The sequence below is a fragment of the Pipistrellus kuhlii genome, unplaced genomic scaffold, assembly GCF_014108245.1.
Source record: "Pipistrellus kuhlii isolate mPipKuh1 unplaced genomic scaffold, mPipKuh1.p scaffold_m20_p_5, whole genome shotgun sequence".
NCBI classification, from domain to species: Eukaryota; Metazoa; Chordata; class Mammalia; order Chiroptera; family Vespertilionidae; genus Pipistrellus; species Pipistrellus kuhlii.
Window position 1 is genome coordinate 22,360,830 of NW_023425551.1, and position 72,089 is coordinate 22,432,918.

General features: G+C 35.4%; 1 long non-coding RNA gene across 1 annotated transcript; it reads left to right on the forward strand.

Annotated features, from left to right (window-relative positions):
• Positions 1 to 25,583: 25,583 nt before the first annotated feature.
• Positions 25,584 to 52,180, forward strand: LOC123651370. Its single transcript, XR_006740028.1, has 3 exons — positions 25,584 to 25,653; positions 40,181 to 40,184; positions 52,158 to 52,180. It is a non-coding gene; the product is annotated as an uncharacterized LOC123651370 (long non-coding RNA).
• Positions 52,181 to 72,089: the final 19,909 nt, after the last annotated feature.

Sequence of the window (72,089 nt, forward strand, 5' to 3'; positions counted from 1 at the left end):
CTAGCAAAGCACTTTGTGTTTTCCAATACATTCATTGTCAATTTTTGAAACTAGGCACTTATCTCTAAAAGTATTCATTTAATTTCTATTTCATCTTCTCTGAACTAACCAAAATTGTAACTTTTTGTTGATGGGCTATATTACCTGGTACAAAATTGTCGATCAAATGTTAACTGAGCTTCTAACAGATTTCAGGCATCATTCTTAGCACCTTAGAGATAGCAGGAAACTAAACAGAAAAGAAGTCTGCTCTCAAGGGAGAGACGATCTATACTAATAAAAGGGTAATATGCTAATTAGACTGGACATCTGTTGGACATCCATCTGGATGTCCTTCCAGACAAAGCCACGGTGGCGGGGGCTGAAGCAGAGGTGGTTAGGAGTGACCAAGCCGGCAGGGGAGGGCAGTTAGGGGTGATTAGGCAGGCAGGTGAGTGGTTAGGAGCCAGCGGTCCCGGATTGCGAGAGGGCAGTTGGACTTCCCTTGAGAGGTCCTGGATTGGAGAGGCTACAGGCTGGGCTGAGAGACCCTCCCCCCCATGCACGAATGTTGTGCACTGGGCCACTAGTTAAATATAATAAGTTAAAAAAAGAAATGTAGCATAGGCTTTTAGAGCACTGACTCTGAAACTGTAATGTCTAGATTCAAATCACAGTTCAAACATTTCTTAGCTCAGTGATGATTTTTGCACATTAGTTATTCATTAAACATGGATAATAGAACTTACTTCATAAGTTTATTATAAAAATTAAATAACATTTATAAAGAACTGGGAACAATATCTTGCATATAGTAAGCACCATATAAGTTTGTTAAATAACATTTATATGTTATATTGTAATATATATCAGGTTAAGGAAGACTAACCATAGAAGATGGAGAGCTAGGTGGCAATTTTTCATAGGGAAGTCAGATAGACTAAAGTGACATATGAGCAATAAGTTGAAGAAGGATCCAAATAAATTTTTTTTGATGAATTAAAGGATAATTTATAGCACTTTAAGAATATTCCAAGATTTGGGTAAGATAATGTAAAAAGTGAACTTGTCACACAAAAAATAATAAACATACAGGACTTAGTACTTGTTAAATAAAAATAACAGATAATCTTAATGGATAAAGAATAAGATTCTGCATGAATATAAAGTATAATGCTGCCTTACTCGCCTATCCACCACTGGCCCAGTGGAACATGGGACAGGTGAGGAGAATAAACCACTCCCCCTATGAGGGAGCTGTAATTCAGTGCTCTCACAGTGAGAAACTATTTTTTGTTAAGGTAAGGAAATGGCCTGAGAGAGAAGGGTGAGCTGGTCAGGATAACTGTTAAAACAAATAAAAATCCATTTTCTTAAAGTTATGACTTTATTTGTGAAAAATAAAAGCATTTTCTTACCTTGGCATTCCTATTACAAAATTGGTATTAAAATTAATATTTAAATTTTCTAGGATACTTTAGTAAATTACATAAATTCATTATTAATCACCGTTTCGCATTTTTCCTATGTGGGTGAATGTCTTAAACATAATTGGTTCTGAAAAGAATTATGAGGAGGAGGAAGAAAAGGAGGAGGAGGATTGAAGTGATAGCATGGAAAATCTCAAGGAATCTAAAGAGAAGGGGGAAGAAGAAAAGTTAGCTTGAGGCTCCCATACGGCTTGAATTCCTTTGCCAATATGTTGCTGTTTTTCTTTGTGAAGTGCTACACTAATGAATTCTCAAAAACAAAATCTCTATCCATCACTCTATAGTACATAATCCTTGATGTGGAAGAATAGGCAATTTCTGTTCTATATCCAGAAGTTGTTGCTGAAAGAAGATAAGGGTATTAAAACTGATATTACCTTTCATCTCACTGGGCAGAGACCATGTCTTTTCTATTGTCGACTCAGCACTGAGTGATAAATACACTCTTGCAATATATGAAGAATGGATTTTTCTCTGTTCAAATCCTTTGCTCATTAAACAAACCTCTCTGGTGCAACGTTTTTCAATAAACAGTTAATAAAATGTATCTGCCTTTATAAATTCACTTATAAAAATTATTAGACATCTGCTGACAATAGAATCAGTCTTTCTCAAACATTTCATTTACTAAATATAGATTTATAGGGAGAAAGCAAGAGAATAGACAATTTCTTTTTATAAACAATGTCACATAATAGATAAATCAGAAAGCAAAAATTGACATTTTAAATCTCACTGGCCATTGCAAATATAATAAAGCACCTCCATTCACCTCCCACAATATTTGGAAATCATATTTTGAATGCCTCTCACCAGTCCAGTTGAAAGTAGAAATGATTTTTTAATGCTATTTTTAACTTCCCAGAGATTACTTCACAGGAAGAATAAAGTGTCACCAAAAATAAAAGAAAGAAAATATCTTATTTCTTTGGAATGTCATTGTTACAAGATAGCAAGGAGCTAGAAAAATTCCTGGACACGTGAAATAGAGAAACAGAGGCAAGGAAATTAAACAAGGCTAATTTGGGAAGCTTTCAGCCAGCAAGTAGCAAGACCTCATTTTCCCCAATTAAGAAACTTGCCAGCAAATGGTTAATACCTCCCCTCTCTCTATTTTATTGGTTTCTCTATTCACATGCTAATACTGTACTTTTTAAATTACAGGTGCTATTTTAATTGATTGCAATAGCTGGTTTGATTAATCTCTCTTCCCACATTGATTTTTAAAGGAATTTTGTCACTGCTCATAACTGTTTGTTTTTCCACATGACCTTTAGAATCAATTTATCTATTTCCATACCCTCAAAAAAAGCTGATATTGTTACTGGGATGGCATTAAATTTTATTGGCTTAAGGCAAATTAACATATCTCTGATATTGTATCAACTTATCCTCTCTTTTTGTTTAAGTCCACTTCTGGATCCTTCAGGAATATTTTATAGTTTTTCTTCATTTAGATTCTGTACCTTTCTGATAAGCATGTTCATGAAACTATTGTACTACCTTAGGATACCACCTTTTGATTGTGATGGATCCTTGCATAAATTATACCTTCTAATTTGCTATTGATTTTATATATAAGAACCATGTTAAATCCTCCAGAGAAACAGAACCAGCAAGATATGTACACATAGAGATTTTAAAGAATTGACTCACATGATAATGAAAGCTCACAAACCCAAAATCTGTTGGATAGACTGGCAACACCAGGAAGAGCTGCTGTTGCAGCTTGAGTTTCAAGGCAGTCTTCTGGCAGAATTCCATCTTCCTCAGGGGAGGTCAGACTTTTTCTATGAAGTCCATTAACTGGAGCATAGAGATAATCTGATTTGTTCAAAATCCACTGACTTAATATTAACTTCATCTAAAAGATACTTTCACAAAATATCTAGAATTGTTAGACCAAATATCTAAGTTGATACATAAAACTAACCATCACAAAAACCTTTGATTTTAAAATATTAGTTTTATATTGTTACTTATTCAGTTGTATACCCCTCTCTGTTTTGTTACTTCCCAACCTACGCTCTCTGTTTTCACCATTTTCTCATTTTCTTTGATTTTTTGCAGCTTTCCAGATAAACTATAATAGCATTTGCAAACAGAAGTCGTTTTACCTTTTTTTTTCTTTTTCTCATGACTCCAATTATTTTCTTTTATTCAATTTTATTTTTAATATACTCAACATAATATTAAAAATTATGGCAATAATGAGTCTCATTTCCCTTTTCTCTACATTTTAATAGAAACTCGTTCAGCACATCCCACTATTTAAGATATGGATTAATCATATTTGAAAATCACTGAGTCAATTATTCTTCTCATTGGGTGTTTTTATTAGAAAAAGATATTCAATTTTGTGTTGAACTTTCCTTGGAAATAACATGACTTTTTTCTCCTTATATCTATTTAAAACATGAATTATATTAATAAAGTTTTGCATTGTGTTCTATCCTTGGAATACTAAAAAAGTCTTATTTAGTCATTATTTATTAATTGAATGTGTTTTTCCTCTAATGGCTAATATTATTTTATTTCAAACTAGAGGCACAGTGTACAAAATTTGTGCACAGGGGGAAGGTAAAAGTCCCTCAGCCCAGCCTGCACCCTTTTCAATCTGGGACCCCTCGAGGGATATCCGACTATACATTACAGTCAGATATTTCTCTTACAATACAGAGCTGCTGGTCCAACTGCTCGCCTGCCTGCCTACATGATTGTCCCTAATGGCTTCTGTCTGCCAGCTCAGTCACCCCCTAACCACTCCATTTCCAGCTTGATTGAGACCTAACTGCTCCCCTGCCAGCCTGATTGCCCCTAACTGTCCTCTTCAACAGGCCTGCTCACACCCAACTGCCCTCCCCTGCTGTCCTGATTACCCCTAACTGCCCTCCCCTACTGGCCTGATCGCCCACAACTGTCCTGCCCTGCTGGCCATCTTATGTCAGCCATCTTGTGTCCACAGGGGTGCAGCCATCTTTGACCACATGGGGCAGCCACATCTGTGTTGGAGTGATAGTCAATTTGCATATTACCTCTTTATTAGATAGGCTATCTGTGTCAGTATTTGCATAAATAAGAATTGTCTGCAGTTATCCTTTAAGTGAAATATTGATGTTTGACCTAAGCATTTGTTAAGATCCATTTGAAATCAGAAACCATTCAGCATATTTAAAACCAAATGTATTTCATGTATAATTAGTTGTACGATTTGCAAGGATGAGAGGAACAAAAGAGATGAAGGTAACAATTATTAAGAATAACTTATTACTGCAAACCAGTAAATAATGTTACTGCAAGCTCTGTGTCACAATCTTAACAGCTGTTGTTGATGTCAAGTTGCCTGATGTGGAATCCATAAGCATCCAATTCAGGTCACTGATGCTGTTGCTGGGAACCACACTGCCTGGGCAGGAAATAGGCGAAAAACATTCCCAGGCTACGGTTACTGGCTGCAGCTGTATCTGCCACTCACCACGTTCAACACTGATGTTGCTTCTACTGTTCTTGAAGTCAGAAAACCATGAAGAAAAAAAGGAGAATCACTTCCCCATATCTCATTCTACCACCTTTTGCACTAGCACATCCCATTGTATAGCCGACCTATTTGGTATGGGTGTCTGGGAACTGTGGTTTGTGGAGCCCCAGACGCTGAGCTACAGAACAGATCACAGAAGAGCTGAAAACTTGCAGAGAAATTTCTGCGAAAGTTTACTGGAATTTGGAAATGTTCAAATTAACTAATATAATTTAAGTAACATTGTCATATATGACATTTGAAGCATCATCTAAGCTAGGGGTGTCGAACTCAATCAGAGAAGGGGCCAAAATCTAAAATCCAGCCTAAATCGCGGGCCGAATGGTTTACTGAACAGTCATAAACTGTCATTGTGATGGAAACGCAGCGGAGTGCAGTGATGACAGCGCAGTGCGGGCCACATTGCAAGGCCTGGCGGGACGGATTTGGCCCGCGGGCCTTGTGTTTGACACATGTGATCTAAGCCAATGCTTATTTAAGGGTAGCTCTAAAATAATATTCTCATTTTGAGGATATAAAAACTGAATGTTTAAAACTTTTTCTTGGGGCCAGATATGGGAAATTATATTTTTTGGAGAAATTTGTCTATTTCAAATTTGTTGAAATCAAACCAATCTAGATGCCCTATATCATATTTTGGCATCAGAAAATCATTTTAAGTAAATCATTCACCACTGTGCCCCTACATATTTAGGAAAGCAATGGGAAGAAAACTTGGGGATTTTTCCCTATTTAATTTATCAGACGAATAACAACTTTATACTCAGGTGAAAAATTAAGCCAATTTCATTAAGGGAAAAAAAGCAATAGAAAGAAATCCACAATTAACAATGGGTTTGAGGTGATTGGCTAGTAATTTGGTCATGGGAGGAGTAGCAAGGAAATAAGAACCTGCCACCTCATACCTTAAGCCAAGGAAATTGTAGATGAATAGGAAGGTAATATATAAAAGAGATGAGGTGAGGGAGAGACGGAGAATAGATAATGATTCAGGTAAATATTATTTCCTTTGGTCTATTTAAGGGAAAAGAAGTAGAAACTTATCTACCTTTAAAAATGTAGATTATCCTTTTACAAATTGGAAGATGTAAATAAAGGATTATTTGTTGCAAAATGTTCTAAAAGCAGGTTTAGTAGTTTTCATTTTAGAGAAAATAACACTATTTTAAAAGAAGAAGAAAAAAATTGCAAAGAGCATTTAAAGCTGTAGGACTTTGCCTACTGGGTCTTATTTTGTGTTTGGGGGAAACATAACCTGTTAAAAATGATCTTGATAGGCTGTCTTTGTGATGGAAACTTCTGGGATTGATTTAAAAGTTTAAATTATATAGGAAGTTGGGGCAACTTGGAAATTTGTCTCTTGGACAGACATGGGATTTTTTAAAAAATATTTGTTTAATTGACTCATTCAAGAAGTAAAAATACTGCAAAATTTACATTGGCAACTTTGAAAGACAGCAAGTCACAGAAAATCCTATCTAATAAAGAGGGACTATGCTAATTAACCCCATGCCATTGCAAAGATGGGAGTGCCCACAGTCAATAAAGAGAGAATATGGTAATTGACTGCCCTGCCCTCAAATATGGCAGTGCCCCCAACCAATAAGGAAGGAATATACTAATTAACTGCCCCACTTTTAAAGAATGCAGCACCCACAGCCACAAGATGGCGGCACCCAGTCCCCTCAGCCCCATCGGGGTGGCAGGTGTGCAGCAAGGTGGGGCCCATCCCCAGGCCAGGCCCAGCTGCTCCATGCACCTGCCTCCAGAGTCTCCCAGCCCCCTCAGCCTCCCAGCCACCTAGGGCCAGCCCAAGGTACAGGTAAGCCTCAGATGTCATCTGCCCAGCCACCCAGGGCCAGCCTGAGGCATAGGCAAGCCTTGGATAGTGGCTGCCTAGCCACACAGGGCTGCCCAAGGCTCAGGTAACCTGGGTTGGCTGAGGCATGTGCTGCCAGCAGTGGCAGCAGCAGAGGTGTGATGGGGGGTTGCCTTCCCCTGATCTCTGAGTCGCCTCCTCCCCTGAGGACTTCTGGGCTGTGAGAGGGAGCAGGCTGGGCTGAGGGACGCCCTTTCAAGTGCATAAATTTTCATGCACCGGGCCTCTAGTACTAAGTACTTTAATTTTTTAACATGTATCCTGAAGTAATAATCTATATGGTAAAATACAGTATCTTGAATTAGATATATGTCTTGCAAAGAGTCATGAAAAAGAAAATTAGAACAAAAAGAAGCAATGACAAGAAGGGATATACTTGATAAATTATGCATAAGCACTACATATTATTGTACTTGTGTTGATAAAATCACCTTTAAAAGAATATAAAATCTCAGAGATAAACAAAACTAAAATATCAAAGTGTAGCTGAAAAATATGGGTTTTAAATGTATATTAATCAGTCATATTCAGTTACTGGCTTTTAAGCCATGTGGCATTTAGATCAACTTAACTGTTCCCTATTTATTTGAAATTTCCCATTTTATAATAAGATATATTTACTCTGCAATGAACAAGCAGATGTTTTGGTTTTGTTTTGTTTTTCCCAGAAACCATTTTACATTGGGTGTTATTTCAATTTCAGTCTGTCTCTTCTCTACCATTTTCCAAAAGAAACTTGGAATCAGGTCATTTCTTTTGAGGCATATTTTTCTTTATCAACCTCTAATTGTTGCTCTTTGCACAATGCCCAGATGATTCCCCTTTTATAATGTGGCATACTGTAAAATAAAAATAAAAAACGCACAGGCCTGAAGAAAGTCATTGACAGCAACTTTAAAGAAAAGGAACAAGAGGGTCCAGAAAGGGCAGGGCAGGTGGTCATTCATAATCTTCAGTATTGGTATGAACTGATTCTAATTCTTCTGAGAAATCACCAGAGATTACACCAGAAGCACTGTAGTCCCATGAATTTACAACTGGCAGCATCCGAGATGAGAAAAGATTTGAAAACAGATACTATCTGTTTAAATGTATTTTTAATTCAAATGAAGCTTTCTGCACTCATTGTAATGTGAGAATATGATCATTTTTCTTTATATATTCAGATCATGATTCACCTTGAAAAAGCTGTGGAGTCAAAAGTCTGGCAAAGAATAAAGACAAACTAGTACAGAATATGACAGCTACAGATGGGACTGGTGATGTGGAGAAATGAAATAAATGATTTGCCTCATTAATTTTGTTCTGTGATTCTTGTCTTAGTATATTGGACCTATTTTCATAAAAAGAAATTAAATGTGCAAAGAGTTTTTAATTCCAACCTATTTCACTAGTTAAAATTATAGTTATAATCTCTTCAGCTTTTTTTCTACAAATTTAAATTTCCAGAATTTGGGATCTATTATTCCATTAAACCCTTGTTTTTAGTGGCATTTTCAAAAGTAATATCTGTGGAACCCAGGTGAACATTTATGGGCATTTTTTAGTAAGCTATAAACTGAACAGAGATGTTCACAGAACAAGCAAAGGGAAAATTATTTTACAGCAGTGTAATATTTTAGATTATAAAGTGAATCACTGAAATAATATATAAAGGCTCTTATAGCAGAGAAAACTAAAAACAGCCTTATATTTCTAATACTATAATATTTTTTCTGGAGGATAATTTGACACAGAGAGAGTACAATTAAGTGCAAATAAATAAGAATAATTCCATGCTTTGCATACTAATTTTTATATATTCAAGGAGGTTTGTTGTAAAGAATCAGACCTAGTTTTTATTTTCCACAAAAGGATTTTATGAAAACCTGTGATTTACACATTTATTTGTATATATTCACCTAGTGGCTTTTGATCTCTATTATATGGTAGGCATGGTTGATGCTGTTGGAGCAGCATCATGAAGAAAACACTTCCTCCTTGCTGGCTGATAAAAATACCCTGTGCTATCATCCCAATCACTGCTCTCTGCTTTTTCTTTTTTTGAATACTAGGATTCTGTGGAATGTTTTACTTGGAAAAGAGATTCTAACTTTTCATGAAGTTTGAAAAACATACATTTAAGTCTTTCAAGGAGAATCTCTAAGATATTTCATAGTAGAAACAGTTGACATATAAAAATATATAAACATTTGAACTTCTGTACCTATTGTAGTTACTGCTGAATTTTAAGTTTTGGATGGGGCTATAGAGGGGGGTTGAAATAATCAAACTTCATATCAATTTTATCATCTTTCAAAAGTTCTTGGGTTATGTGAAAAGATGAGAAGTGGAGAAAACACCCCATGGTTTGACAAATGCAATTACAGGGTTGAAACATGGGCTACAAATGAGTTTGTGTTTAGTCACTAGAATTATACTGCATGATTAAGAGAGTAATGTTTTGTAATTGCTGGGAAATATAATAGCAGGAGCAAGCAAAATGCCAGGCTTCACATCAACAGGTCAACAGACTGATGTCCAATGGTCAGTACGAATATTGTGTGTGTGTGTGTGTGTGTGTGTGTGTGTGTGTGTGTGTGTGTATGTGTGTGTAACTAAGGAAAAGGCAGCTGAGTTACAAAAATGGGTCACTGACTGAAAGAAACAGAATCTGGTAAGAGAGGCAAGTGAAATAAAGATCCCCTGGAGCAGTAGCAGGAGAATATAAATCCCTTAGCATGTGCAATAATCTTGCAGTAGAATATGGGTTATAGGCTTGACACTGAAGTTACTAATGGTTGAGTCAAAACTTGAGGGATAAGTCACAGTTTGTGAATTGGCATTGGGGCAGCAAAAGGTAGTATGGGGAACAGAATGGAAGGAGGAGGAGGCAAGTTCAATTGATGGAAATGACACATGCAAAGCAAATATCAAAGAGTGCAGAGATTATTCAGGTAAGTATATGTTATAAAAATAGTGAAAAACAAGATGGCACTCACTCTCTCTTGCTCATAGTACACTCATAAACTGTCCAGCTTCTAAAATTTACATACTAGGTAAATGGGTAGATTTAATTAGGCAATCGAATGTTATTTTACAGCAACCTGGACATATGCATTAATTTACTGTTCACAAATATGTATAAATATGTCAATGTTGTAGAGCGCACTGAAAGTTATTCTGCTACACTTTTTTTTCTTTTGTTTTGTTAATTCTCACTCCAGAATATTTCTCCATTGATTTTTAGAGAGCGTGGAAGGGAAGAGGGGAGGAAGAGAATGAGAAACATTGATGTGAGAGACACTCATTCGCTGTCTTCTGCATGCATGCCAAAAGGCCTAGGATGGAACCTGCAACCAAGGTCTGTGCCTTCACTGGGAATCAAACCCAAGACCCTTTGGTGCTTAAACCATTGCTCTAGTCTAAACCTTAGCCACACCAGCCAGGGCTTGCCACACTTTCAATGGCACTTCTTTTTTTTTTCTTTTTTTTAAATATATTTTATTGATTCTTACAGAGAGGAAGGGAGAGAGATAGAGAGCTAGAAACGTCGATGAGAGAGAAACATCAACCAGCTGCCTCCTGCACACCCCCTACCGGGGATGTGTCCACAACCAATGTACATGCCCTTAACCGGAATCAAACCTGGGACCCTTCAGTCCGCAGACTGACGCTCTACCACTGAGCCAAACTGGTTTCGGCTCAATGGCACTTCTTTACGGCAATGGTTTTGTGTTTTGTTTTTTTTTTTTGGGGGGGGAGACACAAAAAACAAAAAAACAACTACTCAGCAGTCAACTGAAGCTTTTGTTTGTTTTTTGTTTTTGTTTGCTTTTTTGTTGTTCTTCTTTGATCCAATCTGTGTGCCATTTTTAAGTGCAAATCCTGAATTCTTTCCAGTGAAGATAGTCTAGGGTATCCTATCATTCATTTTTCAATTATTCTGTTGTTGCACCACAATGCTACAAGTTCTTTAACTTTATGATGATAATAAAACCACAGATGCATAATTAAATGTCCTCAAGCTTAAGCAAATTAAGTAAAAGAAAACCCCAGTGTTCTTTTCATCTGAGAAATATAAATGCACAGGCTTATGTGGAATTTGCATTCTTGCTTAGTACAGAACTATGGTTTATCATGCAATTATGCTGCCAGGTGGACAAAAAGCAATACTTTGTTATCTGTCACAGTCCATTCTCATTTTTAAAATTCTCAGTGTTTAGTTAAAGCAATTTGAGAGAAAAAAAATATAAAAACAGTAAGAATAGAAAGAGATGTCAGAAGAACTTCAAATGCCCTATATGATTAAAAAAAAGGCAAGCTAAAAATTGAGAAAGAAAATAAATTACTTAAAATGTACAGTAGAAAAGTTAATTAGAGAAACACTTATTGAGTCCTTATGCTGTTCACTTGAGACACTATCAATAAGGTGTAATCCTCATCAAATTTATAATTCAATAAGGGAAACAGAAGTTGAGAGTTTACATCAAAATGCTAATTATTAATCAAGGTATCCCCAGATACACTGGCAGATTAGAGAGAAGCCTATCACCTCATAGATGACAGGGAAGATTTCATGTGAATAAAGGAGAGCCTGAGGGACTTAATGAGGGAATAACATTTTAAGGAGTTAAGACACTTTCATAAAATAGTAAGACCAGTTCTACCATCTGATAGTACAGATATGGCACATCTCTTCTTTTTCTAGGAATGATAAAAGCCTGACTTTGTTTTTTAGCTGCTTTTTTTATTATTCATCTGAAGGTATTAAGTGATTTTTTTAAAAATTACTTTTTATTTTCCTTTTACTTTTGGCAGGGGGATGCAAACCAATTATGTTGACAAAGCCCTGTGTCAATTTATTATCATTCTCTCTTTGAAGATAAATTCCACAATTTTACCACATAATTACATTTAGACATTTTCTCTTTCAAGGTCATTTATTTTATGATTTGTGTTTCTGGTTCTTTCTTATTCCACAGATATCACAGGACACATTGATTAATACATAAAAACTGTTTTATGGTTACCAAAACTAGAAGAGTATGATACGATACTTGTCAGTACTAGGGCTTGAGAGTTCATGTTGTTTGGAGACACTCTAAAGTTGTGTTGATTGAATCACAATTCAATCATTAACATTACATGCCAGAAATAGTGTCTATTGCTCTTATAAGCTTCTATTGACTACTTCAAGGTTAGAAATAAGATGATATGCCTCATCTCTACCAGGTTTGCCAACAGGACCAATCTAGGACTATCTTTTTATTTTCTTTGTAAATCAATATGTGTTTGAATGCACTTGACCACTGAGGAAGACACATTCATTATTACCTACAAGTATAGATTTATATTATATAGAAAACATATACTATGCTAGTTTTCATAGAGGGCATTTAGGCATCAAATACACAAATGAAGTGCAAATCTTGGGTGAAACATGAATTCTTATTGCATTTTGTCAATAGTCACATGGTTATGAATTGTAAGAGGACTTACCAAAAGTACTTTGCATATTTTACTATAATTCTGAGTAATTTTGCAGAAAAGGCCAACCTATCTATTTATCCTTATTTCTAATCCCTATAGATTTATTATTAAGTTTTCCTACTGAATTTTTAGCTCATACTTAAGAGTTTTCACAAGCTGTATTTTCTGAATTATACAGTGCTGATTTGAGCAAGAAACTAACCAAACAGTATTTATTTATAGATTATATTAATATAATTTGTGAAATTTATGTTTATATATAGCTAAAGAATAAAAATAAGGGTTATTTTTCTTATATACATTAGAAAATATAACTTTGACTATGATAAATCCATTTTATTTAGTCTAGAGAATTAATTATCATGCTGATTATTTTGGTATAGTTAAAAGTCTACATTCATGAAGTTGTCAGCTACTAGACTTGAAAGAATCTTGGAAATCCTGACTCAATTCCAAAGAATGAAAAGAATCTCTTTATAGTGACAATGTCAGCAAACTTGAGAAACCTGCCTATGTCTATTCTCTTAAATATTAATAGTCAAAAATACATGGCAAGGCTCTTAATGAGGTTATTTTTCTTTTGAACTTTCTTCAAGAATACTCAGGCAGGGACTTATAGACAGTTGTAAGGGAAGAGCAGAAACCATCTGTCCATAATGAGATTGAAAAATTCTGGTTATTATAATATACTGAAAATTTTAAAAAGAGTCTGGAATTCTCTACTGAGGCAATGATCAATTTTTAAAGAGTAATTCAGTGATAACTCTGACAGTAAAAATGTATTATGAATAGTGAGATATTGATGGATCTTCAGGGACTTCTCATTCATCTCATAAATGTTTGTTGTGCTTGTCATAAATTGACAAGAAATTATAAAATAAATTTATAAATCAACTAGAGGCCTGGTGAACAAAAAATAATGTACTTGAGGGAGAAGGGGGGAATTCCCTCAGCCTGACTTGCACCTTCTCACAATCCCTAGTCCTGGCCTGAGATTAGGGTCTATCAGGGCTTCCTTCCCCCTGCTGCAGGAAGCTGTCTCCACCCTCACCACTGCCACTGCTTTCTGCTGGAAAACAAATCAGTTTCACTAAAAAAGAGATGTTGACAGGAAGCCAGGAAGGCTGGTCAACAACCTTAATTGCTCTAACCTTTAGTTGACATATTGTTAGCTGAAGCAGCCTCCACCTTGTTTGTCCCCGTGTAAGTTTCTGTTATTTCCTGCCCAAGGGCTACATGTAAATTTCTGTTTATGTTTCCTAAGATGTTTTCCCCAAAGCCTCAATAGAAGGGGATGACAGGGCCAGTGCAGTAGTAGTTCTCCCTCTGGAGTTTGACTACCGCCTGGCCCCTCATATTGCCAAGTTGAATGTCTTCAAGTCTCAAGTCTCTTCATTTGTGTGCGGCCCTTCTCCAGAATCTGAACCCTGAATTGGAACTCTTTCCACACGGGCCATGAAAAAGATTCCTATAGCTTGCCATCTGTGTAGTGCTACCCCCCCTCTCCTGCCACCAGTGGCCTCCCTTTGCAGGTGATAGGCATGGGGTGAGATGGCTTGGCTGGCCTGGGCTTCCCTATTTCTTTGCTTGGGGGCGGGGCCAGCCTGCAAGGGGCCATCTGCTTACCTAATTGCTGCAGGGGCCATGGTGGTTCTGGCCTCTGGTCCTTCCAGTCTTTACACTTATGGTGGCTGGACTTTTATTGTATAGGATTTGATGATACCTATTGACAGTCTTTAAACATGAACACGATGTTGCTTTTATTCATTCTGAAAGGGGCACAACTGCTGAATTATTTTTTACAGACTGTTGGTATCTACTTAATCTAGGGACCCTATCTGAGTTTCTTCTTTTGATTTGTTAATACTTTCCAGAGTGAAAGTTTTGTACCTAGCACAGCAATCTGTATATTTTAATATATTTTAAAATACAGAAACTGCCAAGCATACATAAATATTTTGGTATCTCTACTTTTATAAAGTAATACTTTAAAAGTTGGTGTCAATTATTTATGCTGGAAATCTCAAAGGCAGTCTGGTGTGAAGAAATATAACAGTTTTATAATTATTTTGATTTTTTGAGTTCTTAAATTTGAATTTAAGAAAGCCAATATCATAAAGACTTAGATAATGCAAAACAGGATCATAAGTATCTAAAGCAACTTAAGTAATTGAAGTTAAATGATTTCAGTTTTAGTTTAAAGTAATAATATTTAAAGTGCACAAAAAGCAAGTAATAATGATTAATAACTATCTTGTATTTTAAAAAGAAAAAAGAAAAAAACCAACAACAGCCAACACAACAATACCTGTCCATTGTGAATGAGTCAAAATTATTTCTATTTTTCTAAGACTAGTAATATATGTGCTACAGAGTTTTAGTAGTTAGTTTTATGTGCCATGAGATGAAAAAGGTTAAAAATCACTGATCTATTAATTTTCTGTGGTGGAAAAAAAGTCAATTAAAATGGCCACAGATTCTTTGTGACTCGGTTTTTTTCTTACCTTTAATCTGGCCACAAGGTTTCAATGGCTGCATTACTGCAGGAAATCTGAGATAAGTCACAAAATGTTCTTCAGCTTCCATCTGAACTTCTTAAAATGCTGGCCCTTCGGTGGTAGGTACTCTTCCTGTGCCACCTCTTGTAGTTGTTTGTGGGGGATTTATGATTAGTTTTTGTCCTTAAGCTCCTGACAGCTTTGTGGAGATGATCCACAGGGCCAGGAGGCACTGGGGTTGCAGACAAACCCACTGATACCAACACGGACCTGGGCCCACGCCGCCGGATGGCACCAAACCAACCCCCACAATTCCCACGCAGAGTCCTTCAGAAAGAAAGGAAAATCCGAGCCTCCACCATCCATCATCCACGGCCCCTCAGACCATGGCCTCATCCAGAGCCCCAGGCAGCCAACTGCTGGCAACAAATGCCTCATCCAGTTGTGGTTTCATCACGCATGGGATCCAATGGCTTCTCCAACCCCCTCTCCCATGCAGAGAGCAAATTCAGAAAACAAATCGGCAACAGTGAGGCAAAGAGAGACCCAAGTTGCTCCGCAGTTTCACTTATGTTCCTTGCAGAGGGTCTCTGAGCTCATAGAAACAGGTGGTAGCTGGGGATTCGGAGCATCACCTTCCCAGCACCCTGGGTCCTGTGCCACCAGGGCACCTCCTCCATCAGAGTGACCGGCGTCCCTTCCTGAAGGAGGGGAGCCTGGGGGGTGGGGGGGTCAGCCACCCACAGAGCCCAGAGGAAGACCCTGGGGTCGGAGCCTGGGAAGACCCTGGGGTCGCGCTCTGCCTGAAGCACGTGGACTTGAGGTCCACTTGGGCGTGGATGCCACACGTTTCCATCACTTTGGCCTGAGAAAATGGATGTTTTCCTCCAAGATCTTTGAAGCATCGCTCCTTCTCACAACAGGCAGGCTGTAAAACTCTTCCAGCCTGAGGAATACCCCCTCCACCTGCCTGGCTCCAGAACACAGGTTCCCAAGAAGCTGTGGTGCACCCTCCACGTGATCTGCGTCTGCCCACATCAGGTGGGGGTGGTGGGGGGGAGGGGGGAAAGGAGAGGGGAATCCAGCAGGTGGAAACAACCTGGAGCTAGTCCCTGGGCGCTGGGCTGACAGCTCTGGCCAAGGCTAGCTGCATGCCCCTAGGCCATGCAATAGACTAGACTACCCTTAGAATATAATATGATAAACTCACTTTACTAAGCAAAAATAAAATCTAAGGGGATAATATCAGTAAAACGTGGTTCAGGTTCCGTTCTTGATCCAAGTTGTAGCTGCAATACCCTTTGTTAACTTGGAAAGATTTAAGTCAAGTCTCTTAGACTATAGCAGTTAGATAGAAAAGTTTCAAAAAATCTTAATTGTGTGCCCTCTCTTGGCCAGATGAAAGGTGTTCTGGGACATTAGGATGTCTCTTTGTCTTTATGAGTAGACACAAGGTCATCTAAAAGATTTAAGAATATAGTCCCGTAGCATCCTCACTCCCAAGACAGAGATCTTTCTCAAAGAAATGTATGACAGTAGCCTTTATCTTGGACGGTGAATCCCAGTAAGATCCCTGGGAAACTAACAACCATTTCTGAAAATGTGGTATTAGTAGCAACACCATCTGTCAGCTTGGACTGAAAAGGGTCAGACATAGTTCAAGATGGAAAGAAGTCCTTAGCCTTCCGCACACAGAAAGCATGCTGAAAGCTACTCACCTACACAAGCAGGCCATTTCTTTAGCAAGAAAAGAGGACTCACCTAGGAGAGGAATCTGGCTCCAGAACCTGTACTTGAGGGGCTCCCCTTAGGGCTGTGGTCAGCAAACTGTGGCACGTGAGCCACATGCAGCTCTTTGGCCCCTTGAATGTGGCTCTTCCACAAAATACCATGGCCTGGGTGAGTCTATTTTGAAGAAGTGGCATTAAAAGAAGTTTAAGTTTTTAAAAAATTGTCTCTCAAAAGAAAATTCAATCGTTGTATTGTTGATATTTGGCTCTGTGGACTAATGAGTTTGCCGATCACTGCCTTAGGGCAATGAATATACATCCAGGCATAAGGTGATGAGCTCCTGGTGAAACACATGGCACTGTTAAGGGTTTTTAAGAAGCTGTGTCTATTCCATGTGTTAGGAATATAAATGATGTTAGGCAAATGGTAGTTGGTTAAGTAGGACCAAAATTGGTAGCAATTGAGAGCTGGAATCTATTTCACCTCATTTTGAATCTGGGCTGGTCCGGTGAACTGCTTTAACAAAAAATGTGGTGGAAAAGACACCGTGTGACTTCCAAGTGTGGGCTATAAGAATCCTCTCAATATCACTGAGCCTCTTGGGACATGTACCTGTAGGACATTTCCTTTTGGAACTCAAATGCCAAACCGTAAAAAGCCCAAGCCATGTGTTTAGGCCAAGTATAATTGCTGCTGTGAACAAACTCATCTGAGATTCCAAATGAAAGGAAGTATGCCAGCCAAGTGAGTGAGCATTCAGGTGGAGCCTTTATTGTCTGCAGACCCAGCCAGTAACTGACTGCAATTGCCTGTAATTACCGTACCTCAGATGAGAACCCTTATCAAGTTTAGTGGATACACAGGTCTAAAGGATAATACATTGATGTTTTTAGCCTCCAAATTATGGAGTGGTTTGCTAAGTAGCAATGGATCAAGCAAAACAATAGGCAAAGTTATAGTAATCTGCTCAGAAAATATTTTGTATTCATATAATAGAAGGATTTTAAAATAAAGAGCAAGCTGTAGACATCTGGAGTTTATAACTGAACTTTATATATTGTTATGTTGTTTTCTTTAGTAATTATTATAAGTTGTTTAAATTTAAGGTTTAATAACCTCCTGTATTCAGCACATAAAGCATTTCCTCATATTTTGGCTTGGCTTACTTATGTAGTTCTGTAGGGATTTTGTATTTTCCTTGAGGAAAAAAAAAAGGGGGGAAGAAATATGCCGAACTCTAAGCTCTTTGCAGGTCAGAAGCAATTAATTCTACATTATTTATATTTTATTTCAAAACACCTTCAAGCTGATCCATACAATGGTAATCTTATCCAGAAATTTCTTACATAAGAATTAGAGCTCTGCATCTTCTAAGCTGCAATGTTAAAAGATGCATCTATTTTTCCAGTAATAATAGACATTGTTTTTAATTACACATTCTTAAAGAGTAGATAACTTATTAAAAGTTTTGACTAATAAGTAAATATAAGTTTCCCAAAGAAGGAAAGAGGGAAAGAGAAAAAAGAATAAGCAAAGAAAAGACACAGGAAGAGCTGTAAATATAAACAGATCATTGCAAAAAGGAGGCAAATAACCTTTCTTTTTTGAGAGCAATACTTTTATTTCTTTTTTCCCCTCATTTAAATAAGCAGAAACACACACAACCACACATGCACAAACACAGATTGGTAACCTCAGTATTATAATTTCAGCCATGGGTCAAATAAATATAGAACACAAATTGTTGTATTTCAGTAAAATTGACTGATTGGTTGCATCAGTGCCAGAACAGAAGGTCAAAATGGCATTGACAATCTCAAAGGCATCTTTATCCTGATATTGTCTGATCTAGTGTCTGCTCTTTATTTTAGTGGACATAAATTGTTGTTTCTCTTCTATGCTTGTTCTGACTTATTTGAGCACACAAGAAAACAAATAACACAAGATATAAGAAATTGGCAGCCAACCAGGTAGCAGTGTAAGCTTTGATAGAAGCTTTATTTTCAACACTATGAAACCATAATTTTGTGACAGGATAAAACAGAAGCAGAGGACTCAAAAGTGAAGAGAAATAATAATTCTTAAGATAAATTATTTTTCAAATAGGGTAAAGATAGTTGGATGATATAATCAAAATCACCAAAACCAAAACCAGGAAAAAAAGGATAGCTAAAAAATAGCCACACTAGAGTTGGAATCACAGACTGTCTTGGAGTCTTGGAATGGACTAAATGCAGTCCAGAGAGTCAGTGTGAGACAAAGCACAGATTCACTGACCCTGAATCAGGGATGGAGTGGGAGTTGAAGAGCAGAATTATGAAATGCACCCTGCAAGTTGAAGAATGTACACTGGAGTTTAATAGATCCATGAGATTCCAGGGATCAGGCTTAAACTGGCAGTCAGACAACTCCCAAGGGATCTTGGATTGGAGATGATGCAGGCTGGGCTGAGGAGCTCCCCCCCACCCCCCATGCATGAAATATTTAATTTTTTTAAATCCTCTATATCATTTATTATAGTATTACCAATCTTCTTTTACCTTTTGTCTTTGTTATTTTAGCAATTTGATCTATTTTAAATTTTATTATTATTATTAGATTATACCAAATTTTAAGTATAAAACACATAGATAATATCATTCATATTATCATTCTTTTTTATATCTAACAGTTTCTCTTTTTATCTGCAAACTGCCTCCAGTTAGCATATCCAAACTTCTCTGTATCAACATAGAATTTTAATATATCTTATTTATCGTAGATATTTTACAATTCTCATTTAATTATAATATATATTATTATTTCCGTGAAATAATAATTAAGAATGATATTAAATTCTATTTGAAAAAATAGGAAGTGACATTCAACCATTTAAAATTAATGAGTAGGTAAACAATCCTATTAGAGCTGTTAAATTGTTCAGTCAATTAATTGCTATTTTGCAAGTTGTTTTTTCCTAAATTGATCCTAACAAGGTGTCTCTTTAAAACACTGTATTTTCAATCATTGGTTTTAAGCAAGTCCCTTTCAGTGAATCATTTTTGCTTACGCTGTTATGCACACTCTATCAAAGCGAAAATTGAGTTATAGAGTTTTAGTAGCTTGCCCAAAGTAGCTTAGATAGTAGAAAGCAGATCTGGTTTTCATGTTTTTAAAACATTGCCCTTAATCATTACTGGATGCTGCCTCTCAGTTTATTAAAATTCGAATTTTTAAAAATTAATTCATTTCCATTTTCAATGGTTAGGGTTTTGGGCTTAAAGGGCATTGTGAAATTAAAGAATGTGTTGCTTACTAATGAGAGATTGTTCTTAGCCATACTGTGGGTCTTCACTGAGTAGGCAGATAGCTAGGATACATAAGATGAACCTGTTTGCTTGAAAAGCTAGCAACAGTTAACTAAGGATAACTAAGAGGACTAACATTGTTAGCTTTTATCCTAAAAGTGTCAAAGGGGCATTCTAATATGTATGTAAATGTAATGGCATCAATACCTTTTGACTTTAGAAATATCCACCTAAGAGCATTGTAGAAAAGGGAGGTGAGACTGGAGACAGGAAGGTCAAATGGGAGACCCTGATATATCTTACAATTAATAACGAGCCAACATGATGCTATTAGACATAGTGATGGGTAAGCATAACATATATTAGAAACAGAATACATAGAATTTCATAATTTATTGTAGCTAGATTGCAGGTAAAGTGGGAAAGTTATGATCTGAGTACATAAGTAAATAGCCCTTTTTACCATAAAGAAAGTAAATTGAGGTGGAATGATTCTTTTGGAAGAGGAGCTGATGAAGTCAGTTTTATAACTGTTAACTTTGATTGTGACTTATCAATGGAAATATGCACTAGATAATACCAGTATTATTCCGATTGGGCCGTGTGTGTGTGTGTGTGTGTGTGTGTGTGTGTGTGTTGAGAGAGAGAGAGAAAGAGAGAGACAGAGAGATCATTCTATATAAATACATGTTTTAGAATCATCAACATATATGTGGTAATTGAAGCGATGTATATGGATGAGAGTGCAAAAAAAGAATGTCAAGAAAAGATATAGGCCACAACATAACTTTGGAACACTCTAAAAAAGCAGAGAAGAAATAAAAATATTCTGTAACTTTGAAAATGGACAATCAAAAGAACAGATATCAACCTATGATAAAGTGGTAAGTTAAATGTCAAGCAATAAGAAGGACTTAATTTTTAGTTAGGACTCAGTTGATAAAATAAGAAAATGCCTAATGTGTACTGAACAACTGTATTAAATGTAGGAGAAAAGTCAAGTATGAGAGACACAGGCAAACGTTTAATGTGTTTCTTAGTAAATCATTGGTAATACTGAGAGTAATCACCATGGGAGGGTAGGACTAGATGTGGACTTCCTAGGAAATCTCAAGTTTCCTTTTTTATTCCATTGCTTAAGAAGAAACAGATTTTGAAATTTTTTCTTTAAGAGATAATTTTTAAAAATATTCAGATCATAAGAGCAGAATGGACAAGATAAATACTGGATAATTCAAAGCTACTGCATATTCCTCCTTTGTCCAAAGTCAGGAATACATGACTATGAAATTTCAATTCCATGTATTCCTAGGAAATATGTAGTTAACCAAAACAAAACAAAACAAAAAAATTAAAAAACAGTAAATAATTAAATGTGTAATAAGAAATAATTGCACTTTAAGTAAATTTGATAGAAAATAATATAAATGTACTTAATAGTAATTGTATTTTATATTAGTTAGGCCAGCAGGGGAGGGCAAGATCAGACCAGCAGGGAGGGCAGTTGGGGGCAAGCATATTGGCACAGGGGGCATTTGGGAGTGATCAGGCTGGCAGGAGGGAATTTGGGGGTGAGGAGGCTGGCAGTGAGGAGCAGTTGGGGGTGAGCAGGCTGGCAGGCAAGCAGGTGAGCAGTTAGGAGCCAGCATTCAAGAGAGATGTCCGACTGCCGATTTAGGCCCAATCCCTGTAAACCTGGAGTAGGATATTCTTTGTGTGGTCCCAGATTGGAGAGGGTACAGACCACACTGAGGGACACACCTCCCCCTGTGCACAAATTTCGTGCACTGGACCTCTAGTATAAGATATAAATGCATGTGTACATTTTCAATCTTAGGAATCTAACTTTATAAAAAGCATTGGGAAAGACATAAGCAACAAAGAAACACAGTTGTTATCATGTAATATTTTAAACATTTTTAACAAAATAACAATGTGTTATTTTTTGTGTGTTTTTTAAATATATTTTTATTGATTTCTGAGAGGAAGGGAGAGGGAGTGATAGAAACATCAATGATGAAAGAGAATCAATGATTGGCTGACTCCTGCATGCCCCATTCTGGGGATTGAGCCCGCAACATATGCCCTGACTAGGAATCTAACCTTAACTTTCTGGTTCATAGCTCAATGCTCAACCACTGAGCCACACTGGCCAGGCAGAATAACAATGCATTTTTGAATACACCATAACAAAGATTTCTTAGTTGAAAGTTAAAGAGAAAAAAATGAGTCTCCTTTTACTTGGATCATATGACATCAAAACTAGTGCTTCCAGAAACTATTCTACACTGTAATTTTGGGAAGAAGAAATAATGTCAGGTTGGTCTATATACCTTAGACACCCAAAGTGGGTTGAGAAAAATGAATGACTTGAAAACACTTCCCTTTCCCACAAAAGGCCTTGTAAACATGCTGGTAGTATAAATAACAAAGAGTTTCTATAAGTAGAAGGGTTGAGCAGAACATACCAAATTTGTCCACATAGCTTATTGTAAATCAGTGTGAAATAGAAATATGTGGGGCACAGTAGGCTGAGGAAACAGGTGACTCATGTAAGCAATCTTCCGTGTGTACAGCTGGGGATAAAAACACTGAAACAACGGAGCAATATTTCCACATGCGTTACACAAATTTTCTACTGTCTGTTATTTGAAAACCAAAACGTGCCTAATACAAAGCAAAAAGGGTATTTATTCTGTGAGTGCTGTGTATGACTGTCTCACATTCCTCAAGGGAAGGAAAGTTTTATCTCTGATCATTTGAGTCATTACAATTTTTGTATGAGCAAGATCTACGATTCCTGTGGTCTGATGTTATCGATCAAGTAGCTTTAGCAGCACAAAGAAGAGAGCGGCAACTTTGCCTGAAGCAAAGTTACAAATAGTGTCACAGAAGAGATGGCTACAGTGATAGTTTGTGAAGCATGAGCATAGTTCGCCAACAAATAAAATTAAGTATGGAGCACAGATGGCTGAGGAAAACATGACAATCAATACTTTATTTTTTGCAACATAATAATGTAGGCAAACTCTAATAGTGCTATGTTTAATAGTCCTTTCCTTCAAAATATAAATGCTATTTGTAATTGACAAAGGTGGGCTGTTTCCTCAGACTGAGTTATTCATCCATGAAATTATTTTGTACGAAAGATCATAGGTTAAAGATAAAACAAAATCAAATTAACAGATGGCCTCAAGAGCAATTATCATTCACCACCAATGCAATTACTATGTTTATTATAACTAATATTAATTACTAGGCATTATCTTAAGTGCTTAACATTGCTTATCTTATTTAATCATTAAAATACCTCAGTTCATTTGTTCTAGTCCTATATTCAATTTTACAGGTAAAGTAAAAATAGAATCAAACATCCATAAAAAATTAAAAACCCTGATAAAATAACAAAAGAAAAGAACTAGTGACAGTATGAATCAGGGCAACTTTTATAGTAATATTTTGTGGAAATATTGAAGATTTCAAAACTCTATATCCCAAAATTTGATTTTCAGCTCTTTACTACAGAGAAATACTTTCTCACATGTCCAAGGGTGAACATAACAGCAGTTTGTGATACATAAAATTGCAGAAAACATAAATGTCCATCAAAAAGTCAAATTAAAAATCAAGCCAAAAACTTGCTATGTGGCAGTAAAAATTAATGAATTAGAAATACATATAGCCATCTAAAGATATTTCACAAACCATACAGGGAAAAGAGTATATCACAAAAGATTAGCATGGATAGATCAATAGATCTCTAGCTGTAAAGATAAGATGGTGCTGTCCCTGTGAAGTTCAAAATGCATAGTTAAATAACATATTAAACAATCTATTTAAAATGCATGTGTAGAAGGTAAAACCCCAAAGAAAAGATGAGCTACCTTTAAAAGACTTGTGGTTATCTGAAGGAAGAGAACACAAGATATTGGTATTGTTTTATTCCTTGAGCTAGGATTTGGTAAATATGTTTCCTTTATAATTATGTTTTAGATTGTAAATATAAATTATAATCTTTTATAATTTACTATCATAATTAAAAAAAAACACCTAAATCTTAGAAAGGTTACATATATTTTAAAAGGCAGGTGTGGAGCAAGTAATGTATTCCATCTGTCACAGTCCACAAATTGTGTTTTCACCCACTAGGCAAAGACAAATATTAAATTTATTATTGTTGTCCTTCTGTGTTATCTTGATGCATTCTTTAAATACAAAATGCTGAACCGTCATCAAATTACTGATAATTTTCAAGTGCCAGCCAACTTAGATGTAAATTATTTAGTTAAGCAGTTAAGCCAGACATTTTACTTGACAATTCCAATTTGTTGGCAATGACAGCCAAGGTTTCTATAGCTGAGTGGCTATGCTAACAACAAAGTAGACTTCAAAATGAAGAATATTGCTAGGGAAAACAAGTTATATGAAATAATGATAAAAGGGACAATTCACCAAGAAGTCATAAAAATTCCATGTGTTTTTATTCTTAATAACAAAGCTCCATCTTACTCAAAAAGAAACCCAACAGAAAAAAAGATTTCAGATCCTGCCATGTGCCAGCAGCTTTGTTTTTTATTCAGGCCTCATAAGTTGATGCTCATAACATCCTTCTTAATGTTAAATCTATTTCTGAAGATGAGGATATGTAATATAATCAATCTTAAGCAATTTATCCAAGCCATATAGCAGATTCTGATTACCTATTCTCAAACATAGCAATCCATCTGCAATATCCACATTACTTTCTGCTTAGCCAACATATTTTATTTGTTTTCCTCTCGCTATTAGAATAGAGATACAGATGGTAATTAAAATGTAACAACAATCTTAAATATATAACCACTCCAATTGATTTAAAAAAAACTTCACTACAAAGTAATAAATAAGAAAATTTAATTATATAATTATATCTAAACTTATCTCAACTAAGAGAAATTTCACACCAGTTAGAGGCGAAACTAATATCTTAGATATATAATTTCACATTGATAGGCAGAATGTATGTACTTTGTAATCTAGCTAATTCTGAAGGATCAGAGCACCAGATGATAGAATTGTTTTACTGATGCATCAGTTATGAAAAACAAAATTTGGAATATTGTTTTTCTTTGAGAAAAGATTTTAGTCACTTATATAAAGACATTCTAACTCTCCAATGTATTAGATTATGTACCAAGGAGACAAAGGTGATCAGAACAGACACAATGAGCTCACAGCATATTAAGGAAGAAAAAAATGTGAAGACAAATTATAATAGAATATGATTTGAGTTACATAAAATTTGAACAATACATACTGTGGATAACAAAGAGGAAGTGATTAATTCTATATTTGAGCCTTAGGGAGGAAAGGTCTGAAAAGTCCATACTTAATCTGGGTAAAGAAATGGATTTTTAAATCCAAATGGAAAACAAGTGTTCAATGTGATTTAAATTCTAAATCCAGAAGTTAATATTTTAAAATTTTGGTATTAGTGTTCAAATATGTTTTCAACTATTAGTAAATTTATTAAATAGATTGCTTTTTAAAAGTATCTCTTCTTTAAATATTTCCTCTTATTAATACAGCCCTGACTCTGACTTTGACCAAGGCAAAATTTTTGTAAATGTAAATATCAAAAGGCTTATACTATTCATAAGCCTCAGTCCTTTTCTGGGTGAGATTCCCTATCAATTATTTAAATAATACACACTTGCCTTTAGAGCATATATGTCAAACTCAAAGGCTAACACGGGCCAAATAAACAAGGCTTAAGTATGTGGACCACAAAAAATCAGAAGTTTCATTTTTCATAGGTTTATTTTAATAGAGACATACTGAATACAAAGAGCTGGAATAAATGAGTAATCATTAACATAAAATAATAAAACATTTTAATAAAAATTAATATTTTTCTTGAACATTAACTTACCAGACACTGAATAACTGCACAAATTAATAAGCGTAATGAAAATAGATCTATTTTTCTTGTTCTCCAAAAGCAAAATATTTTCTATTGCAAACACTAAACAAGTCAGTACTAATGTTGTAGCAATTGTTGGCTAAAATACTCCCTGCTAGTATTAGTGGAGGGAAATGCTGTGCCTGCATTGAAGGCACTTAAGGGAAATGAATGCAACATGACGACAGTAATCAGTCATTGGCGAACATTGTAATTTGTTATTAATAACTAATGGCCTGGTGCATGAAATTTATGCACTGGGGGGGTTACCTCAGCCTAGCCTACACCCTCTCCCAATCCGGGACCTTTCGGGGGATGTCCAACTGCCGGTTTAGGCCTATCCATTGGGATCAGGCCTAAACCGGCAGTTGGACATACCTTGTGCAACACAGGATCACTGGCTCCTAACCACTCACCTGCCTGCCTGATCACCCCTAACTGCCTCTGCCTGCCTGCCTCATTGCCCCTAACCACTTGCCTGCCTGCCTCATTGCCCCTAACCACCTCTGCCTACCTGCCTCATTGCCCCTACACATTTCCCTGCCTGCATGATTGCCCCTAACCACTTGCCTGCTTGCCTAACAGCTGACAAAGGGGCATGGCCAGCCAGGGGAGGGGCCGTGGTCATCCTGGTCTAGGGTCGCTCTGGTCATTCCACTGTTTCAGTCACTGGGCTTTTATTATATAGGATTATATATAACAGGATAGTGTAAAAATTAAGTTACAAAATTTTTATTAAAACATTTCTTACAATGGTAAGATATGTACTCATATAATACCTTAATTAAAAAATAAAAAAACATATTTTTTATATACCATTATATTGATTGGGCCACAAAAATATTCGCTTTGGGCCACATGTGGCCAGTGGGCCACGAGTTTGACATGTTTGCTTTAGAGTCTATCTGAATAATTCTAAAAGTTTTCAATGGACATTGATAACCCAGCTACAGAGCTTATACCATTAAATATTGAATATTTGATATCATTATTTCACCGCTTTTATTTTTACTGCAGCCTTTTAGAAGAAATAATAATCATGCACCAAGCAGACAACACATACCACAATGAGGTATGATGTAAGACACATTCCACATTCTGCTTCAGAACAGCTTTACAGGATAAACTTTATTATAACTTTGCTGCATATATTTCCTCTTAAAAAGTTCATGATTGTCTTCTATGCAATACTCAATACATCTCCAGTGACAAAAGCAGAGTGTACCATAACATATGAATAATGCAGACTTGTAAAATTCTAAGAACTGATGTATTAGGGACATTGTTCATGTCTACCTGTTCCCTTGATACTTTTTTTCCCCACTTGATCCTTTCTGTGTTGACTTACTGTGGAGGCATATCTCACATTTACACTGATATGATTTTGTGTGAGTGCGGGCTTATTTTTAAAAAAATGTATATTCTATTAAAAATCAACTCATCGCATATTTTTCATTTGGAAAAAGAAAGACTTTGCCAGCAGCAAAATAGAAATACACTGAGCCAGCTGCTCTGTTTCAAAGATAGAAAATATTCCATGCAATCTTTGTAACTTCTGGAAAAATATGATTCAGACTTTTAAAATAGGTCTATAGTTAAATTAGCTTGACGATGACACTAGTGTCAGACGATTCTGAAAGAATAACCAAAGGTGAAGACATAATCATTTCACATAAGAAAGAAATTAGTAATTATATATGTGAGTTGTGGAGGGATTGAGCTAAAAAGGAAAAAAAAAAAAAAAGAACTCATGAGTATGGACAACACTGTGGTGATTGTGGGAGGAGAAGTGTGGGTGGAGATGAAAGACTGTATGGGGGGATAAATGGTGAGGAAATAATGTCTTTTGCTTTTTAATAATAAGATGGTAAGACATTAAAGAGAAAACTATGTAAAATATAAAAGAAATTTTAAAATTATGCACTTTTTTTTCTCGCACATTACATAGTAAAATATTAAGGCATATTCCAACAAACATGATTACATGAAACAATGCAAAAATATGAATTTTTATAAAATTGTATATTTTTTAAACTGAAAAATAAATTTGAAAAAATGAATACCAGTGAACTCAACAAGTGAAGTATTCTAGCAACTTGAAGAGACCAGCCATGTTTTCTTTGCTTCTCCATCTATTTTCTCTTTATGTACTAAGTGACCAGATATTTCATATCTACAGAAATAATCTTCATTAAACAGGATAATAGCTAACCCAATTTTATAACTTCTCCAAATTATTAGTTAAGAATCTCATCTAAGATTTTATAACTGAACAGGGGGTATAATCAAAAGATGTGGCTTACTTTATTCTTAATTTACACAGTAGATATTATTTTAAGTGGCTTCCATTTAATGGTTTTGCCAGAAAAACTCACCCTATGCATTCCCATTGAATACCAGCTAGGTTATCCATGGGACATTGAACTCTAGTGGCTTATTGTCCAGTCATCCATACATCCATGTTCTGCATCAACAGTTCCATCTCTTTATGTCATGTAGTTATTGTGACTACCTAACTTTTAATTAAATTTAATGGATTGACATTGGTTAATAAAATTATATAGTTTTCAATTATACATTATCTACTTATAGCATTGTGTGACTACCACCCAAAGTCAAATCTTTCATCCCTATATATCAAGCTCCTTTACTCCCTCTCTACCCCTTACCTCTGGTAACCACCAAAATATTGTCTGTGTCTGAGTCTTTGTTTTTCTTATTTGCTCATTTGTTGCTTTTGATTTTATATCCCACATGTGAGTGAAAATGAATTATTAATCCCCTATCCTGCAACCATTGAAAAATAGTTTAAAATACACTCAAATTAGAAATAAATGTAAAAATATTGCAGTTATTTTTTATATTAGAGATCTATCTACAAATAATTACATTCCAATTCCTTTGAAGTTCTCATTTACTCTAATTAAAATGAGAGTGAAGGTGACATAGGTTTTTATGGATAAAATACTCAAGAAATATCTAGAGGACAACCAAATGGACTCATGTGAAAAAAAAAGGCTTTGATTACCTCAAAATATTGGTCAAATAATGCATGTATGCACATGTGTGTGATTTATGTTATCATTTATGTTTGAATCCAAAATTCACTCCCTGTGAATTTTGGATCCAATGACTAAATCTCATTTGTCTTCATTCTCTCTGGAAATGTATTTCCTGTTATTGTATTTTTTTTCTATAAATTAGACTGTTTCTGAAAACAAGTGAATAAAAAAATAGGACACCACAGGAGGTGATGATTCACTTTGTGGAAGTTATGTAGTTAATAAATGTAATCCTATTACTCACCACAAATAATTTTGGAATAGTAATTCATCCAGCAACCAAATTAACTCTTCTAGTGCTCCTGCTTTAAATTGAGTACTTTATATTCTAGATGTGTCATTGGAGTCATTTTTCTTTGTAGCCTAACTTTAATATCAAGCCACATTTGATCATCCTTAGTCATGTAAATTGAACTGCATTTATTACTCATGGGTCAACATAAAAAGTAATGACTTAAGAAATTATGATATTTTTTTCAGGATGAGTAAACATTTATTTTGAAAAGAGCTGAATCACGATGAAATGTCCCTTTCATTTTAGTCTCTATTGCTCCCTCCTTTGTTTTTGTTTTTGTTTTTTTCTAATGTTGGAAATGGAGGGTATTTACTTTTTTTAAAAAGTTTTATTACTAAATATTTTTTTTCGTGTTTGGCAGATGAAAACTACTAACTGCAAATCCTACTGGCTGGAAGTGGGTGCAAATGACTAGTCTTCTGAAAGCAAGCAGGTGTAGGCCTGGCTCCTGAAGTACTCAGTAGGAAGCTGACATTTCAACATTAAAGTTCAATGCATTGGAGCATTGTTCTAGTCATAATAAACTGTCTAAATTGCAAAATCCTGGCAACACATTCTAGCCATTAAGCTGTATATCCCCTATTTTCAGTCTGGAAAGCTTCTTTTAATCCATAAAAAGATTTTCTCAGCTGAGAGAAATTGGAAACTAGAACAACAAACAATGAAAACAGGTCCGCTCATTTCCCAGCTGGAAAACATGACCACATACATTAGCATCTGATTACTTCTGAAAATGTTCGCCCATCACTGATTGATTTCAGAGAGGAAGGCAGAGAGAGAAGAGGAGGAGGAGGAGGAGGAGGAGGAGGAGGAGGAGGAGGAGGAGGAGGAGGAAGGAGAAAGGAGGAGGAAGAGGAGGAGAGAAATATCCATGATGAGCGAAAATCCTTGATTTGATGTTTCTGCACACCCACACTAGAGATTGAGCCTATAATCCTAATATGTATCCTGACTGGGAATCAAATCATGACCTCTTGGACATCTTGGTTCAACCACTGAGAAACACTGACCAGGCACTATCTAGATTTAATGTATTACTGCAGACTCATATTTCCATGCCTTTTCATCCAATTGTACTTTACAGAAGTTTTTTTTATTTATAATGTTCTAAGCATTGTATATTACATGTTACTCTAATATTATAATTCTCTTTTGAATGGGTTAAAAATAGTCACAGTAAAAGGATTACACAGAATAACATGATATCCTTTAAGCTAAAGCTGTTCAGGGTACCCAGTAAGTTTTTTTTTTTTTTTTTTTTTTTTTTTTATTTATTTATTTATTTATTTATTTATGTATTGCCAGTCTCATCAAGGATTCAATCAAGAATTCAGTATGTCCAGGGCCAGGGCTAATTTGCATTAGTTTCATTTTCACTCTGGTTTCAAAGATCTTAAAGAAATGACCTGTCATGTTTCTTGAACACCCTCTCTCGGTCAGGATTTCAACTTATAATCATCTGTCAACTGTATGGAATTTTATTCCATGTTTCCATTCTAACTCCCAGCTGCTTCAGCACTCGGCTAAAGTCCAGTGGGAGAAAATTAGCAGCTCTGCATTTCAGCTCTCCAGATTCCACACCATCAACGCAGCAATCTACACTATACTGGCTTATCTTCGCCCCAGCAGAGGCTTTCTGCATAGGTCAAGCCTGATCCTCAGTGCATGCCAAGGTCTGAAATTGCTCTCTGAGGAAAAATAAGGAAAGGGGTGTAGAGGAGACCTCCACTTAACTGAGAAGGGGTCTTTCTGTATAGTGTCTTCTGAAATAACATGAAAAAACGAGTAACTGTGTGTGTTTTTTCTAGATTAGGTAGTAGAAATAATGATCCACCACAGCTTTTCTACAATAATTGGATGCAGAAATATGTGTGATGGATATTGAAGTGGGTTCTGGTAAATATTTTAGAGATGCACCATGTAACGAAAAATGACATATCACAGCACTTGTCTTAAAATAAAACTTATTAGCAGACTAAGATCAAGAAATATTACTCAGGATGATGCAGAACTTTCTCAGTGCAATTACTTATTCTTTTAAAGGCTTAAAGAATATCAAGTCAGTGATAATTTAATCAGTTTGCTATGAAATAAATGCAAATTATTAAAATGCCTTTATGCCAAGTGGTGGTTATAAAAATGAGAAGTATATAATGTCATGATTTTCTTTGCTCACTAATTTAAATACTCTTATTTTTATGGCCCTTTAATCGCCTGCCTCCCCCAAACATTTATTAAATACCAACAATGATCTATATAAAAGAAAAATAACAGAAGATAAACAAGGGCCATTGGGATCCTAAAATTAATTTTTTTAATACAGTAGAGTCAGTAAAAAAACAAACACTTTTTAGGTCTAGTTGTTCAATTGGTAGATTAGAAACTATCAGCTATCAAGAGTTCTCAAATGCTTCTCGGGGAAACTCACAAATAGTTAGCTCTGCCATGTACCCCCCTCCTCTACCTCATTCTTCTTCTTCTCTTCCTCCTCCTGATCCTCCTTACCCTCTTCTTCCTCTTTCTCTTCTTCTTTTATAATTGATCTTTGAACCCTAATATTGAAAACTCAGGAAAAGAACAAAATGAAGCAAACACCATCCTCTACTTGCTCAGCTCAGAGGCTTTATTTAGCATTCCCTCATTCTTAGTTCAAATCAAAGTAAGACTAGTACTTAGTAGCTATTGAATAAATATTTCTTATATAAATAAATTAATCACATTCAGGAGGTACAGGGATAAAATAATTATTGAATGAATAAAAATATCACTTTACATTTGGAACCTCAGAAAATTATTTTTCACTTTAGGTCATGTAATATTATCAAAAATATTCTCAGTTATTCCTTTTTTATTGGAATAGAATGAAATATTTTTTACTCATGCTATTGAACATTCCTTTGTAATTTTGGTATAACCTAAGTATTAATTGCCCTTCAACATTTTATCTCTGATGGTTGTCTAAGTTATATTTCATGGCACATACCAACATTTGAAGTATTATTCATAGTAGATGAGTGTAACTTGCCATTTCAATAGTTTTATAGTTGAATGTGCACTTGTGCTTTTTCTATTTGTTTAATAAAAAGATTCTCATGAAAATATACTTTGCATGTAAGCATATCCTTTTATTTAATGTTATCTGTTTTACTCCATATTGAGTATTTGAGCCAAAAGGGGGAAAAAGATTAAATAGGAGGAAAATTATAAATTAATTTAAGCAAATTAAACTTCTGCTTATCAAAAGACTCCATTAATAAATTCTTAAGCCACAGATAGGAAAAATATTTGCAGTCCATATGCCAGATACAGTACTTGTATCGAGAATAAATAAGAATACTATAAGTCAGTAATAAAAAGTCAAGCAAATCAATAAAAATTGGAACATTTCTTAAATAGATATTTCACAAAGACAAAGAAGCTATTAGCACATTAAAATGTTCTCAATTTTATTAGTTGGTTAGGGAAACAAATGAGAATTCAAATGAATTACCATCAGATATTCCTGGAATGGTTACAATTTTATTTTATTTTTTATATATATTTTCTATTGATTTTTCACAGAGAGGAAGAGAGAGGGATAGAGAGTTAGAAACATCAATGAGAGAGAATCATCAATCAGCTGCCTCTTGCACACACCCTACTGGGGATGTGCCTGCAACCTAGGTACATGCCCTTGCCCAGAATCAAACCTGGGACCTTTCAGTCCGCAGACTGACGCTCTATCCACTGAGCCAAACCGGTCCCGGCAAGGAATGGTTACAATTTTGAATACTAGTAACACCAAGGCTTGTATAAATACAGAGCAACTGAACTCTTCTAATAGTGGAAGAACTAAAACAACTTTGGAATGTTGATTGTTTCTTAAAACAAAATAAATTTGTCTGCCTTATAACCTAGTGATTTTGTTTCATGTATTTATGTAAGATACATGAAAACATATACCCACAAAACTATTTGTATGAGAATATTCATAATAGTTTAATTCATTATAGACAAATTCTGGAATGCCCAAGAAGAGGGAATGGGTAAAAACTAATATACACATTCTATGGAACATGTCTCAGCAATAGTATGAACAGAGCTCAAAATTACTGTGATCAGTAAAAGAAGGCAGACACAAAAGGGAATATAACATGTGATTCCACTTATGTGAAATTCTAGAACAGGTAAAATCAAACTAGGTTAAGTTTCAAACAATAGTGACTCAGGAATTGCGGGTGGGAGCTGATTGGGAAAGCATGCAACAGCACTTTATGGAAGGTAGATATGCTCCATATCATGACAGTACTGTGAGTTACCCAAGGGTATGCATTGAACTATAAACAGAAAATATATACATTTCACTGTATAATTTCACTATTTATAATGTATATTTCAATTTATAACAAATTAAAATATAAAAGTGAAAAAAGAATAAGCTGATATTTAAGTGTAGCTTTTCAAGATACATCTATCAGAATTTTGTTCAATGCTAGTTGACAATATAAAGTAGGACTCTTCTAAAGATCTAAGAATAACTGACAGCATTGATTATCTTCACATTATAGAATAACAAATTAAGATTCAGAAATATGTGATTTACTTACAGCCACATAACCTTTAAAGCAAAAGGCCAAGAATATAAAGTAAGGCTACATTGTCATCACAGCTTCAACTCTTTTTCCTATGCTATGCTTCCTTTGCATATCAAATCATTAAAGACTGATCTCTCCTACATAATAAGTTTATGTTAATGACAAACAAAATTAGTACTATGACTTTAGAGTGGCAAAATCACAAAGAGCTCATAGAATAAAATAGGACTTCATCACAGTGAATAATTCACTAATCCTATATAATAAAAGGCTAATATGCAAATAGACTGAATGGTGGAACAATCAAACAACAGAACAACCCAACAGCCTCTCGCTATGACGTGTGCTGACCACCAGGAGGCACACATGGAACATGGCACAGGCATTGTCAGCAGACGGTAGAGCATGGAACATGACGGGCATCCACCTCGGCAGGATGGTGGAACAGGTGAGTGGGGCACCAGACCAAGGTGGGGCACTGATCGCTGTCTCTAGTGGTTACTGAAAATTCTTTGCTCCCACATGCCCAGCACTCACACACATTGCCAATGCCCAGTGCTATCCCCATTGCTTGCTCGGCATCATCAGCAGGTATGAGTAGTGGCTGCTGGCCCCAATCTCCCTAAGGGCTTCTCCACCTCCCCCTGCTCCTGAGGGGCTATCAGGGCTGGCAGCTGCCTCTCACACCTGCTGCCAACAATGGCCCTTCTTGCACCTGCTGCTGGCCCTGGAGCCACCATTTGCAACCACTGCCAGCACCAGCCCTACTTGTACCCGCAGCCAGCACTGGAGCCACTGCTCAAACCTGCTGCCAGCACCCAGCACCGGTCCCAATCGCTTGAAACTGTCAGCAGATTTGAGCAGCGGCTGCCAGGCCCAATCACTCCTGAGGGCTTCTCCACCTCCCCCTGCTCCTGAGGGGTCATCAGGAAAGCAGCTGTTGCTCGCACCCGCTGACTGAGCAGAGCAATTGGGGCCACCACTAGCAGTGGATGCAAGTGGAGCTGGTGCCATCAGTATGTGGGAGATGGGAGTGGCTGTGTCAGGAGAGAGGTTGCAGGCAGACAGGGGACCAGGGTTTGTGGCAGGAGGGGCTGGGTGGGGGCACAGAGGATGGGCCAACATCTATCCCTGTGCCCACAGCAGCCTTGCAGCCTTTCAAGGTGCACAAATTTCCTTTCAAGGTGCACAAATTTGTGCACTGGGGCCCTAGTAGAATATAAAATTGACCTCAGAACTTAATGTTGATTGTAAAAAGACAAGGTAACCATACTTCTTAGTTCAGATAAACATAAGAAATAAAAGAGAGATATATTAGCCATTACTGTTGATTTTATAAGTATAGCTAATAAATACATTCTAGAGAATGTGCAATGATAGTACTAGGAATCAAATGAAAACTATATGATGTCTACTTTAAGTTTTCAAAACAAATTTTCAGACTTACAGAGGTATGATTTACATACAGTAAAATTAAATCTATTGAGATCTACACTCAGTTCTGTGAATTTGAAAAAAACTCTTAAAATTGTATAACGTCCACCACAATGTGCATATAAAATATTTGTCATAACCTAAAAGTTCCATGACATTTCAGTCTTCTTCTGTCCACCACTCCTTTCTATGGTGACCACTGGTTGATAGGATTTGGATCCTGCAGTTTTACAATTTCCCAGAATTCATAAAAATGAAATAATATAGTGTGCAGTGTTTTGAAAACCACCTGCTTTTACTCACTATTATTTTTTGAGAATCATTCGTGTTACTGCATATATAACCATTACATATTTCAACATTTTTATTACACATTTTAAATTTCTGAATAGACCTGCATTTTCTTTCCAAAACTCTTTTGTTTTCAATAATCTCTACTGCTTAATATTTAGTCTAAATTTTGAAATATTGCAATGTTACTAAATGTTAGAAAATCACATGTTTTATCCCCATTCAGCACTTTTATAATCCAATATATCCTCAAGATTATTATATCATTACCATTATCAAATAAGACCTCTTTCTCTGATTTGAAAACAACTCACTCTATGACTTAATGTTCATAATATGACATATTTATATCATACTATTTTCAAAGAGGATTTGAAGCAGATTATGAGGAGTAAAATATGCATACAGTGAGGCTAATAAAATAGATGTGATAAAGTTTTTCCTAGACCTCTTTATCTTTAAGGTTGTAATAGGTTAATGGTAGTTGTCATCACTCTGTCAAAGAAAAGAAAAAAAAAAAAAAAAGAAAGTTCCTAACCTTCCCTACTAATATAAGGACTTTTAGTGACAGTCAAAGTCACTCCCTGTCATTTCCGGAAGCCCTCATGCAGTTGCTCACATGTAATTAACAAGAAGGTCAGCCAAAGTTATCCTGCAGAGCTTGTCATATTTTCTATTTTTGTTCTGATCTTTAGTCTATGTCAATCTCTATTAACCTCAAACCCACCTGACAAAATCTTATCATTATACCTCTGGCATTTGTTCAATTTAAGAGTCAAAAATCCAGTATGAGTTTTATAGTAAAAAGAAAGGTCAATTATATGACTCTTTGCAGTCAAGGTAAATGGATAATGTTACAACAGTTTTCACTGAAACCTCCCTTGCAATGTTCTCTAGCATCGTTCTAGGATTTATACTTATGCCAGTCTATTTCAATTTACTGGGGAAAATATAGAGAATCAGAAACGAATAAATATCTACCTCTGAGATTATATCCTTTCTCATGAGTTTTCAATATACCCAATATACAAATTTCTTAAATATGTTGTCTTGCTGATAGAGGGTTGCCATTTTCATCTATGTGGAACACTAGCAACCAAAATGGGTACAAGGTAAACATCATCAGGTGAGTTATGGGTTGAGTAAACAGGGAATGCCATTATTATCCTGGGTCTCTAACACTGCAGAAATCAAATTCAAAAGATGGATTTTTATCAAGTCAATCACATTTTTTGCAGATAACTCATTAGCAATATGAAATCAGGTTGCTCTTTCTGTCACACTTATGAAATTATGTTTAAAGCTCATTTATCTGTGATGCCTTGAATACCAAATCTCATAAACTTGTTCTTCAATTTAAACATCTTTCTGAGGCATTTTATAAATGACCATTTAATTTTTTTTACCTCTATGTTGTCTTTATTCAATAGTAGTTACCAGGGTCAATTCCTAACTAACAGCCACAAGAATAATCTTTCCATAAGACCAAGCAATGTAAAATTTTAGGAAACATGGCAAAGTCTATAAAAATTAATCTGTGCTTATAGAAGCTGTTATAATATAGAATTATATGAAAAGGAAAAGAGCAAGTATTAATAATACAATAGAACTTGAGCATGAATAAATTTCTCTGTATGAATGGATAATGCATATGTATATATACATAAATATAAATATATATATATGCATACATATAAACATATAATTTGTAAGTGCACAGATAAAGCCAGAAATATACAATGATATAAGTTTTAGCAAAGTTTACAAAATAGTAACTATAGCAGTTTGAAGATGACAGAATTACAGGTTTTGTACTTTAAGAAAAATTCACTAATAGCTAATACTATCAGAGTACCTCCATTTGTCAGAAAAGTTAGAAAGAAGTGGTCATCTAACCACTTTGCTGTACATCCAAAAATAATACAGACTAATATTAAATTTAAACTATAATTGAAATTTTTTAAAAAGTTATGAAATAATCAAAGTCATAGAATACACATAAAAATCAACTGTCCAAAAGCATATTTAATTCTGTAATTTTTATTAAAAGTAGTGGCTCTCATAAAATTAAAACAACTTTAAAATGAAATTACATTTTCTTAAATAGGAAGAATATAAAATTCTTCATGTTTTATAGAACAAAGATGTGACTAAGCCCTGCCTGATGTATTTGGTTGGACATTGCCCTGTACAGTGACAGGTTGCCAGTTTGATTTCTGATCAGGGAACTTGTCCAGGTGTTAGGATCAATACTTCTCCATCTCTCCCCCCCTTTTTCTCTTTCTCTCTCTAAAAATCAATAAAAATATATTTAGAAAGTTGTTATCTTAACATAACTGGTGTACAAGATATTCTAAGGCAATGCTCTGCAAAATAAATTATGATGAAATTTTACAATCTCATCTGGTAACTTTGGCAATGAGTTAATCTAAAATTAATTTTGTTTATTAGCATTTTGCCTCACTCTTATATTGCTAATGGAACTGTAATGTAGTAGCAGAAAGATTATAGAAATTGAATATTAAATGATGATTAGGGAATGCCTGACATTGAAATACTAAGCAAATCAAAATGTCATATACAGTTACTATATATATTATACAACAATGTTTACCCAATAATTTAAAACATTTCTTTTCTGAAACAATTAAAAAATATCAGTCATAGACTTTGAAGGTTGCTCACCTGGCATCATTACAGGACATATTTCCAAGTACAAGAGAACTGAAAATAATAATGTTTATTTGGCTTTTTTTTTTTTTATGGAAAGTCCCAGTTAGTAGTAGATACCACCCTACTAACACACCTATTTTAGCCAACTTCTGAGATCAAAATAGAGGCACCTGGAGCCAGTGCTTCCAACTCCAACTACCTAACATGATTACTTTGAAACCATTGTTTCTGTCCCATCTCCCACCTCTTTAGGTATTATGTACATACAATAAAATTCTGAGTGTGAGAAATTTTGAGATCTCTATATAGTCTAATAATCACCACCACAATCTATAATAATAAAAGCACAATATGCGAATTTCATGCACCTGGCTTCTAGTTGTATAATAATATTGGACAATCTGGAGAGCCTTAAAAGTGGTGAAGGAAAAATTTAAAAGGTATGAAAATATAATCCCTTTTAAAAATGTTAAAGCAATGATTTATGTTTGACCCTAAGCACGAGTAAGACTAAAGGAGGTTTTGATAGATGTCTTGAAATGGTTCATGGGTTCACATGAAGATGAATGAGAAAACAGGATGCATGTTTCTCTAGAAGACTGGACTTGATCAAGTGATGGCAGAGGCAGAATTTATAAAGAAAAAATTTTCCATAAAATGGACAAGAAATCTCTAAAGCAGTAGCTCTCAGCTGGGAGTAATTTTGTGCCCCATGAGATATTCAGTAGGGTCTGGAGACATTTTGTCACTAGTCTGGATGGGAAAACAAGCACAGACCAGCACCCCACAACAAACAATTATCCAGTTCAAAAATCACAACAGTCCCAAGTTTAAGAAACGGTGGCCTAAATTACCAAAATGTTCAGGAGGGAGACCTGCTACCTTCGGGTTCCTGAGATTTTCCTTTTTACTATCATTACTCTAAGGAGCAGCTTGTTTCGGTACTATTATTGTATAATTCCTCTTTGTGATCTCATGTTCTAGAAACATAAATTTTATTGTGTAAAGTAAGATGTGTATCTATGAGAAGCTAAGCAACATTACAAATTAAAATATACTACAAGTGTAAATTAACTAGGCACCACAAAACTTCAAAGAAAACAAGAGCCTGTATATTTGAGAATTAAGTACACATATTCTGGGCACTTTGAATGCTGGTTCCAACTTTAACATTTCTCATTATGAGACTTGGAACAAAATACTTGGCTTCTGAAAGCTTCCACTCTCTCATCTGCAGAATGAAGATCTATGTTTTAGATAAGAAGTAAGTCAATATTTGAAAGGTGCTTTGAAAATGTTTATCATACAGTATCAGCTATTGTTATTTTATGTTGACACCCAGGCATTCACAGATATTTTTTATAGAAAAGATGGTATTTGAATTGAAGTCATAGGATAGGTAGACTTTATTTTATTTTAAACAGAATATACAGAATGATTTTTATTTTATATATAAAAATACACACACATTCATTCCCATAAATGCCAGGTGCCAGATCACAATATCTGTCATGCCATCATCACCTGTGACAGTCTGCCCCTTTTTAGGTAAGTGGGTGTGGGGTGCACATCATTCAGAAAAGAGTGGGAGAACACTTCTAGCCCTTGGCCTTGACACAGTAGCAGAACTGACCTTATGCGATTGAGAGATGTAGATGTTATTTAGGTGAAAAAATGGCATTCTGTATAAAAATCCAGGCCATATGGAATGAAATACACAGCACCTTCTCCCCCACTCCTGCCCCCTCCCTCTTGCATCTCTTCTCATTATCTTCTTGGGGACTCTACTTCCCTCTAATCTCAAAAGGTGTGTGGACATATCCAATCTGAACCAAGATGCTACCTAATATGGCTTGATTAAGTGGGCTAGGAGAAGATAACATAATAATTATATAATTTTATTTTAGAAAATATTTTTCCACTTTTGACATGTTTATTTTTATTACTAAAGGGAAATAATTTTTGATGTTTTTAAAGTGTTTTAAAAGTTGACTTAGGTGTCAAATACATGATATTTCATGAGAATTAAGAATTAGGCTGGTATAAAAGTCTTGTTATTTACACTATTATGCCAGAAACAAGAAGAAAAAAAAAGCTGCATAGTTTTCAATGTCATGGTGAGTTATTTGATGTCCCAGTATAAGTTTGAGTATATTTTGGAAGGGTAATAATTCTTATGTTAAAGTGAAATCCAAAATAAAGCTGCCTTTGACTTATTTAAATACCGCATAAACATCATAATACATTTTTATGTGGAACATAGAAAGAATTCTACATATATCCTAAGTTGTGGCAGTATAATAAATAGCCAAATGAAATGCCAAGTGCATTCATCTACACACAGGCAATTTAAAAAATAATCGGTCTCAAAAACAAATATTTTTATTCTAGAAAATAAATAAGACTGGAGAGCATAAGCAATTTTCTTCAAGGTTATTCAAAACAATATTTTTAAGGGTAGAATCCTCAGTGTGCAACAAGATTTTCAAACTTGTTGATTCTGTAAATCTTCTGGATTGCTTTCAGGGTCAACAACCATAGCCCTTGAGATAAGGTGATAACATAGACAAACCAATACCTGTCATAGGTAATGCTTTATTTTTTCTAATTCTTCCTTCCAAAAACTCACAGTCCTAGAACATATTGCTTTTTATTCGCTTCTGTACAGTTTCTATGACCTATTATTCACATGAATGAAAAACTGAAAAATCTTTAAGATCCTATTTATATTTGACAACTGTAAACATTTCCAAAAAATTTTTTGACAAAGGAAATGTATAATCTAAACAAAGTCACTGAAGTGAGTATAATGCAAATAAATATGATACAAATGAAAGAAATAACTTTGGACAATGATTTAAGAGAACCCAGGAAGGGGAGGGAGCACTTTTTTATACATGAGTGTATATATAATATATAATATATCTTTTATGTATTAATTTGGTGGGAAACTGCCAATATTTTTTCTTTGATCGCTACAGAGTAGTTGAATCACATGTGTCTTTCTGCTTTAAATGGTCTCAGGATATTTTGAGAGAACAGTTGAAATTGATTTTAGTGCTCTGCCAACATAGCTGTAGTTGAGAAACAGAGTAGAAAATGAATATAAATTAGGTTATTTTGCAAATTGGTAACATCTTCAACATTATCTTCCTCTTCCTAATGGATTTAAATTAGAAACACTAATGACTATATTAGCATATTTTGTGCTCAGTAGGAGACACGATAGAAGGTACATTTGGAGAGAGATAAACAGTTGAATATCATTAGCAGCAAAATCAAAATAATATTTCACTGAAAATATTGAGTTCTAAAAAAATGTCAAATGCATGTCAGAAATATTTAAATAAATGTATGAGGTAGTTATAAACCATGCTAAAATGAAGAACTTATTGAAAAGCATAATTTTCTTTCTATCATTTTTTCCCAAAAGTCTATTCTATGATTCATTCTCAAATGAACTCTGCTATGTCTTGTGTTAGAAAAATATTATCTTATACATATTTACTCATCTGGTCTACAAATAAAGTTTTCGGTGCTATTTCGGTAGAAATAATTTGCTTATATTTATTTCTCTGTTTTCTTTTATATGGTCTTTTTATATTGAAAAAATGGAATAAGAACTGGTAAAGTCAAAGCATGTTTGGTAACTCAAACAGAAATATTCTCAATGGATATTTCATGACATGCACAAACAGGGAAATTTCAAAGAACATAAATGCAGCTAATACTGCTCAAGAGACTAGAGCTAGGAATAGGAAAATCAGAAACTGAAGCTGCTTTTTCTCAGGGACTATATGATCTGTATTTCTGCTTTTTTTGCAGGCCTGCTGCTTTCCTTCCTTTCTCTTTCTCTCTTTCTCTTTTTCTCTCCTTCTCTCTCTCCCTTTCTTCCTTCCTTCCTTCTTTCCTTTTTTTTTTTTTTTTGTCCTATAGAGTGGTTTTTTTTTTGTCTAAACACTATAGACCTTACACATCCAAGCATGTAACCAACATGCTTTATAAGTTCAGCTTAATGCTAACTGCCCAGAGTTCTGGTATACCACAGGTTTCAATTGCCTGGAACAAAAAGCATTAATTCAGATCAACTCTCTGTCTTCTGAGAGCTGAGTGTTAAACTTGACCCACTCTACTGACATAACCACCAAATACGCAATGCCATGAAGCAGGATCATTCATTCATGCAATAAATATTTGTACTTACTGGTAGATAAACACTGTGACCAATGCAGAAAAGACAGTTTTTTATATCACTATCTACACAGTTTAGTGGAATAGAGTTTTTCAAATAATCATGCTACTTAATGTATAATTAATTAACTGAGCAAAATCCAGAAGGAAAGTCTGAGTTTTCCATGAGAAAGTCCGCAGTTTTCTGAGAGTACATGACAAAGGAAATTCGTCTAGTTTGAAAGGTAAGGAAAAGGTTTTCTGAGGTAGGGAAGTTTATAGATATTTTGGAAAGAATTAATAGAAGTTCATCAAGTTAAGAAAGAAACAGAAGGTAGCAGAATATTTCTCTAGTGAAGTTATTCGAATTTACCATTTACAACCACCACCAGTGAGTTTCCATTTCTCTACATCTTCATTCATATTTAAAGTGGGTAGAATTTTTTATTTTTGCCAATCTGATATGTATGGAACAATATATATTTTTAATTTATATTTGTATGGTTGTGTGTCATATTGAACATTTATTTTATATTTATCTTTGAATATTAAAACATGATTTACAATTTAAAAAATTGTTAACAAAATCGACATTTACTAGTTGAGGTTATTAAACAAATTATAACAATTATAAAATACTATGCAGTTGTTCAAAAAACAAGATACAACTTTAAGCCCTATGAGGAATATATTGACTAGACAAAGTGGTGCTACAAAGTAAAGGCCCAGTACATAATGAAGACTATGAACTCATTTAAGTACATATAAATATACTCATATAAATGTTAGAAAGTCTTAGAAGGATATAGTCCATGAGTAAGTAGTGATGTTTATTGGCAAGAGAAATCCATTTAGTTTGAAATGGCTTCTTAATCTTTTCTCTATATTATTTTTTTAAATATATGAGTGACGTAATGAGTTGTCACATTTATAACTTAAAATAATAATTAGAATAAAGAGAAATAAGTATTTCTTTTTAATTCTATTACATTTATTGGGTGACACTGACTAATAAGATTATATAGGTTTCAAGTCCTGGCAAGTATTCTCAGTGGTTAGAGCACATGTGTCAAACACAAGGCCCGCGGGCCAAATCCGTCCCGCCAGGCCTTGCAATGTGGCCCGCACCTCGCTGTCATCACTGCACTCCGCTGCGTTTCCATCACAATGACAGTTTATGACTGTTCAGTAAACCATTCGGCCCGCGATTTAGGCTGGATTTTAGATTTTGGCCCCTTCTCTGATTGAGTTCGACACCCCTGGGTTAGAGCATTGGCCTGTGCACAGGAGGGTATCAGGTTTGATTCCCAATCAAGGGCACATACCTGGGTTGCAGGTTTGATACTTGGTCCTGGTAGAGGCTCAGAGGCTTATACAGGAGGCAGCCAATCAATGTGTCTCTCATATAGATGTTTCTCTCTCTCTCTCTCTCCACCTTTCCCTTTCTCCCTTTTATTCAATCTAATAGACAATGGAAAAAAATATCCTAGGGTGAGGATTAACAAGCCAAAAGATTATAAAAGTTTCAAGTATATAATTTTATGTACATCTGTGCATTTCATTGTGTGTTCACCAACCAAAGTCAAGTTTCCTTCCATCACCATTTATTTGATCCCCGTTACTCTCTTCTATTGCCTCCTTAATCCCTCTTACCCTCTAGTAACCACCTTAGTGTTGTCTGTGACTATGAGGTTTCTGTTAAAGGTAGCAACAGGATAAGAAAGAGGAAAACTTCAGCTTTGCTATTTAATTGTTCTATACTCACATTCTTATATAGATAAACAAGGTACTAGTAGCCCATCACGCGATATCACGCGCAGTAGGCCGGGAACCGCAGCATACCGCCAGGAGCCACGCTGCTTTATGGGAGCCCTGCAGCTTCCGCAGGAGGAGGGAGCTGCGCTGGTTCCATGGGAGGCAGGCCCACATCTCCTCTCCTGGCCTGCACTCGGCCGTGAAGCTGCAGGCCAGCCTCGCTGTCCCCCAGAGGCCCTCCATGACCAAGGGGTCACCATAGCAATGAAGCAAACATCCTGCCCCAGCAGACCCAGTCCTGCTGCCCAGAGGCCCTTTGTCACCATGGCAATGAATAAATAAAATAAATAAAACTAGAAGCACAGTGCATAAAATTCTGCACAGGTAGGGTCCCTAGTGGCTTCTTCCCCTGCTGGTTGCCAGCTGGGCCTTCCTTCATTTTTCACTGGCCCCTGGTGGTCATCTCACATCATAGCGAGCAATCAAACTCCCAGTTGGTCAAATTCTCGAGGGAACACTTTGCATAGTAGGCTTTTATATAAATACCTTCAAGCATCCTTATTAGAATCTCTCATTTACCTAAGTAAAATTATTAGCTGGTCAATGTTCTTGGATACTGCTACTATTATATTTGTATATCTTAAGCTCTCAAAATTCCAGAGAATATATTTACATACTACATATGTGTCTTTACTGATAGAAACATATTCCTTCATAAAAGCAAAGGAAAAATTAGTGGAGTTTTATTATTTAATTTCATAATCATTACTATTGTGTTGTTGGCATCTGTCTTAATTGAACCACTTTTTATATGATAATCTTACCCAAGTGTGTATGCCTAATGGCATGACACAACCTATTTAAAGCCAATTAATTGGACTGCAAAATCTTATTCCCGAGAATTTCACATTTCACATCACACACCTCGGATATATTTCACCTCTTTGTGATCAATAGTTTGTGAAACTAAAAATGAGCATTAAAATGCACATAAGCATCTTTATTTCTAATAAATTTCAGGTGAGATATGTATAATATTTAATAAGTACATATTTCATAATTTATATTTAATAAGTTGTAATATTAAATGTACTTCTATTAGTTTGTCAATATAACTACAATACTGTCTGTGAGTAGGAAGAGATATATCTCTTTCCTTTATTTTTTAGGTAAAACAAAGGGAATAATTTTCTCTCCAGCATCCCTCTCCATGAGCATACCATTTATAAAGCTCGGTGACAATAATGTTCATAATAATTATAATAATATTTACAAAGCACCTATTATCTGTCAGGGACTCTCTAAGCATGCTATATATTGACACATTTAAAGCTTCCACAAACTACAATAAAGTAGGTATTTTTATTTTTACCTTATAGGTAAGAAAATGGACACAAAGAGAAACTATGTATCTTTGTCCCAGGTCACATGGCTGGTCAACTGCAGAGCAAAAATTCAAAATCAGATATAATGTTCTAGTCCTGTCTCTTAACCACTGAACTATAATGCTCATAACTAAATCCAGTGACTGCAACCACATGCTATGTTTACACATTATCAAAAGTGTTTTTTTTTCCCTCTTTGTGAGGTTGCTCTTCGTTTTGTTTTGTTTTTCCCTGATGGATTCTCCAGTGGTTGATTATCTCTGCCTCCAAGAATTTCTTTCAAGACAGTCACCTAGGGATTTACCCACTCAGCAGGAGGACTGCTAGTTAGTGAGAATTCCTGAACAACTTAAGTAGAGAAGGCAGTATGTACTTTACATTTCTAAATAAGACTTTGTGGAAATTTATATGAAAGTAAAGTGTAGCTTTTCTTACCACTCAAAAGAAAACTTATTCTATTTTCCTCCCCCACTTCCTTCTCTCTCAGAGAAAACATAAAAGGAAAGCTGACCTTTTTCTAACAAAAAACTTGGCTAACCCCTAGACAGTTCTGTGTCAACATTTCCCATAAAACATTTTCAGGAAAAAGTCCTCTAAAATCTTTATCTCTGGTATTATTATGTAAGAGTTATCTGATGAGGATACCCCACAGTTCGGTTAGCACTATTGTTATTTTAGTTTATATAATAGTCTATTCTTTTTAGCTATAACTTCATGTGGAAATATTTCTGTGGAAAGAAGAAAATTAAATATTCAATTTATTTTAACCCTCACTAATATTGGCCAAAGTTCTATTTATACTTTATCAGAAAACAAATTCATTTTATAGCAGTGGAAAAGATGAGAACAAAAGTGGTTTTCTTTATGACAAAGTCCATTATTATAAATCAATAAAACTGTACTACAGTGAATTATTAGAAAGCTGATGTGAGCGTGTTACCAGAGGAGTTAGACCTCGGTTCTTGAGTTAAGCTAAGAATGAATTCAGACTCCAGAACATCTACCCAGGAATTTATTTAGAAAGTTACAGAGGGAGAAGAAGTGAGCCAGTTGGGCTGCATGGACTCAGGAAACAAATTACAGAGGCAAAAGAAGGACACATGGAGCTTAGGAGAAAGAAATCAAAGGTATGGACCACTGAGAGAAGGTCGGCACACAACAAAAGAGAGAGTGTATGCATTGGGTCCCTGTCCTATGGGTTTTTATCTGTTTTCTAAAGACAGGGATTTTAGGGAAGGTCTCAGGGGAGAATCTCAATAGAATATTAATTCTCTTTCCAGGTGTGACCTTTCAGGGTCAAGATCTCCATTGATTGGTTAGTGCTAGGATAAGGGGTCGTTAATCATTGCCTCTAGTCCTAATGTCAGCCATGGCATCCCTTTGTCTGGTTTTGCTGTTTCTCTGGGACTGAAACTGAAACACAACTGAGGCCTAGATATTATCAAACTCTGACTCTGTGGTTGACAGAGCCAAGATTTTGTTCCTAAGATTATTTGATGCTGATCAGAACCTCACTGTCATGATGGCTTAATGCTTAAGAGAGTGGTCATGCAAAGACTTGTATGAGTGAATCGATTATCTGGCTCCTCATTTCTACTCTAAGTGGGGGTCTAAACCACATGACTAGCGACATGGAAGCTCAGGGGGTATAAACCACATGACTAGAGACATGCTAGGGAAGAAAGGTCCCCTGGAAGTAAAGTCCTAGCTATAATATTTGTTTTCTCTAGTTTTGTCTGTTGCTAGACACCGGGGACTTTCTGCCCACTGACATTCTGTACCTGGCCTATTATCCCTGCTCTGCTCATGCCTGTCTAACTACCTACTCTATAAAATGCTCACCCACATTTAGTTCTTCTTTGCTGTAAGATTATCATTTTCTGCTCGAACTGAGCTGTCAAATAGAAAATATTTTCATTAAAATAGAGTGAGTCTTGTAGGCATTTCTCTCCTAATAGAATCTGCTACCTTAATTTATTTTATAATTTTCTTAATGAACCCATCTTTCTTAAGCAAGAATCTTAGACAAATAAGTTGATTTAAACTCAAGATTCACAACAGATGATAATTGATTTGCTCCACGGGGAATTACTTTGCATCCATCATAGATATCTCACTAATTCAGAGGTTCAGACAGTTGGCAATGCCATGTACAAGTAATTTCTGTTGACTGAGGATGGAGACATAATATGGCTGCATAATGTGGCACTGCCTTGAAATTTAATTTAAAGAGAAAAAGAATGAAGCCAACAAAAACCAAAATTCTCACTATAAAAGGTAACTACATAGCTCAGCCTGCATGGCTCAGTGGTTGAGCATCAACCTATGAACCAGGAGGTCACAGTTCAATTACTGGTCTCAATTCTCAGTGTGGGATGTGCAGGAAATAGCCAATCAATGTTTCTCTCTCATCATTGATGTTTCTAACTCTCCCTCTCCTTTCCTCTCTAAAATAAATAAAAATATGTATAAAGAAGAATCAATGTAAGAATAAAAAGGAAAAATATGAATAAAGAAGAACCTATGAAGAATAAAAAGGAAGTTGTTTAAAATAAAAGTCTGTGGTCCTCAATGCAAGAACAAGGAGTGAAATTATGAGGCTGTTAAATATTAAGGCCTGGAAATCCATGATTTTCTGAATATTATACCTCAGACCATAGTAGTATAAGTCTACCTGTTTTGCAAACACATATATTTGCAGAAGTTATGATTGCTATCAAATGAGAAACAGACTGAAGTAATGTAACTCAGTGCATAGAATATTACTGAGCCTGACTATACTGTGCAACTCTGTCCTATAATACTTGAGTCCTACATAATTTCAAGCTCAATTTTTTTTTAAATCTCTTTGTTGCCAGGACTGACCAGTAGACCATGAGCGATGGATGAATAGATTACTCTGACATACATTTCTGTGAAAGAGAAGGCTAAGGGGCTGTTTGGCATAAAGAGCCAAAACGGCCTTGATTGCCTGCTTTGTTAGGCTTTTATTGTAACAACAGCTTGAATTAAAATTAACCTCTAGATAAAATCAGCAGTGTAAGTATCCTTGAGAAAGCTCATGTTTCCGCAAGGTCGAGTTTGAAGACTAAACATAGAGATTCCAACAAAACACCGGGGAGCTTCGACTTGCTTAGAAAAGTCAAGGCAGGGGCTACTGCCTTCGGCAATACCCCCGAAAAGACCCTCCGAACCTTTGGGATAATCCTCCTTACAGACTTTCCAACCAAGTTCTGTGCTTCCCCACATTTCCTCCCTTTTTGTTTTTCTGGCTGCAGAGGACAGAGGGAGGTGGGGAACTTTCTGCTTTAGAATGTCAGGGTCCACAAAGCACATTCACTGCTTGAGTTCTGATTTTGTAGACTATAAGGAAAACAAAGAGAATTAAAAGACAGCAATGGTTAGTCCTATCAGGTACCAATTAATTTTAGGAAACCATGTGGTGGGGTCTATCCACTCCAAATGCTCCTTTACTGTATTCTAGGCAGTAGTCTGGTTTTTATGTTTATTGATAGCAAGTAAGGACTCTCTAATTTGTCTTTGTAACATGTTTACTTCTTTATTAAGGTTAGCATAAAGACTCCTTATAAATGCTATTTAACATCAATCTACTGATAGTGACTACTGTTCCATTTTTTTAAATATATATTTTATTGATTTTTTTACAGAGAGGAAGGGAGAGAGAGAGAGCTAGAAACATCTATGAGAGAGAAACATCAACCAACTGCCTCTTGCACACCCCCTACTGGTGATGTGCCCTCAACCAATGTATATACATGCCCTTGACCGGAATCGAAACTGGGACCTTTCAGTCCACAGACTGACGCTCTACAACTGAGCCAAACTGGCTTCAGCTACTGTTCCATTTTAAAGGGGTGACACATATGTGCTTATGCTCCTGATCACAATTAAGCATTTGCCTGTATGCTATGGTATCCTATCTTGCCCCCAGATATCTGATGGCTGCCTTTATTGCCTGTAGTGCAGCTAATATTTTTTTTTAATCTATTTGTTGTTATATAATGAATTCCCTAGTCACATTATAGACCATATTGTCTACCAATGTGGCTTCTGCACAGACTCAGAAAGGCCCACAACGGCGACATTGGCAGTAGCAAGAATAACAACAGCCAAGATGATGGCTGCAATGAGCATTCCCAAAAATATTTTGTGCAGTAATTGGCTCAATGCTCTTTCTAAGACTTCGATAGCTGATGAGCCTTGCCATTTCCTGATGAGAAAACAGGTATTAGGATTTCTGCTTCTCTCCTAAGTACCATAATAGTGCTGATGTTCAATGAGGTAATATTCTGGGTGGTAATACAAGATGCAATATAAGCTCCTTCTCCAACCTGTACTGGATGAATTATGGTTTATTAGTAGAACGGGGCCCATAGCAAAGACATTGGGTGAGTTGTGAAAATCAGGATATTGTCTGTAAGCTATACTATAGTGGCCAGAGGAGTTCTGGTAGTCACCGTGCCACAATTTCAAAGGGCTGAAAGCATGGCTTAATCTCCATAAAGTTTTCTGAACTGGCAAACCTAGTACTTGAGGTCATGGAGAACTCATCCCTCCCTCAGTCCAAACCTCAGGCATAACCAATATAACTAACATTAGAAACATGGTGAACCAGAATGTCAATGTGGTTAGGTTGAAAATGACCATGTGGGTCACTATCAGTAGATTAATGTGGCCCCAATCTATAACTTGTTGGTCCCTGAGGATAGTCAAATGGGCATGATTTCCTCAACAAGCTTCCCAATGGAATGCCTCAGCAGAGGCATTATTTTGCTTACACGAGGGATGGGAGGCACAGTAGCATTAGTCAGATCACCACAGGCCAGACTGCCTGCTGAGAGAAAGGTTAGCTGGGCTCTAATCAGATCATGTTTAAGAATGATATCTAACCAAATTTGATTAGGAGCTCTCACACAGTACAGAGAGGAATTGGAGGAAGGAGATAGTGCATAGGATAGTAAATTGGAATGAAAAGAGGTATTGCAAGGGACAAGTAGGGAGAGAAATATATAATTTACCAAATTGTTTTGAAAATGCTTCCTTATATCTAAAAAACTATATAACTATTTTTTATTTATTCTGCTCTATAATAAAATTGTTGTTTCTTTTGATTTTTTCTGCTAGCATTTATATAAATTCAGATACCTTATAGAGTAATGCAAATGACATGGAATCTTGTCCCTTCTGTAAAATACAATATTCTACAATATTATAGCTTATAACTATTATTTATAAATAAAAGTGTATTAAATCTATTTAACATGCATATATAAATAGAATATAATTATTATTTCCTTATGTGACAGAGCTTCTCATATACCTTAAGTATCAATATAAAATTTCCTTCATAAGGAGAGAAGGCAAATCTAAAAATTTAAACCCTGGAAAGGTAGTCAAATATATTAGACTAAAAGATTGTGTATTATTATTATTAAACAATATTAAGTAATTTATTAATTTAAAGTAATCAACTCCCAGATTAACATAACATGATTATTTAAGTTTTTTATATATATATAGTCTTTGCTTCTTAGGCACATAGAGGAAAAACCTTCTTTTTCCCCTTACTTTCAGAAATAGGCTTATTTTTCCAATGGAAAATATACTCACATTCTTAAGAAGCATAACAGAGATAACATGACCTTGACGATTCTCAGGAGGCTGGCGAAAGGGTGGGTGTGTATGTGGGAAGATAGCAGGCCCGGAGGTTTGTTCCCAGGACTGCAGTAACTCTAATAGCTTTAGTTGTAAAAGTACTATTTATTTATTTATTTGTTTTATTTATTTACAAAAAAAGAGTACTCCCATACACACACACATACATCTGTTGCTGCTGTTTCTGCATCCTATTCAAGGGTACTTCTGTAGCTCCAACCTTCTAGGATAAATTTTGGGAGAGTTTAAATAATTATTTCCCATATTTTTTTCTTTTTGAATAGACTAAAAATATGAAACCTTGTATATAAGAAGAGATCTTAAAAACAGAGACAACAACAACAACAAAAACCCTGAATGAATACATGTAAAAGGTGGACTGGGACATTAGTCTTAGAATCTTACTTCATACTAACCTAATAGAGTAAAGAACATTAATCAGTAAACAAGTTATATTATAGACAGAAAGAACTTCAACTAACTAAAAGTTTCTAGTGGCTGATGTCTTGAGAGGGAGAGCAGAGAGTGTCTCTAAGATGAAGAACTCTCAGCAGCTGCTGTGAAGTTGCTACTATCCCTGCCCCTGGTTCAGCTTACTACAAGTAGGTGGGGTTCCTAGCAAAGTAAAATAGGCCCTATCTTTAAACAAATTAAACTAGACTACAAAGGCACAAAACAGTAATTAACAGAGACACTCTATGCACAATGTTTATAGGCATGCACAACCTAGACAAAACTTAATAAATCAGAGTCCTTTCCATGGATTTTTCAGAAGATGTCTTAGAGTGCACGGGACTTATAGCTAGAATGCAGCCCAGCGTGCTCCTGGGTGGGATGGCTGGTGAATGCCCACAAACAGCCTGTTGTTCACAGATTCATCATATTCTGCTTTCCATAATAAATGTTGACTAGTGTCCAGAGTTGTTTTGGCCAAAATCTGCCAATCCCAATGAGTCATGTGATAATTTTCAGACAAGGCATTTTCTCTAAAACTTTTCCTTATTTCTTTAAAGATATTAAAGAAGAGCCGAAACCGGTTTGGCTCAGTGGTAGAGCATCGGTCTGTGGATTGAAAGTCCCAAGTTTGATTCTGGTCAGGGGCATTGTACGTTGGTTGCAGGCACATCCCCGGTGGGGGGTGTGCAAGAGGCAGCTGGTCAGTGTTTCTCTCTCATCGACATTTCTAGCTCTCTAGCTCTCTCCCTTCCTCTCTGTAAAAAAATCAATAAAATATATTTTTTTTAAAAAGAAGAAGAGTGGCTCATAAACTCTGTTACCTTATTGATCTTGCATAACTGGGCAAGCCGAAAGTTCTCCTTCTCACATGGCTTGTCTGACACAGGATCCCACAACTGACGATCTAGTTGGTGGACTCTCCCATGCCAGAGTCGGAGGATGGGGAAATATTTCCTCCAGTGGCAGGGCTTTAGGTATTTCAGGCTTTAAAGGCTCAGCTTCAAGAGGAGGGGGCAGTGGTAAATCCTCGTGTTGCTCTGTAGGCTTTTAATTTTCAATATGAAGTAGGCATAATGTAGCTTGAACAAAAACTCACATTGTTAATGATGATAAGGGCACTCGTTTTCCCTGGGCCTCATTTCTCTTTAAATTCCTGCCCACTTGTTCCCAGAGATTAAGACTTAGTGTTCCAGGATCAGAAAACCAAGGATTATAAATTATAATAGATTTTAATAAGCATTTTGGTTGTTCTTCTGTAACAGAGGCACCACCTGCTTTTAATAACGATTTTAGCACTGTGATATATTTCTGCTGTTCTGTGGATAACTGTTGTTCTGTTATGAAACCTTCGGTGAAAAAGAATTCCCTCGAACTTGGAAATCCAAAGTGGGCTCCAATGACTTACTTCACAGTTAGTAAGTTAGTTAGTTTTGTTTTCTTCCTCTTCTTTATTTAGGATTCCACCACGTTTTCTTGCATTCCTGGTTCTTCACATGGGGCTCCAAATGCTAGGACTGACCAGCAGACCCTGAGTGATGGATGAATAGATTACTCTGACACTCGTTTCTGTGAAAGAGAAGACTAAGGGGCTGTTTGGCATAAAGAGCCAAAATAGCCTTAATTGCCTGCCTCCTTAAGCTTGTATTGTAACAACAGCCTGAACTAAAATTAACCTCTAGATACAATCAGCAGGGTAAGTATCCTTAACCTGTTAACTGAGGAGTTCCCTTTTTAATGACACAATCTGTAATAGGTGTGTACTCTTTCACTAGGACGAGTCAGTACATCACACCAGGAGGACGTAATTTCATATTATTTTTATTTATTTATACTTTATGAAAATAAATGAAAGAAAAAAATATATGTATATTTTATTTATATATATAAAGTACAAAGGAAAACACAAAATTACAAAAAAAATAGAAAAGAATATCGACAAAAAAAGGGACACGTAGAATTAAAAAATTATAAAATTTACAATGATAAAGATTACAAAAAATAGCCAAAACCGATTTGGCACAGTGGATAGAGCATCGGCCTGCGGACTTAAAGGTCCCAGGTTCAATTCCGGTCAAGGGCATGTACCTTGGTTGCCGGCACATCCCCAGTGCGGGGTGTGCAAGAGGTAGCTGATCAATGTTTCTCTCTCATCTCATCGATATTTCTAATTCTCTATCCCTCCCCTTTCCTTCCTCTCTGTAAAAAATCAATAAAATAAAATAAAATAAAAAAGATTATAAAAATCTCTGAAATCAATAAAAATATATTTTTAAGAAGATGTCAAAGCAATCTCCATATATAGTGCAATCTGAATAAAAAATTTAACTCATTTTTAATGGACATGTTCCAAAAGTTACAAAGAAATGCTAAATGCCTAGAATAATCAAAACAATCTTTGTGAAAGAGAAATTCGATTGAAACTGACTTCTCATACCCTACAGCAATCATACAGTGTGGTATTAAAATATAAAGAAGCAAATAGATCAATAGAACAGAACGGTCCACAAATAGAATCACATATAAAAATATCAATTTATTTTCAACAAAAGTCCTAAGATAATTTAATAAGTGATTAAATGCAGTTTCAAAAAGTGAGGCTACCATAACTGGATGCATGTATTCAAAAAATAAAACTTGTACCCTCCAGCATAATATTAAACACGGTAAAGATTTATAAGAAAATGTAGGGTAAAATCTTTAAGATTACCTAGAGGGTAAGCAGAGGTTTCTTAGAGGGGATACACACACATAAATACATTAATGATAAAAGAAAGAATTATAGGTTGGACTCTATTCACTGAGACAAAAGGGCTGCTGGTCCTAGCCAATGGGCTGTGTGGAGCATTGAGAGGGCGGCTGCTCAAGGCCAATGCCAGAGTGGGCAGTGAGGTGTTGGCTGCTTCTATCCAATGGTGTATGTGGAACAGTGAGGGGATGGTAGGTCCTAACCAGTGGGCTGTATGGTGGAGCAAGAAGATGACTGGTCCTGGTCAATGAATTGCTTCTGACCGTGAGGGGGACAAAAGTCCTAAGATAATTTAATAAGTGATTAAATGCAGTTTCAAAAAGTGAGGCAACCACTGGTTTTGGTTACTGGGCTCTGTGGGATAGTGAGAGGGCGCCTGGTCCTGGATTAACGGCTCTGTGGAGCAGTTAGAAGGCTGCTCGTCCTGGCCTAAGGGCTCTGTGGAGCGGTGAGGGGGCGACAGGTCCTGACCAATGGGCTGCATCGGGCTGTGAGGGGGCAGCTGGTTCTGGTCAATGGGCTGAGTGGGGCAGTGAGGGATCTGCTGATTCTGTCCAATGTGCTGTGTGGAGCAGTGAGAGGGCAGCAGGTCCTGACCAATGGGCTGTGTGGAGCAGTGAGGGGTGGCTTGTCCTGGCCAATTGGCTTCTCGAGAAAGTGAGTGGGAGGCTATTCCAGGCCTATGGGCTATGTGGAGCAGTTATGGGGCTGATCGCCTGGCCAATGGGCTGTTCGGGGTAGTGAGGTGGCAGCTGGTCTTGGCCAATGGGCTGTGTGGAGCATTGAGGGGGTAACTGGTCCTGACCAAATGGCTGCACCTGGAAATGAGTGGTTTTCTGGTCCTAGACCATGGGCTGCACATGGCAGTGAGGGGTGGCTGGCCCTGGCCAATGGGCTGTGTGGATTAGTGAGAGAACGACATGCCCTTACTTTATGAAAGAGGATGCATTCAATTAATTGAGTGTGTGTGTTATTTCTAATTAAATGTCTCTGTAATTTTTGAATAAACCTAAAAATTCAAATATCCTACCCTAGAGTTAAGAAAATAATAATGTATGCCTTTCATAATGTTTCCAATACAAAGTGTTTTCATTTTCAACACCCTATTTTGGGATTATTTAATTCAACCAAAAAGAAAAAGATAAGAAAACTGTGATATGTCTGATAACATATTATCTACAGCCTTTGAGCTCTTTGAAAATTATCTATCAAATATCACTACATTATTATTATAGTTAGAATATAAATTTAGAATATAAAGTTAGAATGTAAATTTAAATATAAATTTACAACTTTCTAAAGAGTACAAAGTGAGACATTTGCATGTGCAATTTTGAAGAAAGCAAGATTCAAAAGATTAAATCAAAAGATACATTGTGTTTTATCAAATGTACCCTCTTCATGGAAATAAATGATAGATAATTAGATAAATTAATTTAAAATTTAAGTAGTTCAGATGCTATATATATATATATATATATATATATATATATAAATTAATTTAAAATTTAAGTAGTTCAGATGCTATATATATAATATATATATATCAATATATAATATATATATATTTGGAAATAGTGTTTCTTATGAACTTAACTAAAATGAATTGTTTAACTGAGTTATTTACATTTAGATCAATATTGGAATTTAAACTGGATAGTTTTGTAACAATTTTTTTAAAAGTAAAAATTGGTCATAATAATAAGTCCTTAATTATTCAGCTAATTAACTACCATGCTGAAAATAAAAAGACAATAAAAGTTTAGCATTTTTGCATTGTTGCCTATAAAGCAAAGCAACATTTCCCCACAGTGAAGGCCTCTAATATAAGTAAAAAGGGTTAGTCCTCAAAAATGAACACTGTTTAATTACCACAAGGCACAGAATCCACAGCACAAATTTGAAACATCAAAATGAGAAAAGTAATTAGTCTTTTGGTATAATTAATCTGTCTGCTAAGAATTGGGCTAAATTGTAGTGTAGTCCTTTCTACAATTAAGAAGCCAATGTTAATTATAATGAAACATTATGCTTTCAACTTGTAGACATAGCTCTAAGGACGCTATACCTTTATGTTTACAGTATACCTGGGAAAACACAGGACACATGGAAAAGAAGACTATACTCAGAATTAGACCTACTGCAAATATTCAGAATTGTTTATATTTTTTACAAACTAGATATGGCTTAGGAACCATAGAGTGATTGGTAGGTCTTTCAAAATGTAGGTGTAGTTTATTTCTACTGAACTTTGATTTTAAAAAATTAAGCACAGAGTTACTGAACACCAAAATAGAGCAAAAGACATACAATTTAAAAGTTTTCACAATAAGCTCTTAAGAAAAGGGAATGCTACTAGCTAACAGAAACGGGTCACTTTACCAAATACATACTCATTGTTTTACCAAATGATCAATACAAGAAAAGATTTTTCACTGTATTTACTTTATTTGGTAAAATTAGGTTTCTTTTAAGAATTTATAAATTTTACAACAGTTCATATGTTAATAGCTTTTATAGGTTCAAGCAAAGTTTTCAGTTTGTCTTCATAGTAGCAGTTTAAGAAATGTTCCATTTGTCAAAGCCAAGATCTGTAGGTACATTTAAATTTTCTGTCAAAACACTCGTTGTTCACAAAATCCCATTTTTTTAACCTGTTGACTAAATTCAAGGATCATTTTGTAGAAGTTGCTATTTTGAATCATATTCAATATAATTTGCTGTTTTGTGAGCCATGTAACATGATTGGGATACTTTTTCCAATTTTTCAAACATGATGTCAATCCTAATATTTTATATATACCATTCAGAAGTGAAAATTCACTTGACTTCATTTATTTATTATATATGAACTGTATTTTGAATTTTGGAAGAATTTCTAAGTAATGTTTTTTCTTTACCATTTTGCATGTGTAACTAGTATATATAAAATCTGATGTATCAAATTTATGTTGTAAATTTAATAAACTTGCCCATGTTCCAGCTCACCAGTCCTTAAAATTTATTTTTAAGCAGATAAATTTGACATAATATACATATGAGCTAGAGAAATTGAATAAATAGTGTTACATGCAAGTCTCAAGTTCAAGAAAGTACTAACTAAGATGTGTAAACTTGAGAGTCATCAGCATCCTGGTGTGTTTAAAGTGGTGAAATGAAATGAATTGAAGAGAAACATAGTTATTGAGGAGAGAAAATCAATTGTCTGATGGCTGGGGCATCCAGCATTTAAAGGTTGGAAAAACAAAGAAGAAGCAGAGAATAATGAGATGAATTTCCAGCGAAGCAGCAAGGAAACCCAGAGGATTTCTTGGTAAGAATTAAGAAAGGTTAAGAGGTCCAGCCAGTATATCCAGAGGAAGATATAAAGTTATGGAGATTATAAATGAAATTAAGAGGCAGAGCTTTCATATACACAAGGCATATGTTGGTCTATATATATAGAAAACCAATAGAATCTAAGATCTTTATAATTTACAAGAGAATTTAGCAACTTTGGCAAATATACAATTAATATACAAAAATAGATCATTTTTATCTGCAACCACAAAGTTAGAAGCATGCACAAGTAAGCTTTGTATTACTATTTCAATTTCTATGTCTTAAACTATCTTATCTAATAAAAGAATAACATGAAATTGACCATTACTCTAACACACAAAATGGCTGCCCCCATGTGGACAAAGATGGTTGGCCCATGTGGACACAAGATGCAAGATGGCTGCCACAAGATGGCCAGCAGTGGAGGGCAGTTGGGAGGAACCAGGCCTGCAAGGGAGAGAAGTTGGGGGCATTAAGCCTGCAGTGGAGGGTAGTTAGGGTTGACTAAGCCAGCAGAGGAAGGAAGCTGGAGCGACCAGGCATGCAGGAAAGGGCAGTTGGGAAGGACCCAGGCCTGCAGGAGAGGGCAGTTAGGGGCAAACAGGCTGGCAGGGGAGTGGTTAGGGGTTATCAGACTGGCAGGCAGAAGCCATTAGGGGCAATCAGGAAGGCAGGCGGGTGAGCAGTTGGAAGCCAGCAATCCTGATTGTGAGAGGGATGTCTGACTAACCTGGATAGGGCCTAAATAATCAGTCAAACACCCCTTGAGGGGTCCCAGATTGGAAAGGGTACAGGCTGGGCTGAGTGACACACACACCCGTGCATGAATTTCATCCATTGGGCCTCTAATTTAAAAATAAATAGAACTTTCACACTCTTCTGATTATATATATATTCTATCATACAAAAGAGGCCTAACCAAGTATTCCAGGAAAAAAAAAATTTTTCATCTAAAAAAGCCTGAGCATCTTTTCCCAAAAACACATGTAAACACTATATACAATTTAAGCATGTCAAACTCAAAGGCTAACATGGGCCAGATAACCAAGGTTTAAGTTCATGTGGGCGGCAAAAAAAAAAAAAAGCTTAAATTTTTATAGAAACGTAGATTTATTTCCATAGAGACATGCTGATACTAAGGGCTAAAATATATAAATAATTGTTAACATAAAAGGATAGCACATTTTAATAAAAATACTTTTTCTTGAATATTAACTTACCAGACGCTGAATAACTGCACAAATTAGTAAGTGTAACGTAAATAAACCTGTTTTTCTTGTTCTCCGAAATCGAAATATTTCCTGTTGTACACACCAAACAAGTCAGTACAAGACTAATGACATGGCAATAGGCTGTTAAAATATTCATTGCTAGTATTAGTGGAGAGAAATGTTGTCTATACAAAAGGCCAGTGAGGGAAATGAATGCAACAGGATTATAATAATCAGTCATTAGCGAACGTTGCAGTCCGTTATTAATAATTATGTATAGGATATCGTAAAAATCAAATTATGAACTTTTTATTAAAACATTTCTTACACACTGTTTTATGGGCTGGGCCGCAAAAATATTCCTTCGGGCCGATAGTTTGACATGCTTGAGCTACATCACTAAATAGTACAGTCATATAGCAAGCAGCCTTTGGCAACATAAGGCTTTTCTGAATTGTCACAAACAAGACGTTTCTATGAGAGTGACCTTGCTTCCCCAAGGAACTTGAACTCACACACACACACACACACACACACACACACACACACACACACACTCACAGCAGGAAAGGACCAGACTGCTGGGCTTTCAAGAGCATAATGTAGTGAGAGAGAGTGAGCCTCAGCATGGAGGCAGTAGAGAAGATGTAGAAGGAGCCTTGCTCAAACACATCACTGGTGTAATTCTGTTGTCTTATTGTGGCATATTTGGCCTGTTACAAATGTTAGAGATTTTTAATAATGGTAAACCTGTGCAAACCAAGGGGCATCTATATCTGAAAAGGCCCAAATAAAATCTATAAACTCCCTGTATATGTTGATTTGCATTCATTGAGAAATCTGATCCCCTCTCCCTTCATTAGCTGTTGTGTTATCTTTAGTAAAATCACGAAGAGAAAGCACTTAATTAGTATTTCACCTTAAGTGAATAGATTGAATAAGAAACCAATTAGTATTTAGATAATGGAAAGTCTAATTAGCCACCAAGCACACAACAGAACATCTTCATTATTTTCCTCTCCCTAACTGAATCAGGAGGTACAAAGCAGATCAGCATCTCAGGAGTTTCTGTTCTAATTTCTCTCTTGCCATTCATTTGCTGCTAAAGGCACAAACAAGTAACTTAATCAGGAGAGTGAGGTATGTGACAAATATGCTTGAGGCTGGTTCTGCTTTGGATGAGAGGGATGTGTTTGGGAATGCTCTTGGAACCAAGTTTACTTCTACACCAGCTCATCATATATGTTTATTTTGTGAAGAGGAGGAAATGAAGAACCCAACACTAAAAGCATTTCACTGAACCCGAAAGTGTGTGTATATTGGAAGGAGTGGTATTCAACCAGGGCAGAATCAGCCTTAAGGGCAGAAACAGTAAGCATGACTATGCCTTCAACTTTGAACATTCTGAAAGTGAGAGTTAAAATATGTAGGGAGTTCTACTTAAAGATGTGGAACATAGCTATTACTCCATTTATCAACACTCCCCCTCCCAATTCTGGATGTTTGATTGGTTTTCTCAAGATGTTCCCCAGATAAATCAACCCACAAGCTTCCAGGTGGCAGTTGAAGAAAAAGGTGAAACCTCAATCCCCACAGGCTTGTGACTCTAATCCTGGGAGTACCATGAAGGAAAAGGGTATTCTCATTCCCCAGAATAAGATAAGTACACTTCTGAGGGTGGAGAGAAATTAGTATTTTCCCAATATCTCCCATGACTTCAAGTATGGTTCATCTAGAGTAGAGGAAGACACGCACACTAAAATGCAAAGAAATAGAAAACATTGAGAGCATTAAAATTTCTCCAGCAACATATTTGCTTTGGATTACCTGGTTGCCACATCTTTCATATTTTAGAACTGAGTGTTTTTCTAATATATTAAGTTTCCATGAGCACTGTTAGCATTTATTTAGGAAGGAATAAAATGATAAACTTTCAATGCCATTTCATGTAGTATAATCTCCTTATACATCAATTCTTTATTAGTAAAATAGCAACAACAAAGGTACCTCTGCCCTAACCAGTTTGGCTCAGCGGATAGAGCTTTGGTCTGTGGACTGAAAGGTCCCAGGTTTGATTCCGATCAAAGGTATGTTGTGGGCACATCCCCAGTAGGAGGTGTGCAGAAGGCAGCAGATTGATGTTTCTCTCTCATCAATGTTTCTAACTTTCTATCCCTCTCTCTTCCCCTCTGTAAAAAAATCAATAAAATATATTTCAAAAAAGAAATAAAGTTTCATATTGAAAAAAAGAGTACCTCTTCTCCTACCATAATAACTTATACCCTCTAAAAAAAAAAAATAGAGAAGTAGGAAAGAAAGTTTGGAGTGATTTTCTTTGGAGGGCATATGCTATTCTTTGGCATCATGATTCCTGACTGCAGACTTCCTGTGGCCCTTTGTCCTTGGTAAATACTGGGAAGGAACATTATGTGTTATTCATCTTTATTCTGCGAGGCCCTTTGATCACAATCACAAGTACCAAAGAAAAATGCTTTCTGACTTGCCAGTATCACTTGAGTAATGAGGATTATTAATGAAAAAGAGTTCTTTGAGGCTGGAAGAGGATAAGAGAAAAATCAAAAGTGCTAAGCCCTGATTTTACACAATTTCTGTCTGAATAGGAGCCAATGTATAATTAGTATTAGGTTCTTAAAAATATTTACACTATAATGTTACTGGCTTTATCCCAGAGTCCCAAAGTAATAGTGTTCAATAAATGATACTTATCGTTTTATTTATATATATCCCCACATCCATACCTAAATATAAAATACCAAGAAAGGTGAAATTGTGTGTGTAATGTTTCCTATATCTATGTTGATGGGCGTGGAATTTTTGTTGTTTGTTTTTTGTTTCCATCTTATTATCTTAGTGCCAGTATTAGCCAAGTTTTTCTGGAAGAAAGAAGATGAGGCAAGAATTAAAATGTTAACACTTGGGAGGTGAAAACCAAAATATGTGAAAGATGAAGTAAAAGAGAATTGAGGTAAAGAAAAATGGATATTAAGAATTGGATATGGTGTATTACAATATAGGCAATTACTTCACAAAGTGTCAAGAACAAAAAGAAAAGCTTAGGTTCTTCAGCAGGTGCACTCACTGAGAACCAAGGACATCTGTCTATAGATTGAAAACCTCTCTCCTGAGCAGCATACAAAAGGGAGAATTAATCAATTCAGCTCCTTCACCCCTTGAGTATTTCATTGATTAGGGCTGCCTTGTTAAGAAACTGACTCTCCCTCACTTGTAGGTTGCATAATCCATTTCTAAGTGGCTGGTCAGAGCAAGAGCCCATGCTTCTTAGTCATTTCAGCTAAGTTCAGATATATTAGGATAACTTAGTCAAAACAGGGTTGGATATTTGGGCTTGAATGACATGCAACATTAGGCTTCACCTTAGACACTATCTAGTTAGAAGAGATGTCTAAGATGCTGTAAATAGTAGGAAGATTGGTTATGCCTATATGTACATGAGTTCTTTAACCTCTTCCACATGTGTATGCATAACCAATGGATGCAGACAATAGTGTGAGGAGGGCCTGGGGTTGGCCAGGGACTGGGAGGAGGGGAATAAAGGAAGAGAGATTTGGGGACATCGGTAATACTGTCAACAATAAAATAAAATAAAATCTAAATTAATTAATTAAAAAAAACTTTTTTGCCCTATAGCAACACATTTTACAATAGGTAAGATTTGGAAACAGCCTAAGTGTCCATCAGCAGATCAGTGGATTCAAAAACTGTGGTACAGCTATGCAGTGGGGAAAAAGTTTCCCTATGCAGCTGTAAAAAAGAAGGAACTCTTTCCATTTTCAACAGCATGGATGGAACTGAAGAGCATTATGCTAAATGAAATAAGCCAGTCAGAGAAAGATAAATATCTGCATGATCTCGCTTATTTGTAGAATATAATGAACAACATAAACTGATAAAGTAAAATAAATCAGATACATAGAAGCACTGAACAGACCATCCAACCTCAGAGGGAAGGCAGGGGAGTGCGGGGTGAGAGATCAATAAAAGGACTGGTATGCATGCATATAAGCATAACCTATGGACACAGACAGTATGGAGAGCATGTGCTGGGTGGGGAAAGGGGGATGGAATGGGAGAATGACGGGGAGAGGTCAATGGGGGGGGAGGAATGGGGGGGAAGAGAAAGGAGACATATGCAATACTTTAAACAATAAAGAATTTTAAACAAAATAAAAATACATTTTTAAAGATAGTAGAAACTTATGAAGTTCACAGTTAGAAGGCATAAATAAGCTCACTAAAAGACTGGAACCTAATCATAGGATTATAGAACACTTCCTTTCTCCAGCACCTCACCACCACAACTAAAGGCTTGTTTAAAGTGGTTCCTTTTACCTGGCTAATAAGAAAGATTAAATTAAGTGATCAATACCTGATACTGGGTAGGACTAAAAGAAAGATCATTGATGATACCTACCTATATTTTTACATTTTTGTGCTAATTGCATATTAATTTTTAAATCAATATTCATATTAATTCAAATTTTATGATTTTTCTAGAACAATGAAGGATGATATTTTAAGCAATTTTTTGTAAAAACATTCTATTACCTTGATTAATCACACCATTAGAAATGTTTTAAAAAATTAGTAATTTGGACTTTAAAGGCTTAACCTGAATAACCACTGTTCATCTAAAAGAAGCTGGCCATAATTGAAAAAAAATACTAGACAGATTATGTTCTGGATTATATCTATGAAAAATTTTCAATAAAAAAATCTTGGCTCTTTTAAGGGGTTAACTGACCAGTGATTCATATTAATACATCACTACAAACCATTTGAGTTTTCTTGCTAGAATTGGGGAAACTTTTGATATTAAAAGGTTTATTTACTTAAATATTATTGTCAACTTTTAGTGACCTATCTTTAATTTACTGCAAATAAGAATACAATATCAAAGAGAAAATTATGTTGGAGAATCATGTTTTTCACTTGTAATTATAATGATAGTACCAAAATAAGTGGGGTCCCTATTTTGGTAACCAAATGGATATTTAATTGAGTGTATTCTGGGCAAAAAGATCTCAATATTTTTAATATATCATTGTTTTATTATTATAGCCTGGTGATTTGCCCAAAATAATTATTAAATTTGTGTAATATAGTCATTTTTTTAAAAATGTCTTTCAAAATATTGTAAAATTGTCTCTTCCAATACATAGAGCATTTGCTGAGGTAAATAATGTTCACCATTGCTTTCAATATGAGCAAATTTGTTCAAAGAGATAATGTGTGTTTTATGTACTGCTATCCTTAGAAACCTTTATTTTAAATGGTCACACTTCTCTTAAATATTTTGTTTACATCATCTGAAAAAAAAACACATAATTTGGCAGACACAAAGAAAAAATTCAAAAAGAGTAAAAAGAAATTAAATGTAACCCTTGATTCTTTCATATGTCTATCTTAGTGGAAATGCATGAGTACAAAACACTGTAGATATTCTCAATTCATCAACTTGACACATTTGTCACACAAAATCCCACAGTCCTTGATTCCCAGGGATGACAATATAAGTGCCATGGCAGTTATTACCACCTTATCAACTCATGACACTCACAGCAGAATTACCAGGAATTTATGATTTTATTTTACTCTGCTTTGACAAGTAATGCATAAAGCTTCCACTTTTCTCTTCAGATGCTTTCTGTTTGAGCTTTTATCTGAAAAACGATGAACGTGGTGGTTTATACAAAAAAACAGAAATTTACTTCTCAAAGTTTTGGAGGCTGGGAAGTCCAAGATCAAGGTCTTAAAAATGTAGGTGTCCATTGACAGTCAGCTTCCTGGTTCACGGGTGTCTTTTTATTGCAACCTCGCCTGGTGGAAGAGCAAAGCAGCCCTCTCAGAGTCCTTTTTGTAAGGGCACTGATCCTATTTATGAAAGCTCTGCCTCAGTGCCCTAATCATTTCCGAAAGGCCCCGCCTCTAAGTGCCAGCATATTGGGAGTCAGGATTCCACATGTGAATGTTGAGGAACTCAAGCTTTCAGACCACAGCAGATGTATTTTCTGACAAAGTATTCAATCCTGCATGCCACAGATACTGCTCCCTGTGAGGTACTGAAAAACTTTTAACTTAAAAAAGTGTAGGGATAAAAAGAAAGATTTTACCATTTGGCACATATAATGATCAAGATGAGCTGCTTGCAAAAAAGGTGGCAGAGAAAGTTAAATTTCAGCCATGTCTCCAAAGAATGTTCATATTAGTGAGCAGACAGAAGAGAAATTCAACCATATAGCACCGTGAATGCATGAAATATGCTAACTTAACCCCAGCCTTAGTAGAGGTGAAGAGTAAGATAGCTCAGAGCTGCTCTTTGTGTAAACATCCTGGATGAGTAAACCTCTACTCCTCGGGGAGATCCCCTTATCCAAGTCAGAAAAATTTGCTTATTCCAAGTGTGAGACAAAATAGAACATGGATCTGTCTAAAATTGAAGGGTGTGTGTGTGTGTGTGTGTATAACTGGTGTGTGTCAGAGAATAATGAAAAACTATGCTGGAAAGATATCATAAAGTGTCTTGAAGGATGTAGCAGTTGGACTGATGAGAGATATTGCAGAACACTTATCATATGTGTATTTTAGATAAATCATTTCAGTGCCCGTGAATGACACTTTAACAAAGAACTATGAATGGCACATTTAGAGGGTACTGCAATAGAAATGGAAAATAGACAGCAAGTGGTTCAAATTGCAGGAGTAAGAAGCAAGGGAAAATTAGAAAATGTAGCTAAAAAAGGAATAAATATTTTTCCAAACTAGAAAACAAATCTATGATTATAAGTTAATGAGTGCAATATTATAATATCTAGTAAATTATCTCTAGAAAATAATTCTATATTATGAAACTTTATGGAATGAATATATTCTCTTATGAGAGTATTACATGAAAGCACAATATATTTCTAGATATTTAAGAGCCTGACTACTTACTTTAAATTGACTTCATTACTGTTCATGGAATGCATATTTATTCATTTATTAAATAGTTAAAATAATTGATATAAAAAGCATGATGTCATAAAATTTACAATTAATTTTTTAAAAGCAAGGGTCAGCAAAGTTTCTTCATAAAGGGCCAGATATTAATTATTTACCTCTTGCTGGATAAGAAGCAAAATTAAGCATATTATGTGAAACTTCCATACAAAGAAAAAAAAACAATTTCCCCAAATATTTAATTTATTTAAATTCAAAATTTTATTTATAGATACAAAAATTTGGTTTTTGCATTATTTTCACTAAATATAATTCATTTTCATTTTTGCCAAACATTTAAAAATACAAAAACTATTCTTTGCTTTACAAAAAGAGGCAGTGGGCTGGATTTGGCCTTCAGGCTATAGTTTGCTCACTTCTGCTCCAAAGCAAAAATCAGGAACTCCCTTTGAGATGACCCACTCACTATTTAAGAGAAATTGAGGCTTTAATAGTGAAATATAACAATAGTGAAAATAATAGCATATGCAAAGAATAGTTGCCATATACATTTTTAAGAGCACATTTACACTTTGTCATTTGAAAAAAATAAAATAAAACTATTGATGTGAATGAGAAGGCAATTCAAGAAAGAAAAACAACCCTTACTTAAAGGCAGAATGGCTTAATCTTTAATTCATTATTGTTTAGAAAAACCAGCAAACCAGAATAAATTTCTCAAAGTGTAATGAGATGTCACTGAAACTCTTGTAAAAAAAAAATTGCCTGTGAAAAATCATCAAAGGAGCTGTTTTTTAATTTTATACCTCTCATGATTTGCTTCATTAATTATAAATTTTAGACTGAAATTGTAAAGTAGGAAAACTCAAATTGTAACATTATGGTAAGGTATATGGTGTTCAATTGAATGCTGTCAGTTACTCTGCTATTAATACTTTGTTTAAACTACCATTATACCTCTTTAGTACTTTATAATAGAGGGCCATAGAAGTCCTTATTTATTTAAAATGAATAATATTTTGTTTCATTTCTATAGTAGGTTGTGCTTTAAGACTTTGATTAATAAGAAAATAGTTATTAGACTATTCCTTAATGTTAAAATGTAGACTTTATTTTTATTTTTTCCATTTATACAAAAATTAAATTCCCTGGAGAAAACAAAATTGTGAAGACCATCCAAATCTGAATTTATGTATTCCATTCCCCTCCAAATGAGCATTAATATGAGCTCATTATTCACATTTAATGATCTCAAAAAATATAACAGGTTTTAAGTGAAGCAAAACTAATTCAAATTAGTACATTTGCAATCAGTTCACTTCAAAAAATTTTCTCTGCTTCACTTCAAAATAAATATGAGCTATACGTGATGTTTATCTGCTTTCTAAATTAATCCTTATCATGCAGAGAAACATCTAATGAATCAAGTTCATTAAATAATCACAGGAGAGGCATATTTGGTTTAGCAACTCAAGCAAGGATAAGATATCCCAAAGCATACTCTACATAGGACCTTTCAATGGATTTTCCAAATGCACACTTCCCCCTTAAGTTCAGTTCTTGCTTAATGGCTGTGAATCTATCATATCTGAGCATAGTAGAATCCCAGATCCTACATCATATCTTTACAAGAGCATTTCCTACTAATTTTTGCAAATAGATGTCATACAAACTTAAAACCATTAAAATACAAAGCTCTAAAATGTAAAAAAAAAAAAAAAAAAAGATAATGAATGTTATGAAATGCCAGAATAACCATATCAACAACAAAATATTAACTGTTCCAAAATTAATGAATAGCTACCATTAACTTAATGCTTAGCACGTACTAGCTATGTGTTAGACATCTTACATACAAAATCTTTAATCTTCATAATCATATTAACTGGATAGAACAACCTCAGTTTATACCAGTTCAATTCCAATAACAACAACAAAAAATGTTTTGGTCATTTACAGCTCTGTCTCCACTTCTTTCAGATATATTGCTCTTATGTCCTAAAACATAAACTTATAATTATTTTAATGCATTCATTTTTTAAATTATGTAAAAAAACAAATTCAGAGTTACAGAATGTGGAATTATAATTATACCAATTTTTATAATACATTAATAATTGCTAGTTTTTAAAACATGTGTCATTCTTTTTAAATCATGTAGAAAATAAAAAATAAAGTATTGAGATCTTTATTTATTCAAATCACTTTGAATTTCTATCTTGTGTCCTTTTATTTCAACCTGATGAACTCTCTTTAGGATTCCTTGGAAAGCCAGTCTAATGGTAATGAATTCTCTCAGCTTTTATTTATCTAGGACTGTCTCCATTTCTCCTCAGTCTTAAAGGACAGTTTTCTCAGATATAGAATTTTTGGTTGACAGTTTAATTTTTCTTTTAGCACTTTGAATATATCAGCTCAATGTCTTCTGCCCCCCCCCCAAACACTAATGAGAAATCAGCTGATTTCTTATTGAGGATTCCTTATACATGATGAACAACTTCTTTGTTGCTGCTTTCTAGATTCTCTCTGTTTTTCTCATTCACAATTTGATCATGCAATTAGTCCTCACTTAACATTATCAATAGATTGTGGGCAATCAGGCCAGCAGGGGAGGGCAGTTGGGAGGGACCAGGCCTGCAAGGGAGGGCAGTTAGGGGTGATCAAGCCTGCAGCAGAGTGCAGTTAGGGGTAACCAGGCCTGCAGAGGAAGGCAGTTAGGGGTGACCAGGCCTGCAGTGGAGGACAGTTAGGGGCAAACAGGCTGGCAGGGGAATGGTTAAGGGGTGATCAGGCTGGCAGGCAGAAGCAGTTAGGAGCAATCAGGGAGACAGGCAGGCGAACAGTTGGAAACAACAGTCCTGGATTGTCAGAGGGATGTCCCAGATTGGAGAGGGTGCAGGCTGGACTGAGGGATACCCCCCACCCCCATACATGAATTTCAAGCACTGGGCCTCTAATTGATATATAAGAGTTTAAGTTCCTATGGGCATCTCATTAATGTTATAATGAAGCAACTTTGAACAACAGAAAATTATTTGAGGACATGCTATAATATGTTTTAGGTTGGCCTCTTTAAGTTTATTGTACTCAGAATTTGTTGAGCATCTTAGATTTTTAAATTCATGACTTTCATCAAATTTGGAATATTATGGCCATTGTTTATTCAACCCTTTTTTCTACCCTTTTTTAATGTTTCTTCTGGGACTCCCACTATAATTATGTTGGATTATTTGATAGTTTCCCATAGGTCCCTTGAACTCTATTTACATTACTTCAATCATTTTTAAAGTCTCTAATACACAATACTTATAATTGTCCTACTTTCAGATTTTATAATTTTTTCTTCTATCTGCTTCAATCTATCTGTGAATTCTTTTAGTGAAAGTTTTATTTCAAGTATTGTAATTTTTAGTTGAAGAATTTCTTTTTGGTTTTTTTTCTGGTCTTCAATTTTTTATTGATATTTACATTTTACATACATTATTTTATTAACTTTCTCACATCTTCCTTTAGTCTTTGATCATCTTTATGATAGCTGTTTTAAAGATTTTATCTAGTATGTTTTTCTTCTAGTCTTTATCAGGGACAATTTCTATTGATTTTATTTTTTTGGTTGAAAATTATACATCTGAATTTAACTATAAGCTAACTCTGATTATCAGTTTTTCCCTCTCCCAGGGTTTTCTGCTTTCTGTTTTTTATTCTCAGTTTTTTTATTTAAAAATATACATTTTTATTTATTTCAGGGAGGAAGAGAAAGATAGAAAGATAGAAACATCAGCGATGAGAGAGAATCTTTTATCAGCTACCTCTTGCTTGCCCCACATTGAAGGTTGAGCCTGCAATCCAGTCATGTGCCCTGACCAAAAATTAAACAATAACTTTCTGATGCTTAGGTAGATGCTCAACCACTAAACCACTTTGGCCAGGCTTACTTTTTTGTTTTGTTAATTAATGTAATCTGTTTCCATGCTGAGCATCAGCCTAAGATGCAAACTTAAGATCTTCTTATGTCTTTTCTGAGACTGACTCTATTTCTGACAGGATGTTAGCACATATGGAACATGCAATAAACCAAACATTTCTAAATCTTTTCCCCCCTATACCAATGAGTTACATTTTTCTGACTTTTATTTTTAAGCTCACAACACAGAATTACACATATGTCCCTCTTTTAATTCAATCTCAGACATCATTCCAGGTGGGATTGGGCCTAAACGGGCAGTTTAACATCCCTCGAAGGGTCCCAGATTGGAGAGGGTGCAGGATGGGCTGAGGGACACCTCCCCACCCTGTGCATGAATTTTGTGCACTGGGCCTCTAGTATAAAATGGAAACTCTGGACCCTGGACTTTGTTTTGGCCTTGCTGAAGGCACAGTTGAACTTTTTCCATGATGGGACTGACAGAGATGGGACATTGGGAACCCTGGAGGAGAAGTCCTTTAAGTTTGCATCACAAATAAATCTTGCCACGCCACAGCCACAGTCTCCCTAATGTGGGTCCTTGGAATACTTTCCTCAAGAACACAATTTCCACCAGCAATTATATCATTAAAAGAGGAATTGATTAAAACAATCATGCCATAACTAGCATCATATCAAAAGACAAGAATTGTTGTCAAGTGAGGCTTTTTCCTAATCAATCAGTTACACAGGTATCTTCAGAGTCACCTATTGAATGGAGAGCAATACTCCATTCCAGAAAATTAAGGCACACCAAAGGGTTACAAGTTGTATATGAGGATTAGAAATTAGAAATAAGCAGTGGTAGGAAAATGGTATTTCTTAAAACCCCAAAACGTCAAAGGATCTTCCTATGCCAATTGTTTGTAGTATTAATGTAAAAAAAAACACAAAACAACAACAACAAAAAACACCACAAAACAAAACAAAAAAACATTCAAACCTGTAAAGAATTTGTGAGCTTATTTGAGCCAAACTATCCATAATTGTGGGGAAGCAGATTCTCAATATATTCAGATAATGCTCCCCAGAGAATGGCAGTTTTTCACCTTGTTTTATACATTACAATCAATTTGGTGATAGATTAGGGAGGCAGAAAGCAAAGGTGGGGGGAACCTCTGGGACTGGATAAAAAGTGAAATGATAGACACATACTTCTTTTACTTAGGTGGGTACAGGATAGTTAACCGTCAACAAATAACATGATAAAAATAACAATAAAGGAATTGTGGTCTCCATTCTGGTGCCCAGGTGCATTGGGTTTGCCCTGTGGTGTCTAGAATAAGGGAAATTACAAATTATCCTGACATCTCACAGGTACGTTATCTTAAATGCAAAAAGACAATAAGCTCAGTATAGATCAAAGTTGACCTTTGTCAAGGAAGATAATGTCCAAGGACATGACTACAAACTATAAACTGCTTTTTAATTAAAGGTGTGTGGGGTTTTTTTGTTTGTTTGTTTGTTTGTTTGTTTTTAATTTCAGACCATCTTTTGTGGTTACTTTAGGTCTCTTAAATTTGCAAGGCCACCATGCAGGCCTTCTGTAAATCAGGTTAGCATGTAGCCCTTTTTTTTTTTCCATCCACTGTGGTAATATTAAAATTAGAGAATGTCACATGGAGAGTCATGTGCTATTGATATATAAATGTAAAACTTTTTTGTTATCTTAAAAAAGTGCCAGCTCTAATTATTGAATTTTATTTAACTAAATATGAAGTAAAGGAGCTTCCATAATATTTTAGTTTTGTTATTAGAATATGTCTGTTTTGGGCAGAAAGTGAATTATCTCTTCCAGTATTAACTGACATAAATTTTATGAACACCGGTAAATTAAACAAGATTCTATTATGTTATAAATTACACTTGAGTCTTCATGCCCTTACTACTCCACTGGTGGCTGTTCAGCCTTTTTGGCATCATTATATAAATAAATACATGTAAATAAATAAACAATACTAACATATAGTTTTCTTCATTCTTTTGACAAATATTTATTCCTAAATCCCTACTTTAGCCCACCCATCCCAAGTGTTTAGGGTGCTTGGGTAATTTAAAAAACAATTAGATGCTCTGTTATGGATTATTTGCAACTGTCCACTAGTCATTACTGAATATATGTCTGAAACCTCCCCTACCAATTAGAGCAGCCCATTAAATCAAAAAACAGCACCATGCCTGCTATTCAAAACAGAATTAAGGTATGCACTGTTGCTACTGTTGCCATATAATTCAAGCATAAAATCTTGAAATATATTTGCCCAACTAGAAAACATGTGA